This window comes from Oryctolagus cuniculus, chromosome 15 (genome assembly GCF_051225735.1).
Source record: "Oryctolagus cuniculus isolate XC-2025 breed Fujian yellow rabbit chromosome 15, ASM5122573v1, whole genome shotgun sequence".
NCBI lineage: Eukaryota > Metazoa > Chordata > Mammalia > Lagomorpha > Leporidae > Oryctolagus > Oryctolagus cuniculus.
Genome location: NC_142881.1, coordinates 61,477,731 through 61,536,161, shown reverse-complemented (window position 1 = coordinate 61,536,161; position 58,431 = coordinate 61,477,731). Strand labels below are relative to the sequence as shown.

At 53.8% G+C, this 58,431-nt stretch overlaps 3 protein-coding genes and 1 long non-coding RNA gene across 10 annotated transcripts; 3 read left to right on the top strand and 1 right to left on the bottom strand.

Moving 5' to 3' along the window:
- Positions 1 to 8,666: 8,666 nt before the first annotated feature.
- Positions 8,667 to 24,296, top strand: SAR1A (secretion associated Ras related GTPase 1A). Of its 2 annotated transcripts, none has more exons than XM_002718438.6 (7): positions 8,667 to 8,762; positions 13,413 to 13,486; positions 13,611 to 13,730; positions 14,124 to 14,189; positions 17,387 to 17,490; positions 20,077 to 20,208; positions 21,960 to 24,296. In XM_002718438.6, exons 2-7 carry the CDS (start codon positions 13,429 to 13,431, stop codon positions 22,074 to 22,076), a joined length of 597 nt encoding a protein of 198 aa, XP_002718484.1. In that variant the 5' UTR covers positions 8,667 to 8,762; positions 13,413 to 13,428; the 3' UTR covers positions 22,077 to 24,296. The 2 variants fall into 2 exon arrangements, with proteins under 2 accessions (XP_002718484.1, XP_017204218.1); XM_017348729.4 differs by having other exon boundaries at positions 13,611 to 13,749.
- Positions 24,297 to 25,954: 1,658 nt separating this feature from the next.
- On the top strand, positions 25,955 to 33,458 carry TYSND1 (trypsin like peroxisomal matrix peptidase 1). Its single transcript, XM_051823831.3, has 4 exons — positions 25,955 to 27,317; positions 28,586 to 28,716; positions 29,530 to 29,715; positions 32,640 to 33,458. Exons 1-4 carry the CDS (start codon positions 25,963 to 25,965, stop codon positions 32,852 to 32,854), a joined length of 1,887 nt encoding a protein of 628 aa, XP_051679791.3. The 5' UTR covers positions 25,955 to 25,962; the 3' UTR covers positions 32,855 to 33,458.
- Positions 33,459 to 39,398: 5,940 nt separating this feature from the next.
- On the bottom strand, positions 39,399 to 40,199 carry LOC149122014 (uncharacterized). Its single transcript, XR_016221678.1, has 2 exons — positions 39,800 to 40,199; positions 39,399 to 39,635 (listed from the first exon to the last, which is right to left on the bottom strand). It is a non-coding gene; the product is annotated as an uncharacterized LOC149122014 (long non-coding RNA).
- On the top strand, positions 39,885 to 57,453 carry AIFM2 (AIF family member 2, ferroptosis suppressor). 6 transcript variants are annotated; one of them, XM_089314111.1, is made up of 10 exons: positions 41,617 to 41,743; positions 43,278 to 43,349; positions 46,954 to 47,152; positions 48,512 to 48,627; positions 49,760 to 49,879; positions 50,262 to 50,354; positions 53,326 to 53,434; positions 55,728 to 55,880; positions 56,250 to 56,450; positions 57,133 to 57,453. In XM_089314111.1, the coding sequence occupies exons 3-10, from the start codon at positions 46,975 to 46,977 to the stop codon at positions 57,282 to 57,284; spliced, it is 1,122 nt and encodes a 373-aa protein (XP_089170237.1). In that variant the 5' UTR covers positions 41,617 to 41,743; positions 43,278 to 43,349; positions 46,954 to 46,974; the 3' UTR covers positions 57,285 to 57,453. The 6 variants fall into 6 exon arrangements, 5 of the variants coding, with proteins under 5 accessions (XP_008268238.1, XP_002718485.1, XP_089170237.1 ...); XM_008270016.5 differs by lacking the exons at positions 41,617 to 41,743; positions 43,278 to 43,349 and adding an exon at positions 39,885 to 40,221; XR_016221677.1 differs by lacking the exons at positions 41,617 to 41,743; positions 43,278 to 43,349 and adding an exon at positions 40,011 to 40,221 and having other exon boundaries at positions 50,262 to 50,774.
- Positions 57,454 to 58,431: the final 978 nt, after the last annotated feature.

Sequence of the window (58,431 nt, the reverse complement as noted above, 5' to 3'; positions counted from 1 at the left end):
TATAATTTAATCGCTTATGTATGTTAATATAACCTACAAGATGGTGAATGGTTCCAACACCACAAGGAGCTTTTTTTTTTTTTTAATATTTTGTTTGTTCCATGTGATCTCTTTGAGTTTTAGTTTAGGTATAGTCCTTTTTTAGCTATAGTCCTTTTTTTTTTATGATTTATTTTATTTGAGAGGCAGAGAGAGAGGTCTAACACCTGCTGGTTCGCTCCCCAAATGGCCTCAATGGCCAGAGCTGAGTGATCCGAAACCAGGAAGCCAGGAGCTTCTTCCTGGTCTCCCACGTGGGTGCAGGAGCCAACCACTTGGGCCATCCTCCACTGCACTCCCGGGCCACAGCAGAGAGCTAGATTGTAAGTGGAGCAGCTGGGACTCCAACCAGCGCCTATATGGGATGCTGGCACTGCAGGCAACGGCTTTACCTGCTATGCCACAGCACTGGACCCAAGTAGCTTTTAAAATTACACCAGGACTGGGTATCATGGCCCAGTGGGATAAGCTTCCACTTGAGACCCACATCCTATATCAGAGTTCCAGTTTGAGTCCTGGCTGCTCTGCTTCCAATCCAGCTTCCTGCTAAAGTATCTTGGGAGTCAGCAGATGATGGCTCAAGTGCTTGGGCCCCTGCCTCCCACACAGGAGACCCAGATGAAGCTCCTGGCTTTGGCCTGGACCAGCCTGGCCATGGCAGCCATTTGGGAAGTGAACCAGCAGATAGGAGCTCTTGCTCTTCCTCTCTATCACTCTGCCTTTCAAATAAATAAATCTTTAAAAGAAAAAGCTGTTTCCCTGCCTCCTGGGAGTCTCTGGGCAGAAAGGAATTTGCTTTCCTGTTGTGCAGATGGCTTTACAGTGGAAATATGTTCATTTAAGGGCCATTGTATCAAGGGGCCAGTGTTTTGTGGCTCAGCAGGCTCCTGGCTTTGGCCTTGCCCAGCCACTTTGGGAGTGAACCAGTGGATGGAAGATCTCTCTCCCTCTGTCTCTCTTTCCCTAACTCTGTCTTTTCAAATAAAAAATAAATGTCTTTAAAGAAGAGTCAAAGAATTGAATAATTGCCACATAGTTCATTGCTGCGTGTGTTGGTCTTTATCTTTCCTTTAGTTATTGCAACCTTTACGTTTGGCAGGAATCACCAGGAATGAAATGAAGCCATGAGGATCACAAGGTTCTATGGCTCTGGGAGGTCGAGGAGAAGCCACAGAGCCATTTGGCAGTATCTATCAGAATTTTCGATTCTTGCCCTTGGACTCAGCAATTCCACTCTAGGAATTTGTTCTGCAAGATAGTGAGCCGTGCACACAGGACGTAGCAACTTTGTATGTGAGTGTGAACCCTGGGATAGTGTCTCCATGTCCCTTAGAGGGATGGCCGCTTTCCAGAGTGAGGTCACCGCACGGACTGGCCTGGAAATGATGCTGAACACAAAGGAACAGAGAGGGAAGGCCCTGTCTACAGCAGCAACCAGGACCTCCAGCCAAATCCAGCCGGCTCCTGCCGGCTTTGAGAGGGAAATGTTATCAGAGCCCAGCCACACCCGCTCATTTCCAAACTGTGCGGCTGCCTTCCTGCTGCGAGGGACAGATGCCATATGGCCTGAAAATATTTCTTTTGATCCTTAACAGAAAATGTTTATCAGTCCCTTCTCTATCCTACTATCTTATGATTTATTATTTGTTTAAGACCTACTTCTTCTGGGGACTGGTGTTGTGGCGCAGCAAGTTAAGATGCCGGCGTCCCGCATGGACACAGTTTCAAGTCCCGGCTGCCTCACTTCTGATCCGGCTCCCTGCTAATGCTCCAGGGAAGGCAGCAGAGATGGCCCGATTTCTTGGGCCCCTGTTCCCTTTGTGGGAGGTCTGGATGAAGCTCCTGGCACCTGGCTTTGGTCTGGCCCAGCCCTGACTGTTGCAACCATCTGGGGAGTGAACCAGCAGAAGGGTGATTATCTGTCTCTGTTAACTGTCTTTCAAAGAAAGAAATCTAAAAAAAAAAAAAAAAAAAAAAAAAAAAAAAAAAAAAAGCTGCACTGAAATGACATTGAGATAAAGCTCAGCAAACATCTCTGACTTTTTCCCCCGAGGGCAGATTGCTAGACGTGGACCTGCGGGGTGCAGAGTGCGCAGGTTTACAAAGACTTTTTAAAGTTTTCTAAGTTGCCCTCCACAAGGACCATCCTGGGGTGCCCTTCCTCTGGCTGGCTCTGAGAGTGCCCCAAATCTCAGGTGTTTTTTTTTTTTTTTTTTTTTTTTTTTTTTTTTTTTTTTTACAGTGTGGACAGTGAGAGAGAGAGAAAGGTCTTCCTTTACCGTTGGTTCATTTCCCAGTGGCCACTGCGGCCGGCATGCTGCGCCGATCCGAAGCCAGGAGCCAGGTGCTTCCTCCCGGTCTCCCATGCGGGTGCAGGGCCCAAGGACTTAGGCCATCCTCCTCTGCACTCCCAGGCCACAGCAGAGAGCTGGCCTGGAAGAGGGGCAACCGGGACAGAATCTGGCGCCCCAACCGGGACTAGAACCCGGTGTGCTGGCGCCGCAGGCAGAGGATTAACCTATTGAACTGCGGCGCCGGCCAAATCTCAGGGTTTTTTTTTTGTTTTTTTTTTTTTTTTGACAGGCAGAGTGGACAGTGAGAGAGAGAGACAGAGAGAAAGGTCTTCCTTTGCCGTTGGTTCACCCTCCAATGGCCGCCGCGGCCGGCGCGCTGCGGCCGGCGCACCGCGCTGATCCGATGGCAGGAGCCAGGAGCCAGGTGCCTTTCCTGGTCTCCCATGGGGTGCAGGGCCCAAGCACCTGGGCCATCCTCCACTGCACTCCCTGGCCACAGCAGAGGGCTGGCCTGGAAGAGGGGCAACCGGGACAGAATCTGGCGCCCCGACCGGGACTAGAACCCGGTGTGCCGGCGCCGCTAGGCGGAGGATTAGCCTAGTGAGCCGCGGCGCCGGCCCAAATCTCAGGGTTTTAAACATACTTTTAAAAAATCTCTCAGCTTACAGAATGTATTCCCCACCCCCCTCCTAGAAATGCAGAATTACCCCTCAAGAATGCTGTGACCTGAGCTCTGGAACTTCAGCCAGCATCAGAATTCCCTGGAAGGCTTGTTCACACGCATTGCCTGGCCCCACCCCAGGAATTCTGATTGCCTAGATAAAGGGGGCGCCTGAGAATATGCATTTCCAATTTGCTCCCATCTACTGGGTCACTCCCAACTGAGGCCAGGAGCCGGGAACTCCCATCAAGGTCTCCCAAGTGAGTGTCAGGGAGCCATCATCCACTGACTGAGTGGGAAGTGCAGAGTGGCCTGGGAACCCTGCCTGCCTCTGTAACTGTGCACGGCCCATTCCCTCTGTCCCTTCATCTGAGATGTGGGCATCTCACGGTAGGGCTCAAGCTTCTGCACCACAACTTACCTGTTAATCCCATTTCCGTGAACTTTTTGAAGTACCTTGTATCATAGAGCCAATGAGCTGTACACTCTGATGGGTGAATTCTATAATGTGCGAATTGTACCTGAAAGCTACTACCAAAAATAAAATCGGTGCATATTAGAGATGTTGAAGTGGTAGAGACGAGGAAGAGGGGCCGTGTGGGGAGGGGGAGAGGACACGTGGGAAAGGCTGACCACGGAGGTTTGCCTGGGTCTTGGACAAGATGGGGAAGCGGAAGGAGCCTCCAGACCAAGTGTAATTACAGAGGCAGGAAGGGTCTCAGGGCTCAGGGTGTTGCTGACGATACTCAACATTTATTGAGTGTGCTAGCGAACTAAAATTATGGAGTCTTTTCAAAGATTTATTTATTTATTTATTTGAAAGGCAGAGTGACAGGGAGAGGGAGAGAGACAGAGACGTCTTCCATGTACTAGTTCATTCCCCAGATGTCCACAGTGGCCCAGGCTGGTCCAGAAATCCATCCTGATTTCCCACGTGGGTGGCAGGGGCCTAAGCGTTTCTCTTGCCTCCCCAGGTGCATTAGCAAGAAGCTAGATCAGAAGCAGAAGAGCCGGAACTGGAACCGGTGCTCCGATGTGGGATGCTGGCATGGCACATGGTGGCTCAACCCGCTGCACCACAGCACTGGCCTCGAATTATGTAATCTCCCTAAAAATTGTTCGTTCATTCCTTCCTTCCTCCATAGTTAGTTACTGAATGAATTTCACCGAGCACCTACTATGGGCCGGAAAATGTGCTCACCACTGGAGACACTGTAAGGAAGCAGACACTATTGTTACCCACTTTATGCATAGGAAGGTTAAATACCCAAAGCTACAGAGTTAGTAAACGGGAGAGCAGGGATTCAATCCCAGGCTGTGTGACCCCAAAACTCATTTTTTTATTATTTTTTTTTCTTTTTCTTTTTTTTTCTTTTTTTCTTTTTTTGACAGGCAGAGTGGACAGTGAGAGAGAGAGAGACAGAGAGAAAGGTCTTCCTTTGCTGTTGGTTCACCCTCCAATGGCCGCCGCGGCCGGCGCGCTGCAGCCGGCGCACCGCGCTGATCCGATGGCAGGAGCCAGGTGCTTTTCCTGGTCTCCCATGGGGTGCAGGGCCCAAGCACTTGGGCCATCCTCCACTGCCTTCCCGGGCCACAGCAGAGGGCTGGCCTGGAAGAGGGGCAACCGGGACAGAATCCGGCACCCCGACCGGGACTAGAACCCGGTGTGCCGGTGCCGGTAGGCGGAGGATTAGCCTAGTGAGCCACGGCGCCGGCTAAAACTCATTTTTCTAAAAGATGTTGTGATGTTGTGCATCCTATAGACAGTCAGGAACAAAACCAGAGCAGGACCCCCGGGAATAGGCCAGTTCCACATGCTGATGAGTTCACGGACGGCACTTGTGAAAGAGCAGAGGCAGAAAGGAACGGTCCTTTCTTCCCCGCAGCAAGCCACAGACATTCCTTCGAGAAGCTGCCTTCCCAGCACCAAGATGAGAAAGCTCTTGCCAGCCCAGGTGGCACCAGAAGAGTCTACGGACATGACTCCTTTGCTTTCCTCCCACAGATGGCCTGTCCGCAGAGGCGGCTGCACGCCCTGAGCCAGGCCAAGTATGGGTGGAGAATATTTAAGACAGCACCGTGTCTGTGCTGAGCTTGTATGGTGCTTGTTCTTATCGTTATTCTCTGATCACTACAGAGCATTTGCGCTGTGTTAGGTGTCATAAGGAATCGAGAGATGATCTGAAGTACCCAGGAGGGCAGGCGTTTAGCCTAGCAGTTACCACGCTTTATATTCCACATTGGAGTGCCTCGGCTCAGCTCCCAGCTCCAGCTCCTGACTCCAGCTTCCTGCCGAATGCGGACTCTGGGAGCCAGCACTGATGGCCCAAGTAATGGGCTTCCTGTCGCACAACTGGGCGATGGAGTGTTTCCTGGTCTAGGTCCATGCCTGGCCATTGCAGGCAGCTGGGTGGTGAACCAGCAGATGGGAGCTCTCGCTCTCTGCTTTTCAAATAAAACCAAAATAACAACAACAACAGCAAAATAAAAACCCAGTATATGGAGGATGCATGAGGTTCTTTTTTTTTTTTTTTTTTTTTTAGATCTATTTATTTGAAAGGCAGAGTTACAGAAAGGCAGAGAGATGGCCCCAATGTCTGGAGCTGTGCCGATCTGAAGCCAGGAGCCAGGAGCTTCTTCTGGGTCTCCCACATGGGTTCAGGGGCCCAAGGACTTGGGCCAGCTTCCGCTGCTATCCCAGACCATAGCAGAGAGCTGGATTTGAAGAGGAGCAGCTGGGACTTGATCCAGCACCGTATGGGATGCAGGCGCTGCAGGCAGTGGTTTTACCTGCTATGCCACAGTGCCGGGCCCTGCATGTAGATTCTGAGGAAATCCTGTGTGATTTTATATAAGGACGTGAGCATCTGTGGATTTTGGTATCTACAGGAAGCCTGGAACCAATCCCCCATGGAGCCTGATGTAAAACTACAACTGTCTATATAAAATGCAAGTATTTAGGCATAGAAATAGATATATGTGTGTATGTTCTGTGTTTATATATAGTAGATATAGAATATATATATGTGTGTATATATATGTGTGTTTTTAAAATTAAAAAAAAAAAACCTACTTGAGAGACAGAGAGCTTCCAATGGTTCATTCTCCAAATGTCTGCAACAGTGGGACTGGACTGAGTCCTGGGAAAACAATCCAGGTCTTTTTTTTTTTTTTTTTTTAAGATGTGCTTATTTACTTGAAAGTCAGAGAAGGAGAAGGAGAGAGAGAGGAGAGAGAGAAAGAGAGAGGTCTTCCATCTGCTGGTTCACTCCCCAAATGGCTTCAATGACCAGAGCTGAGCTGATCTGAAGCCAGGAGCCAGGAGCCAGGAGCTTCCTCTGGGTCTTCTCACATAGATGCAGGGGCCAAGGACTTGGGACATCATTTACTGCTTTCCCAGGCCACAGCTGTGAGCTGGATAGGAATTGGAGCAGCCGGGACTTGAACCAGCGACCATATGGGATGCTGGCACTGCAGGTGGTAGCTTTACCTGCTATGCCACAGCACCAGCCCCCAATCCACATCTTTCATGTGGGTGGCAGGAACCAGATTATTTGAGCCATCACTGCTGCGTCCTGGGGTCTGCATTGGTGTTGAGCTGGAGTTAGGAGCTAGAGACAGGAGTCAAAGCCAGAAGCCTCGATGTGGGATGTGGGTATCTTAACCACTAGGTCAAATGCCTGCTCCTGTGTCTGTATATTATATATAGAATATGTTTGCCCACATATCTTGTAGTAGCTATTCTATTTCTGTTACTGTTTTATTATACACAAGAACTATATTTCCGTTCCTATGAGTGAGCTGTCCCCTCCTCTGTCTGTTTCTGTTGTGGTGTTAGCCTTTTTCATACTTATACGATTACAAACATCTTTCCCAGCTTGTTATTCATCTTAGGAGTTTGTTTATAGTGTTATAGTGTTGGTTGGCCATAAAAGTTATTATTTTTATAGAGTTGACTTTGTCAATATTTTCTTTTACGGCTTCTGGATTTTCAATCATAGCCAGAAAGGCCTTACTCATTCCAAGATTTTAAGGAATCCATGCTCTCTTCTGGTTTTCTACTCTGCATCTTAACGGTGTACTGCACAAATCTTTGAAGCATTTGGAAGCCACTTTGTACTTAGTGTAGGATGTCATTCATGAATTCAGCTCCAAGTTTTTTCAGACTACCCAACTTCCTCAACCCCTTAATTATTTAGTTAAAAACACATAATAGAAAGATTTATTTAAAAAAATCCTCTGGAAGAATTGCTTTACACGCGAAAATCCTGTCGCACCTGTTCTACAGATGGGTGCCCTGTGGCCTGGGGCACTGGTGTACTTGCCCCAGGCTGTCCAGTTGGTAAGTGGCATCTGTGCACTCCCCCTTCTGCCCTGGTCCCTCCAGCCGCCCTTGTTTGAGTTTTTCTACCTCTTGCAGCCTGACTCCCACCAGAGCCAGCCACTCAGTGTTAGCTTGCACTGGGACAGCCCTGTGCTCCCAGGTGCACATGTTGGGGTTCCAGGTCCCGTCAACACAGTCCCCCTGGGTTTATTCAAAACTGTGAGAAACCTCAGGACATGGCCTGACCCCCCTGTGTGCCTGGCCTGGATTCAGACTCAACGCTTCCCACCACAGGGATGAGAGGAGGGAGGAAGGCCGCGCACTTGCCTCCTCGGCCCTCGGCACTGCCGGTGCGCCAGCAGCACTTTTGCTGTTATTTCTGCCTGGGCTTGGGCCTGCGTCCGCACAACGTTCTGGCCCGTTGGCTTGTGCAGCTTCCTAGCGCCAGTTTTAATTACTGGGGATCGTCACAGTCGCTCTATCTGATGGTGCTGGCTCCTGTCTTTGTCCTTTTTTCAGAGCCTGTTGTTTCCTGATAGTATTATTTATTTTTCCCTATGAATTTCAGGAACAAACAGGGTAGTTTAAAACACACACACACACACACACACACAACCTGTTGATCCTACCAGTGCTTTTACTGGGATTATATCAAGTTTATGGTTCTACTTATGGAGGATTGAGACCTTCATGGCATTGAGAAGTCCCATGAAAAAAATCGTTCCATTCGACTGTTTGCTTATCTGTAAAATGCGAGTCATCGCTACACCAGTCTCACAGGGCTGTCCTCAGAATTACGTGGGAAGGTGAAGCCCGGCGCGCTGGGGACGCCACGCGGCCCCGCCGGTCGTGTCCGAACTCCGATTCCCTCACTTGAACAATGGGAACAAGAGGACCAGCTTAAAGGGCTGAAAGGAGGGTTAAGCGAGGTGAGGCACAGCAAGCGCGCCCAGTAAATATTAGCTGTTCTGGAAACCAGGCCATCGGGGCAGGCGCTTGGTGCGAGCGTTGGGGGCAGGGCGGCCCCGGGTCCTCTTTCCCAGAACCGACTTAACCCTGGATCGCCCCTTGTTTTCCCCGCAGGGATCGGAAGTCGTGAACCTAGGCGTCCCCGGTCGTCGAGCGGCCCTTCAATTCCGGCCCCGCCTTCCAGCCGCCACACTGCCACGTCTCGCGCGGCGGACTCGCTCCCTGTCCAGCTGGCAGGCAGGGCCCAGCCGGGGGCCGCCCACAAGCCCGCCTCGCCGCTCCCCGAGTCGCCGCCAGGGCGGCACCGGGCGGAGCGGCGTGACGCCAGCGGAGGGGCGGGGCAAGCGCGCGCCGGAAGTCCCGGGGGCGTGTGACGTACATCCGGCGAGTACCTGGCGGTGCGGGTTGCAGCTGGCCTGTGTGCTCTGAGGGAGGGTCCAAGCCGCCCGCCGCCGCCGGAGGAGCCCCTCGGGCCGTGAGTGCGGGGGCCTCGGCGCGGGAGGGAGCGGGACCCGCGGAGCAGGGGCGGCTGATCGGGAGGATCCTAGCGGAGGCTGGCCCTGGCCGGGTTGGGGGGGGGAAGTGACACGCAGGCGGTTCTGTGGGGCCACGGGCTGGTTCTGGGCGGGGACGGGCCGATTCGGCCGGGTCTGCTCCGTCCCCTGCGGACGTCGGGGGCATGGGGTCCATCTGTATTCCTCTCGGGTCTTGCCGCTGCTAGACTTCTCTGTCTCTCTCTCTGCCTGTCCGTACTGTGCGATCCCCTTCCTCGGATGAGCCTCAGTCCCTCGGGGAGATGGGGAGAGCCCTTGACGAGTACCCTTGTTTGACAGACTCGGGACCTGAGGCTCGCCAGGGCCCTGCAGCCAGCAAGAGTGGGCGCTGGAACCAGGTCTGCAGGCTCCCAGTCCAGGGCTCCGCCTCACGCAGCGCTCTGTTGTCATCTGATGTCCTGTGTCGAACCCTGATTTTTCTCCTTCCTCCTCCCCCCCCCCTTCCTTGCGTGGAAAAATGCCCTCACGTGCGTTGGCGTAGGTTAGTGTTTTCGTCCCGGGTCTAGCTGAGCGGTCTGGAGCGCACGTCTGAGGGTCGACGCCCAGTTGTCCCCATCCGTATTCTCTCGTGCGCTTTATATCCCAGTGCATCTGCTTAGGTCTAGAGCAGGCGCTTGGAGGGGTTTGCCAGGAAGCTCACCTTTAACATCTGCCCCGGACATCAGCAGAATTCCTTAGCTGAAAGCCAGCTGCCCACTACCTCCAGGTGTCTGGAACTCTGCGTTAAAGTGGCTCCCAGTGTGTAAATTTCTTGTTGGCTAATGGTCACTTTGGTGCTCCACCTTTCTTTGTGTTTGTCCTGAAATTTGGGAATTTTCATTTTGGGTACACTAGCAGTGTTTCCGCTGGCAATTTAAAGTCCTTTAATTTTGGAATACTCTGACTTGCCATACGGTGGTGGAGTGGATCAACAATACAAAAATAAATAGAATATCAGTAGTTAAAATATCACCTAAACGGTGTCATGAATTCCAAGTTAGAAAACTTCCAAAGGTTACCTTCTGTGAGGTCGGGAGGTTGAGGAAGTACACTTTTTTTTTTTTTTTTTTTAATTTTTTTTTTTTTTTTGACAGGCAGAGTGGACAGTGAGAGAGAGAGACAGAGAGAAAGGTCTTCCTTTGCCGTTGGTTCACCCTCCAATGGCCGCCGCGGCCGGCGCGCTGCGGCCGGCGCACCGCGCTGATCCGATGGCAGGAGCCAGGAGCCAGGTGCTTTTCCTGGTCTCCCATGGGGTGCAGGGCCCAAGCACCTGGGCCATCCTCCACTGCACTCCCTGGCCACAGCAGAGGGCTGGCCTGGAAGAGGGGCAACCGGGACAGAATCCGGCGCCCCGACCGGGACTAGAACCCGGTGTGCCGGCGCCGCTAGGCGGAGGATTAGCCTAGTGAGCCGCGGCGCCGGCCTAGGAAGTACACTTTTAACTTGCGATTTGTATTTGAATTTTATGTGATGTTAATAGGAAGAGTTTTAGCTTTGGTGTTAAAAGCTGAAGGTTTAAGTCCTGGAATTGTTACTTTTTCAGTGGAGCAGGCTGGACAAGTCAGTTACCCTAGATGTCAGCTTCTTTATTTTGTTCAGTGAGGCCTGTGGACCCTGCATGGTGGGGTTGGCGTGAGGATGAATGAGATGTGCATGTATGTCATAAGCTGTGAACTGCTGGAGTTAGTACACACTAAGATTGCAAGGGTGAGCCGCCGCCTGCAGTGCCTGTATCCCATATGAGCGCTGGTTTGAGACCTGGCTGTTCCAATTCCGATCCGTCTGCCTGCTAGGCCTGGGAAAGCGGTGGAAGATGGCCCAAGTGCTTATGCCCCTGCATCCACGTGGGAGACCTGGAAGAAGCTCCTGGCTTCAGATTGGCCCAGCTCCAGCCATTGCAGCCATTTAGGGAGTGAACCAGTGGATGGAGGACTTCTTTGTCTCTCTCTGTCTCTGCCACTCTGTAACTCTGCCTTTCAAATAAATATATTAGCCTTAAAAAAAAAAGAAGATTGTAAGGATGGAAGAGCCAACAAGACCATTTTCTTTTCTTTTGATTTATTTTGTTTATTTGAAAGCCAGAGTTAGACAGAGAGAAAGATTTTCCATCCACTGGCTCACTCACCAAATGGCTGCAATGGTCTGGGCCAGGCTGAAGCCAGGAGCCAGGAGCTTCATCCAGGTCTCCACGTGGGTGGCAGGGGTCAAAGGACTTGGGCCATCCTCCACTGCTTTTCCCAGGTGCTTTAGCAGGGAGCTGTATCAGAAGTGGAACAGCCAGGACTTGAACCAGTGCTCATATGGGATGCTCGCACTGCAGGTGGAGCTTAACCTGTTAGGCCAAATGCTGGCCCCAAAGCCATTTTCTTAACTCTGGTAGCAGTACAACCCAACGCTTTGTGCGCTTTGTGTCTATTAGGGTTTTTTTTTTTTTTTTTTAATCACCTGAAGAGTATCTTGAAGCACTCTATATCCATAATTTTCGAGGGAAAAATCTTATAGGGCTTGGAAAGCAGGGATATCAAGAGAAAACAAATTAGAAAATCTAAGTAGTTCAGTTACCATGAAAAAATCCTTAAAGTATGGGGTTTTTCCTTTGTCCCCTTTGCAGAATTTATCTAAATTTGGAGTATTTCTAAAATAATATGGTAAAAGTTTAAAGTTTATTTATTGTCGTTTATTTGAAAGGTATTGAGACCCTGCCTGTTGGTTCACTCCCCAAATGCCTGCAGCGGCCGGGGAACATAATCCAGATCTTGCATGCAGGTGGCAGGGATCCAAGTACTTGAGCCGTTGCCGGCTGCCTCCCAGGGCGGGCATTAGCAGGAAGCTGGAATGGAAGTGGAGCTGTGTCTTGAACCTGGTCTCTGTGATGTGGGATGCAGGCATTGCAGGTGGTGTCCAGATGTGTGCCCTTGATGTGGTACAGTTTACAGTGATACTGTGAGGGGTGGACTACAAACCAGTGTAGGACAAATGGATAGACGTGTTAGCTCGCACAGGAGTGATCAGAGTGGGGGTAACTGAACGAGGGGTACTGTCTAAAGGTGAGCTGTGTCTCCTCAAGCAGTAGGCTGAGCAGACCAGGCAGGATGTTTGGTTTGGGGGCATTGTAGGGGAAAGGCAAGTTGTTCTCTTACTTACCTGCAGTAAGTGGGAACTTAAGTATAGGAGCCTTGTAAGTGCCCCTAAGTTACTGGACTTCTTAAAGTTTCCAGACAGAACTGTAATTTAACATGTAAAATGTGATCTTTCTGCCAAAATACATTTGAATGTTTCTGAAAAGGCCAAAAAGGAACCAAAAACAAACAAAAAACCCTACCTAAAAGCTTTCCTCTCAATCTCTACCTCTACCCAAACTCCCAAGTTTTATTTGGCCCTCAGGCTGCTGTGGGCTGGTAAAACCCAGTAATTGGATGGAAATGAAAAACGTATACCTTCTCCATATTTCAGCTTCTTTTTTGTCTAGTATTCTTTGAAGAATGTAAGTGGGCTTTTGTGGTTAACCCTTTTACTGGTTACTGTTTGTGAAAGCTTTGTTGGATTGCAGTTGGTCATGTGTAGTGTAAAGTCTTATGTTTAGATCCTCTTGCTGATCGAGAGGGTGAAAGTGGAGATTTTTTCTTTCTGTACTGAATCTGAGATATTGAGGCAAAAATTGAATGTGACCAGGAAATGTTGACTCTGAGAAACCTCAGGAATTACCCTAGGTCCTTCCATTTTGTTTCATACAGCAGTCTTCTTGCTTATTGCCAGAGTATGAAGCTTTTTAGTAGCGTTGAGTCACTGTTTATTTTGTCTAGGCCTGTGGGAAACTGTAGGGAGAGTGGTGTTAATATCAGGACACGTTAAGATAGGTCCTTGCTTAGGAACTTCCTGCCGTATCACGAACATCTTATTTTAAGACTCCGAGGACTTGTAAAATGATTCAAGCTTGATTATTTGTAGTATGAAAGGGTTCTCTTCTTGTCCCTTTGTGGTTCTGTAAAATAGTGTTGTCTTTCTTTTTGTAAACTGAGACACATATCTGCAAAGGAGGTTAGACAAATATTGTTTAAGAAGAGAGAATGTTGGTAAATGGAGCAGGGCAGATGGTGCCAGCCAATAGGATTTCGGGTGACTTTGTTCTATAGCTGTTCACAAGGATAGGTTAATATGCTTTTGTTCAGGTTATTTTCATTTTGGTTTTCCGCTTAGTGCCTGTGTGGCCCTTTGGTCCAGATTCTTGAGGAGACGGGTTCCCTAAAGCTGTTGCTAACTGTAGCCAGCAGTGCTGTGTCTCAGGAATGTGGATGGGCAGTTGCTTGGAGGAGTGCGTCATATAGTGAAGGAAATGATATCTTTAACTCTCAGTGTAGATTGTTAACTTAGGAAGCCAAGAGTGAATGCAGACAATGACTGATGTCCAAAATCATTCCAAAGTGTAAAATTCTTGTCTTGAGAGGGAACAAGGTTCATTTATCTTTATTTCACCTTATACCTAGAAACATGGCTCTATATAAGTGTGTATCAGACCAGGGAATAAGAATTAGCTTCTCCAGAGCTGTTTGGCATTAGAAAGCTAATGTTTACTACTTTGCTATTTTATACAGGTAGTAAGCATTAATAATGTCTTTCATCTTTGAGTGGATCTACAATGGCTTCAGCAGTGTGCTCCAGTTCCTAGGTAAAGCCATTTCCTTGAAATGCATGTTTCAAATTTTATGCATTTCTTTCAACAATTTAATTAATTAAAAACAGTCTTCATTAAGAAGAGAAAAATTTACATTAACATTTTTTTTCTCTTTTAGGACTCTATAAGAAATCTGGAAAACTTGTATTCTTGGGTTTGGACAATGCAGGCAAAACCACTCTTCTTCACATGCTCAAAGATGACAGATTGGGCCAACATGTTCCAACACTGCATCCGAGTAGGTTTGAAAATACCAGGTGACCTTTTGATCTTTGAAGGTCAACATCAAGTTTGGAGGATAAATCTCCACTTTTAATAACTGAGGTCCCAAAATTCACCTTACTTAGAAAAATTACCTAGAGGACGTATTCAAGGCACAGACTCATAAATCTAAGTCTCCTGAACTTTGTCACTGTTCTCTTTGGTTCCGTAATGGGACACATCTCCTGTATCTGCTTCTAAGAGAAAAAGAAGTGGTTGGCTTTTTAGAATAGTTTCAGAGCATTCTCACTGCTGCCCTTCCCAGGACAAGGTGAAGTTTTCACCTTGTATTGGTGTTGGCTCACAACGTGGTGATTGGGCCTTTGGATACATAAGTTGATTTCTTTCCTATTTATTGCCAATTTTTCAGCATCAGAAGAGCTGACAATTGCTGGAATGACCTTTACAACTTTTGATCTTGGTGGGCATGAGCAAGGTAAGAGACGTAGTGGAAGCATGGTCTTGGCTTATGATTTATTCTGGGCCCTCGAAGCTTGTGTCCTTTCTACCTTCTACATTTCTTGAATTTAGGATTGGGATCTTACTTAATGAGGCTGTTTTATTCATTTAGTATTTTTAAGTGATTTAAGATATAATTTGTAAATAGTGCAGAGACTTCCACTCAGTCCTTTTGTAGAGATTTATTAGTCTCCCTCTCTGTAATACATATGAGAACATGTCAGAAGATTCATGGAAAATAGAAGTAAAAGATAAGTTTATATTGGTGCAAAAGCCGTGCATATGAGAGTGTTTTGAAAACTTCATGGAAAATATGTATTATGAAAATACTATGTGTGGATTTCAACATTTATTGCACAAAAATAACCTCTTAATTCCATTTCCATGAACTTTTTGAAATACTTTCATTAATATTGATTTTTTTTCTGAACCATTTGAGTACCTCATATGCTTTTGCTCCCTAATACCTATTTCTTAACATCCAATTTAGGATGTTCTATTTTTATATACTCTGTCATGTGTATTCCTTTTGGTCAGTTGCCCCAATAATCTCTCTCTCTCTCTCTCTCTCTCTCTCTTTTTTTTTTTTAATTTATTTGAAAGGCAGAGTTACAGAGAAAGGAAGAGAGACAGAAAGAATTCATATATTCTCCAGTTCATTTCCCAAATGGCCGCAACAGCCAGGGCTAGGCCAGGCCGAAGCCAGGAGCCCAGAGCTTCTTCCAGGACTCTCTCCTGGGTGCAGGGGCCCAAGTACTTTGGCTGTCTTCTGCTACTTTCCCAGGCCCATTAGCAGGGACCTGGATTAGAAGTGGAGCAGACAGTTCTCAAACTGGCACCCAAGTGGGATGCTGGCATCTCAGGCAGAGGCTTAACCTGTTCTGCCACAGCATCAGCCTTTCCTTTTTTAAAAAAGATTTATTTGAAAGGCCAAGTTGCAGAGAAGAGAGGAAGAGACAAAGAGATCTTCTATCCACTGGGGTTTAGATGGTCCTGATGGCTGGGGCTGGTCCAGGCCAAAGCCAGGAACCTGGAGCTCCATCTAAGTCTCCCAAATGGGTGCAGGGGCCCAAGTACTCGGGCCATCCTCCATTGCCTTCCCAGGTACATTAGCAGGAAGCTAGATCTGAAGTTGGGGGGAACTCAAACCAGCCCTTATATGGGATGCAGGCATTGCAGGCAGCAGCTTAACCTGCTGTGCGACAGTGCCAACCCCTAATAATCTTGTGTAAAGTGTTTTTTCCTCTTGAACAGGTACAGTATGGTATCATGTATTATATTTAGTTAGCAAGTCTCTACTCAAAGGAGTGTGAGTATGTAGGTCGTTAGCTTCTTTGTAAGTAAGTTCAAACTTGTCAAAAAGTTGCAAAAATAACAGTGACTAAATAAGACCACTCTGATCTGCATTGATATTTTGTATATACTTGACCCACCTGGGATGGTTGGTAGGTTTTCTTCCAGCTTTTTGCCCTTTTGCCTCCTCAGACTGTGTCTGTTTGATTCCTGGTTCCTCTCAGGTGTCTTTTATGTGTCTTAGCGATACACACTGGGCATCTTTAGCTGATGGACACTCAGTTAACATTTGACAAGACTAAGCACCGGGTGTGACTCTTCAGATGTGGGTGTGATCTGGGAAGATGGGGCAAAAAGCTCAAGATTCTGTCAGATTCACTTTTTATTAAATTGAGTTGAGAAGACTTTTAGAACATTTTACTAGGTTGAATCTAAGTTTTTTAAAAAGTATGGTTAAGAAAAAAGAATATTGTAATTTCTAGTCAGTGAGCACAAGAATTTTATAGTTGGTAATTTCATTAATGTAATTGCATTTATTTTATTCAATTGGTTTTATATCCTGAAAATCATGTATGCAGTATAATCACAATTGCATAAAATACCTGCACAGAAGAAAAATGGGAAGAAAATAGCAGAAACACTAACAGGGAGGAGTTTGATGGAGGGTTATAAATTATCTTGTTTCCTTTTTTCTATCATGAGCTTGTATGTAGGAATGGGTACGTGGTATCTTCTGCTGTTTCTTCCAAAAAAGTTGTGTAACAGCTTACAAATTTAAATTCAGAGCCAGGTAAGACTGAACTGGTCCATCGGGACAGTGCTGAAGGAATAGGCACCACATGTCCCTAGACACCTGGGAATTGTAGATTATTTGTGATAATTTAGCTTACAGGTGTTGTAAAAAAAGGGAAGTGTGTTGATGTATATAGTTTTACTTCTTTTAAGAAAAATTTATTCAACAAGGACACTTTTTATCATAACATGGCCACTGTTTTACAGAAGTGACTGAAACAATATCTATCTATGGATTTCATTTTATTTTTGTAACTTAAAAATAACTTAAAAAATTTAACTATAAAAGCAGTGTAGGCTTAATACTCAAACAAACGTAGTCAGTGTAGAAATAGGGAAACTGAAAGTCCCTCCCGCCCTCCTTCCCCACCCCGCTCTTTAGAAGTTCACGTTGTTCACTGACGTGGTTGTGCTTCCGACTCGTTCCACCGCAAGGACTAGAGATGAGGGGCTTGGAAATCATGGTACGATTAATGCGCTGCTTTCCGATCTTTACCATTCTGTGTCACAAACAAATGGAAGTAACGTTTATAGGGCAGGTCAGGCCCCTGGGTAGCCCAGTCCCCCAGGGCTGAGCAGGTACGTGTGTCAGCACACTCACACTAGTGGTTTAGGAATAACTTAGAACTAATGTTATATGCAGAAATAGTTAACATTCTGATATTTTAACTCAAAGGTTGCAAACTAAATTAGCTCCAGAGGTGATAAATAGGTCATTTAAGTAAGTGGACTCCAAGACAGTGAAGAGTAACGCAATTTTGGCAAACTGAAGAATTCAGACGTTATCTGAAGGAGAAGCCACGATTCAGTTCCAGCTGATTATTGGCATGTGGATGGGTAGGTGTAGAATTACCCAGAGTTGTTATTTCAAGGAAGACAAATTCTGAATTTATAAAAACCAGGTTTAGGTTCATGGACCCATCAGTTTGCTTCCTCTGCTCTGACTTAATACTGGTCAGGACTTAGAGAACCATAAGGAAGTATTGTTACTGAAACCTGGACCAGATTTGTCCATTTCACAGGTTCTTAGCTTATTTTCAGTATATATTTATATATTTTATTGATGCAATCACTAACTTTGTCTTCTAGCACGCCGGGTTTGGAAAAATTACCTTCCTGCAATTAATGGGATTGTCTTTCTGGTGGACTGTGCAGATCATTCTCGCCTCATGGAATCCAAAGTTGAGCTTAATGTATGTTTGTATTTTCTTTACTACCTCTGTTTCTTTTAACTACTTGGCTCAGTAGTGCCAGTACTTAGTCATTGGAGTGCACATTTGCTGAGAGTCGTAGTTGCAGGAAAAAAATGTTTTAAAATCTAAGATACTGCTTTTCAGTGTCTGAGGAAACTCGGCTTAAACTGTATAAATTAACATATGGTTTAGATCAAAGGGCTCCTGTCTGGCTCAGCATAGTAAACAGTGTTCCCTTCTGTGTATCATGTCTCGGCACCCTTTTTATGGCTGGCATCAGGAAACCCTAACGGAGATATTAGAATTTGTTGAGTTTGTGAATCTGCGTTCGCGGGTTGTGCCTCCCCACCCTCCCGCTGATGAGTGTGCTGGAGGACACTGGCAGTCTGTTCAAGTCTGTGGCCCAGGTCCCAGCATCCTGAGACACTGTCAAGTACTCACTCCAGGCTTCACCTTTGTCAACATTACATTTTCTTGACTGGATGATTTCTGTAATGTTGCTTCTGTTAGTCCTGCTCCTTCACTCTGTACTTCTCTTTGATGAACTGTAACCCTGCATTCTTGTTACTGGCAGTTGGAAGCTGTCTCAGGTTTATTTATAAGCATGTTTCTCAAGTGTATAGCTCTGGTCTCATGTAGAATTGCCTATAGTGAAGCCCTTCCCTTAGTTGACCCCTTGGCACTCACCATTCTCGTTCTAGAAACTCCCCTTTGCACTCTTGGTTGTGGTGCTCTCTCTCAAGTGCTTAGCCCTGAAGTACTGCTCTTCCCAAGGGTCTAGTCTTTCTTTCAGGCTAGTCCCACCTATTCCAGTTCCTTCCTCTGCCGCCCAGATGTCAAAGATTCCCAAGTGGATTTCTCCCATCTAGACGTCTGCATAATGCTACCCACTGGACAACCCACGCACTGATTTCTGTTTTCCAGAATGGAACTGTTCATCTTACCCCACCACCTGCCTGGACCCGTAGTCCAGAAACCTGTGGATTATTGTCGTTTCATGACTGTTGCCATGCACTGAAGTGCTAGAAGTAACTTTCTCAGACTTGTCATTGCTCTGCTTAGTATCTTTGGATAGTTCGCTGGCACAGGCAGGATAAAATCCACAGGTCTCTTATGTGGCACATAAGACCTTTTCATGATCCTCCCTATTTCTCCAGCATCCTTTCTCTTTCCTGCCTACTTGAGCTATATGCTAAACCTAGAGAACAACTTGTGTTTTTTTTTTTTTTTCTTGAACAGGCACGAGTAGCCATTCCCTGCCTGGCTTCCTCATCTGCTCTCCCCAGCACATTGTAAAATGTCCCTTCAGGGAACTCGGGGTTCAGATGTGACCAGCTCTGAGCAGCTTTCCCTGACCTCTCACACCGCATCACCAGTGTCTGTTGTGTTTGCTGATTTTCTTATAGGTCTCTCCCACCAGACCTGAGCTTCCATGATAGGAACCTTGTCTAATTTTTTTTTGTGAAGTCGCTGCACCTGGCAAAACATTGGGTACATAGTAGGCACTCTGTCACTGCTTAATGAATGACATCCTTGCTCTTGTTTTTCTCTCATGTTTCCTGGGATTCCAGGTGGTCACAGCACCTTTCCCTTTTATCTCTTCAACACTGCTTTCCTGTGGGTGAGAGCTGGAGGGCCAGACTCGTTCTGTGTCAGCTGTGACTTTCTGTCAGTCTCCTGTAGTGGTCATTCAGTGCTGCTACCCTAGGCTAGCTCATCGTCTCTCACATGAGTGCCACAGGTGGGTTCATGGTACTGAGGCGTAGGTTTTACTCACTGCGGTGTTAGAATCCATTGCAGCTGACTTCTCAGGTGGGTGTCATGATGCGGGCCGTCCCTTCCTGCCCCATTTCCTTGGGCTGATGCCAGTACAGATGCTTCAGTGCAGGCAGCACTGCTCCCTGTGGCTGCTGCCTTCACTCCTGACTGCAGAGCCGGGGCTTACGTTATGTTCCTCCTCCTCCTTTCCGCATATCCAAATCCTGCTCTGGAGGCCCAGTTTTAGGTTCCATAGTTTTGCTGAGACTTTCTTCAAGCCTCAAATCACCATTGTATTTATTTGAACTTACTTTAGTATTAATATTCTGTCCTCACTCATCGTGACAGTCATCCACCGTGCTGTTTTCCTTCCAAGCTTTGTGAACACAAGCGTGAACATAAGAGGGAGGGTTACTTGACCACAGGGATGGGTCTTACCCTTTGTTTCCTGTCTCAGTGCCTGAGGCAGTGTTTTGTGTGTGTTGGGCAGTCAGTAAACCTTGGAGCCTTCCTGTAGTCATCTTTGAGGGTCTGCAGCCAGAGCACTCTTCTAGGACCGTGCTGACCGTTCTGAGAGTGGTTTGTGGCTGAGTAGTTCTGTTGCCTCGGAAACAGACAGCCTTCAGCTGTGACTTTTGAGGCAGGTAGGGGCTTTTTACCAAATGGTAAAGGTGTGTTACATGGTGTCAGAGAGAAGCCTTTAATCAGATGTGAAGATGATCTTATTTCTACCTTTCATTTCACACCTTATAAGACCTGAAGCTGCTGGCTTTCCTTGTTGATAGACTTCCTAGGTTTCACTTTGTTTTTATTTTATCTTGGCTTTAGGCTTTAATGACTGATGAAACAATATCCAATGTGCCAATCCTTATCTTGGGCAACAAAATTGACAGAACAGATGCTATCAGTGAAGAAAAGCTCCGTGAGATATTTGGGCTTTACGGACAGACCACTGGGAAGGTAAGAGGAAAATCTTGAGGAGACACATGAGTGCTGTCCACAACTTTAAAGCACTGCTGGCTTGCTATCTTTTATTACTTTTTTAAAGGTTTGTTTATTACAGAAACAGGGAGGGAGGGAGGGTTATTTTCCATCTGCCAGTTCACTCCCCAAATGACTGCAATGCTCAGTCTGGGCCAGAAGCCGGGAGCCAGAAACTCCATCCCGGTTTCCCACATGGATGGCCAGGTCCCAAGCACTTGGGCCGCCTTCTGCTAACCTCCCAGGCACATGAGCAGGGAGCTGGATTGGAAGCAGAGCAGCTGGGACTTGAACTAGTGCTGATAATGGGGTGCTGGCATCACAGGCAGCTGCTTAACCCGCAGCACCACAAAATGCTGGCTCCTATTTTGCCATATTGATTCTCTTCTTTCAGAAGTTTAAACAGGCTTAGGATTTATTTTGTTTTGGGTATTTTTGTGACCTTGCTGAAGGCAGGGGCATGCTGTTTAACCATTTTCTGATATCTAGCTTCTTCAGTATTTGAGGAGTTGGTAGAAAAGGCAACGTCTCTCTTTAGAGGGTTTTCTGAGTATCTGGGAAATCTTTTTTTTAATGGAGCCACTTTTTTTTTTTTTTTTAAGATTTATTTATTTATTTGAGAGGTAGAGTTATAGATAGAGAGGTCTTCCATCTGCTGGTTCACACCCCAGATGGCCCTAACAGCTGGAGCTGGGACGAAATGAAGCCAGGAGTTTCTTTCAGGTCTCCCACAGGGGTGCAGGGGCCCAAGCACTTGGCCATTTTCCACTGCCTTTCCAGGCCATAGCAGAGAGCTGGATCAAAAGAGGAGTAGCTGGGACTTGAACCAGTGCCATATGGGATGCTGGCACTTCAGGTGGAGGCTTAATCTACTGTGTCACAGTGCCAGCCCCGAGAAAGCTTTTTGAAGGAGCCATTAGCCCAGATCAGTTTTATTCTGGACAGGAGAGGTCAGGTTATAGAGAAGAGTAGTCATTCATATCACTTTTCAAGCACTGAAATTAAACCATTTTTTTATACTTAGTGCTTCTTGCTGAGAGAAGTAGGACTGTTACCCCATTCCACAGATGAGGAGCAGAGTGATTTGTTCAGGTCTACACGGTAGGCCAGCGATGTGGGTTTATGGTTCCTCCTGTTGAAAGAGGAAAACAGGCTTGTGAGAAAGGAAGTCTAGACCAGATCCAGTTCCACAGGAATCCTTTCAACTTCTCAGCTTGGGGTTTTGGCATCTTCAATGAAACATTCCTTTTCTGTCATCTTTGATAACTCTCTCACTTTTTTACCTAGTTCCTCAGTCTTGTCTCTTCTTGGTTACCTGATCTTTTCTAGAAATGCTTCCCATAGTTCATTTAGCTTCCCCTCTTCTGCCTGAGTGTTAGGACACATGACTTTTAATTTCCTCGGGATAGCCTATTACCAGTATTTCTGGGTGCTATGTCAGTGACTCTGTCCTTTCTAAACAGTCCCAGACCTCTTGAGTGCCTCAGGGAGGTACTGACTTTGCAGATGAATGCACCCTGGAGAGATTGACAGGCACGGGGTGGGAATGTGCTGCCTGTTCTGCCCTGAGAGCTCGACGCCCTGGGAGGGCTCGTGGGCCGGACCACATTCCTGTAACGCACAGCTGCTTAGGTCGGCTTTGAAGAGCAGGGAAACTGGTGCCGATGATCGCCTCTCAGGCTTTCTGCCGTGGAGATGGTAACAGGCCTTTCTCGTTTTGCCTGCTTTAGGGGAACGTGACCCTGAAGGAACTGAACGCCCGCCCCATGGAAGTGTTCATGTGCAGCGTGCTCAAGAGGCAAGGCTACGGCGAGGGCTTCCGCTGGCTCTCCCAGTACATTGACTGATGTTTGGACAGTGAAAATAAACGAGTTTTACTTCTCTGGACTGATCCTATTCACAGCTTCCTCGTGAACTTTTCTAATAAATCAAGGAAAGCTCTCCAGCCATGTCTGGTGTTGAGAAGCCAAGAGTCTCTGTCAGCTCCCATCGCCCAGTGGTGACATGTGCTCTTCTCCGCACTGTCGGGAGGTGACGCTGCCCACGCACTGGTGCAGGTCGGAATCCTGGGGAGTGAAGCTGTGTGCCATCCCGGGGGCACCGGAAAAGAAAAACACGTCTCACCACTGTGGTGCATTTCGAGCGAAAGTGATTCTATTTTTTAAAGAAAGTGTTGTTATTGTAATTGGTCTCCCTCCTAACTATTTTGAGTTCACAATTTTCTTGGTCCAGAGTTTTCTATTTTTTTTTTTAAACTAGTAAATGGCATTTAGATACTTCAATTATGAACCAGAACCAATACAATTAGAGGCCAGAGCTCAGTTGGGTGACCCCACTCCTGCTGAGTTGGCAGGCTGCTGAGAGACACTCCCCTGAGCTCCCCGGCTCTATAACCGCCTTGTAGCCGGAGGCGTCACCTTGTGCACAGAGAGTGGAAAAGGGGGGAACCCTGGCCTCGCAGTCGTGGCGTCCCTCACCCGGGGATAGACATTGTTCACTGTGGAGAGTGCATTGCAGGGTGGGTTGTTACTATTCTACTTACAAGGTTACAAATGTCAGCCGTCTTTGCTTTTATACCATTGTGAAATTTCATTTCTCTGTATAGCATCTTTTCATTGTCAGTTATAAAGTGACTTAGCCTCATTTCAGAGTTGAGAACATCTCATGTGGTCATGTACTGCAGGTGTGTCTCAGCTACTTTTGCACAGATTCTGGGGGAAATTTTTCTGAACAGAATGACAAAGTTAATAGCTAAAGAGGTCTTAATTCTGTGAGTTGAGGACTTAAAACTCTGGTCTTACAGTACTTGTTTGAATCCAGGGAAGATTTACTCAGTGGGCTTTAAAATTTCCTCTTGCAGAATTTGGTCCCTTTATGCACGAGCTCTTTTGCTCACATCTTTTCTTCTTACCAGTTATTTTATTTTTATTTTTTTGGTGTTTGTTTAAAGGTCAGTATCTGTAGCTTTTCCAGATTTTTTTGTTTGGAATGAAACTACCTTTCTCATGTCACAAAATCAGCGGGGGACAACACTAACCAGGGGCCCTCTGGGCTGCTGCTTCATAGGCAGCCTCGTGTGTCAGTGAGCACCCCGGGTACAGACATCAGCATCCCCCAAGTGGGATGAGGGCTGTTTGTATAGCGTTCCATTTTCTCAGTGCCACGCGTGCAGTTGGGTGGGTATTCATGATCTTAACCTGTGTTCTGCCCTTGCAGTAGAAGAGGGAGGGACAGGAGGTGGTCTCAGGAGCGGAGGGCGCCTGTGTGCATTTTTCCTTTAATAAAAGAGTCGAGGTACTTTTTGTGATGGTGGTGCTTATTTGCAAAGGACTGAACTAAATTCTGTGGGTTCCTCCTTGTGTGAGGGTAGGGAGGATGCGGATAGCATGTTTCTGGGTGAGAGAGCAGCATTCTGTAGTTGGATTTCCTGTTCTTTATCTTCAGCACTGACCTGCAGGGAAGGCCTGCTGTCACTGCTGGGGCCCAGTGCAGAGGCTGGGGGGAGTCAGTCTCAGAAGTGCATGTGTTTCATTCGTTCCCAGGCATTGCTGGATTAAGACACAGTTGTTGGTGTGGAAAGGGGTTAAAGCCTTAAGTGAACAAATATAGCTAAGGGTGAATGAACTAGGTAGTTAACTTGTATATTTTTGATTTCCTTTAGCTAAAGGTTACCTGTACTTCTCAACTCAGAGACATGGGAAGTATGATTGCTTCAGTGTTAGTTTTCTTGTTTTTATTTTTTCTTGTTTTCCCCCAATCACTTGTAGCAAGCCAGAGAACCATGGAAGTCAGCTCTTTGTGAAAGTGGTTTATCTTGGCCACTGGAGAAAGCGGAGATGGCAAAGCCAAGTAGATGTCCAGTCTGTTTCTCGCCCCACAGAACAGCATTCGTGTAATAAGATAGCTGAAAACAGGATCAGAGCCTTGTGCGGGAACTCCCGCGATTGAGACTTTTCATTCTGTTTTACCAGAGTGTTTATATGTCCTATTTCAGGGAAAGTAAAACAGTCATTTACAAAAGAAAGTCAATCTGTATCCTTAACATTTTAATAAAAAGTTAAAACAAACTTCCTGTTTCTTTGGTTTGTTGAGCCTGAACACACCATGTCATCAGTTTGGGGAGGGAAAACCGGGGTTCTTCCCCACATATGGGGAGAAACATTCGGGGATGTCAGACACTTGAAATCTGCTACCAGGAATAAAAACGAAAGGTGGGTCACTAGAGGCACCAAGTGTAGGGCGGTGTGAGCACTCTGGAGCACGCCGTGGACAGGGGGCCGGTGTAGGAGCAGTCCTGTATTAGTGTGCTAGCATGGGCTGAGCCCAGTGTAGCTCAGTTTTACAAAAAGCTGGAGAGAATCGGTTGAATGCTGCATTTGGTGAACTAGGGGAAGGAGTCTGCTTGTGTGTGTGTGTGTGTTATTAGGCTTGTAGGAAGCTCTGTTGTTGAAACCCCCAAGGGAGATTCCAAAACTCACCCACTGGGACACAGAATGGCAAACCAAAGGCAACCAGGTCTTCCCAACAGGCATTGAGCTCTTAGAGGCTGTCCTGTGAAAGGATGCTGTGGGCTTGCGGGCAGAGGCGTTTGTCCTGCTTGAGGTAGCGTGAACATGCACACAAGGGGTCTCGACTTGACTGTTGCTGGCTGTGACCGGGGACTTCTGTGCTGTGGTCTGCCGTCAGCACAGCAAAACCTGACGCACAGTAGATGTGCATGCTTGAAGGGACTCCGACGTCTTGATTGCGAGGAAGTGGGGCAGTAAAACCAAAAGAAGACAGTGCCTGCCCCTGGAAGGCGCTTGGCTTAGTGCTGTTCGTGCTGCGGTGGATCGCCATTGCGCATTCTCAGGTGGGTGTCGCCAGGAGCATCAGGATCCGCGTCCTGCCTCCTGGGATGCACCAGTCGCCAAGTGCCGGGCTGATGGTGGCCACCGAGGGGGCATCGTGAAGCCCCCACACATCCACCTTCATGTCTCTCTGTACCCAAAGGGTACTTGCTGGGAAAAGTAGGCAAGTTTTAAGTTGTCCTAGGTGACGGATGCGAGCTATGGCTCGTGGGCTGACTCTGCCCCCGTTGCCTGTGTTTGCGTGGCCTGTGACGTGAGAAAGGCTATACATTATTAAAAAGTTGGAGAACATTAAGAGTACTTACTATTTTTTATGACTCATGAAAGCGACATGAAATTCACCTTTCAGTGTAAGATTTTATTTTATTTTATTGCCTTTAGCTTTTGTGCGCTACAGCTGCAGAGTTGGGCTTGGAGACAGCTTGCATGGCCCGCAGAACTGGCACCATCAACATTCTGGCCTTGTGTAGAATCCTCAGGGCTGGTGGGGAACGTCATTGTGTGAAACGTGCATATTGCAAAATTCAGGGCTGTGTTCAGGTTTCTGACGGGAGCCGCCTCCGGCAATTTGGTTTAGAACAGCAAATGTGTTTTCCATGAAATTCGGTTTGGCGGGGGAGGTTAATTTTGTGAATTCTATGACACTTAGTGGACTGCTGTTGAGGTTACGTTCAAAATCCCACAGTTTTCTTAGCCGGGGTCAGAGGCTGAAGGTCCTGTCACGACCAGGGCAGGTGCAGCCACGTCAGCGCTTGTTTCTGTTCTTTCCCGCAAACGGGAGACAGCACACGCAGGGAGGGACCCGCCCACCCGCCTTTCTCGCGGTGACGCCTGTCACTCTCCCGGAGCTCGTCCCGCGGTGACAGCGGCTCCCACGGATTGGATGGGCCCAAAGAGGGCGGGGAAAGCAGCTCACCCGCAGCCAATCGGCTCGGGCCGGCTGGGGCTGAACCAATCCAGCTCGACGAGGAAGACGCGAGTCCGTGCTTGTGCGGGTCGCTCGCGGCCGTGTGCGGCGCTGCGAGGCTTTCAGCGGGCCGGGGTCCCGGGTGTTCGGTCCCCCGAGGCCATGGGGCGGCAGTGGGGACTCGCCATGAGAGCAGCCGAGCAGGTGGGCTGCGTGGTGAGCGCCTCCCGGGCCAAGCAGCCCGAGGCGGGATCGTGGAGCTGCAGCGGGGTGATCCTGAGCCGCAACCCGGGCCTGGTGCTGTGCCATGGGGGCATCTTCCTGCCTTTCCTTCGGGCTGGCAGTGAGGCCTTGGCCGCCGCCGAAGCCGTCTTCCTGCCCGGCGACAGCTGCGGCGACGACCTGCGCCTGCACGTGCAGTGGGCGCCAACGGCCGCGGATTCCAACGGCCGCGCCGACGAGGGCCGCCCGGGGCTGTGCACGCCGCAGTGCGCCGGCCTGGAGCCCAGCCCGCCAGCCCGGCTCCGCGGCCGGCCCCTGCAGTGCCCGCGCCCCGCCGAGCTGCTGCTGCTGCTGAGCTGCCCGGCCTTCCGGGCCCATTTCGAGCGCCTCTTCGGGGACGCGGAGGGCGAGCAGTGGCGCTTCGCGAGTGTGGCGCCGGACGACGAGGGCTCGGAAGACGACGAGGAGGATCAGCTGCGGGCGCTGGGCTGGTTCGCGCTGCTGCGCGTGCAGCCCGGCCCGGGGGCGGCGGCGGAGCGCGGGCCGGCCGTGGCCGTGGCCGTGGCGTCCCCGGGGGCGGTGCCCAAAGGCGCGCCGCTGCTGGCCTGCGGCTCGCCGTTCGGAGCCTTCTGTCCGGACATCTTTCTCAACACCCTGAGCCGCGGCGTGCTCAGCAACGCGGCCGGCCCGCTGCTGCTCACCGACGCGCGCTGCCTCCCGGGCAGCGAGGGCGGCGGCGTGTTCGCGGCGCGGCCGGCGGGGACGCTCGTGGCGCTGGTGGCGGCGCCACTATGCTGGAAGGCCCGCGAGTGGGTGGGCCTCACGCTGCTCTGCGCCGCCGCCCCGCTCATCCGCGCCGCCCGCGCCGCGCTGGGCCGCCTGCGCCCCAGCGAGGCCGCCCTGGCCGCCTTCCTGCCGCCGGAGCTGGGCACCCCGCGCGCCCTGCCCTTCCGAAGCCCCGAGCCGTCGTGGGCAGCCGCCGCCGTGCTGGTGGAGTGCGGCGCCGTGTGGGGTTCCGGAGTGGCCGTGGCACCCCGCCTGGTGCTGACCTGCCGGCACGTAGCCCCTCGGGAGGCTTCCAGGGTCCTGGTGCGCTGTGATGCTCCCAAGTAAGGCCCCCGCAAGGCTGCGGGTCGTGTGGCCCTTTCCCTGGCGGCGCGCCGGTGCTTCGGTAGCATGGGTGGACACCCGGGACCCTCCGCGGGAGCCCTGTGAAGCCGAGGGCAGCTTGGGCAGGATGCCACGCTTCTAGCACCCAGGCCTGGCCTTGCTGAGCCCGTCATAATCAGTGTCTTTGTGGCAGCTGCCGGGGCAACCGCAGGTGGGGCTGGGAACTCAATGCACCTGCAGCAGGCTGAGTGTTGTCGATGGTTGTGTATGGCCGGCAAGTGATGGAGAAGAAAGTTTCCCCAGTCCTGAACGCAGGGTGGGGGCCAGGCAGCGGGCTGGATCGTGCCCCGTGGTGGGCTAGGACTGGCCGCAGTCACAGTCACTGTCCAACTGCCTGCAGGGAAGGGCACCTCTGCCCCCCTCTCCTTTCCCCAGGCCCCGCCGTGGGGGCGGCAACTCTGTTTGTCTTGGCTTGGTTTTCTAGTATGTTCTGCTGCTTCTGTGGCCCCAGGTGTCCAGCTCAGGCGAGCCCACAGAGGGATAGCCCCTTGGTGCTGGTGCGCCTCTAGTGAATTGCTGAGGTTGGCCTGGCGTGGTGAGCCCAGCCCATGAGCGTCGGCACCCGGTCCTGCTCGCAGCCTGCAGGGCAGCAGTAAATGATGGGGGAGACTGATGTGGATTTCCTCGGGGTGTGAGCCCCGGGGCCTTGCTGCCACCATGCTTTTTGCTCCTAGGGAAACTCCCGGGCTTGCTGGAAACTACCCTTGCAGACTGTGTGGTAGGACAGCCCTGTGTCCTTTTGGGCAAGCCACTTACTGTGTCCGAGCGGCCTCCCTGTGAGTTGACACAGGGTCTGCAGCAGAGACTGGTGCTTGTGTGCTGGCACGTGGGCACAGAGTCCCCCCACCCCCCACCCAGGGGAGGAAGCACCCTGGCCTGTGCCCCTACCCTTTGCTCTGTAGCCTTTGGAAGTTACTGAACCTCTCAGAGGCTCAGCTGTGATATCTCACAGAGATAAGACCAGTGCCTGACTTGCAGGGTTGTGAACCTGAGAATGCCTGCGTCACGCACTGCCAGGTGTCCAGGTCGCTTTGCAAGCGTCTGAGCCCCACAGAGTGGCTAGGAGCTGCGTCCACAGCGTCCTGGCCGGCCGGCTTCAGGGCTGACACCAGGTCTTCCGTGACTGCTGTCGTCCCTCTCGACTCCTAGTTCCCCCAGAGCCAGGGGTCAGAAAGCTAAGCCTGTCGTTTGTCTCCCTCGCTCCCAGGACTGTGGCAGTCTGGGGACGTGTGCTGTTTGCCACCCAGGAGACCTCTCCCTATGACGTAGCAGTGGTGAGCCTGGAGGAGGCCCTGGACGGCATTGCCATGCCTGTACCCACCGAGCGCTTCAGCGAAGGTAAAGACAGACAAAGGGCCCCGCCAGGGGCTGGGCCTCTGACCTTGCCGGACCAGGGGCCGGCTCGCTTCCACGCCACGGCTGAATCAGTGAATCAGGGCGGCATGGGCGGGCATCCCCACAGTGCTTCCCCTTTCCCCAGGACCTGCAGCCATGTGGGGTCAGGGTGCTGGGCTTGGGGAGCCAACTCTTGAGGTGGTCAGAAAGGTGGGTGACCCGTTTGTGGCTCCAGTGGTGTGGTTTGGGCAGCAGACTGTGATGCAGCCACGTACGTACCAGACACCCAGATGGTGGCAGCCGTGTGATGTGATGGAGGGTACAAGTGCGTGGATTGGCATCTGTCCTCTGCCACTGGTGACCTTGGGCAGACTGCTGAAGCCTTCTCTGCCCCGCTTCCACAACTCTGAAATGGGGCTAGTGTGCCCTCCTTCTGGCCCTGTGAGGCCTAGGGGATGTGTTGCCTATTAAGCACGTGGCCCTAGGCCCTGTCCTGCAGGGTCAACGCACCTGGGAAAGGAAGGTGCCCGCATCGTCACGTCCACCAGGGATGTCGTAGTCCCAGGAGATGGGTGCTAATTCCATGGGGACCCCCAGTGACAGCCAGTGTAGCCAGGGCACAAGACTGGGCACAGCCTCCCAGAGAAGAGTTGACCAGACGCAGTGCCAGGAGCTCAGTTGCTTCCTGGCCTCCTCCCGTGGCCAGCAGTGGGGGGACCTGGGAGAGGCTTTCTGGAGGTGAGGGTGGCACGGGTGGGCACGGGCGTGTGCCTCCTGCCAGGACAGAGGAGGCCCCAGCTTCTCCCTCCCCGGCAGGCGAGGCTGTCAGTGTGGTGGCCTACGGCGTCTTTGGCCAGGCTTGCGGGCCCTCAGTGACCTCGGGGATCCTGTCGGCTGTGGTGCAAGTGGATGACACACCGGTGATGCTGCAGACCACGTGTGCCGTGCATGGCGGCTCCAGCGGGGGACCTCTGTTCTCCCCGCGCTCAGGGCGACTCCTGGGTAAGGAGCTCCTTGGCTCTCCCCTGGGGGATGCTCCCTGTCCAGCCCTGGGAGGGCCCCTGTCTTGGGCCCAGAGTTTGCTGGTCCTAGTCCCAGGCTGTCCAGCTGCTGAGCCGGGAGGGACGGGATCTGGGCTCTGGCCCTCTGCCTGATCCATGGTGGAACCGCAGTCTTGTTTGACCTGTGAAATTCATGAGCAAGTGAGGAAAGAGGGAGTGGAAGGGCGGGTCAGGGGTCAACCAGGGGAACACCACTCAGCCTCAGTGGACTGTGGCCGCCAAGGAATGCAGCTGACCTCCTAACATGCAGGAGTTCCAGACATTCATGGGAAGTGGAATTAAAAGATTATTTGGTGTAAAAAAATTACATTAAAAAGAGTTATCTGTTTATTTGAAAGAATTAAGTGAGAGGGAAAGACTGAGATCTTCCAACCGCTGGTTCACTCCCTAGATGACCTCAAGAGCCAGGCCAAAGCCAGGGGCCGAGGGCTTCCTCTGGGTCTCCTACATGGGTGCGGGGGCCCAAGCACTTGGACCATCCTTCGTTGCTTTCTCAGATGCATTAGCAGGGAGCTGGATCTGAAGTGGAGCAGCTGGAACATGAACTGGCACCCATATGGAATGCTAATGTTGCAGGTGTGGCTTCACCTGTTACACATACTCAAAAAATTTTTTAAAGATTGATTTATTTATTTGAAAGGCAGAGTTGCAAAAAGGCAGAGTCAGAGAGAGAGAGAGAGAGAGAGGTGTCTTCCATCCACTGGTTCACTCCCAGATGGCTGCAATGGCCTGAGCTGAGCTGATCTGAAGCCAGGAGCCCAGGAGCTTCCTCCGGGTCTCCCACATGGGTGCAGGGGCCCAACGACTTGGGCCATCTTCTTCTCCTTTCTTTTTTTAAGAAAACTTATTTGATAAATATAAATTTCGAAAGCACAACTTTTGGATTATAGCAGTTTTTCCACCCCCATAACCTCCCTCCCACCTCCAAACCATCCCATCTCCTACTCCCTTTCCCATCCCATTCTTCATTAGGATTCATTTTTAATTATCTTGATACACAGAAAATCAACTTAGTATATACTAAGTAAAGATTTCAACAGTTTGCACCCACACAGACACACAAAGTATAGAGTACTGTTTGAAGACTAGTTTTACCATTAATTTGCATAGTACAACACATTAAGGCCAGAGATCCTACATGGAGTAAGTGCACAGTGACTCTTGGTGTTGATTTAACAATTGACACTCTTATTTATTACATCAGTAATCACCCGAGGCTCTTGTCATGAGCTGCCAAGGCAATGGAAGCCTCTTGAGTTCACAAACTCCATCTTATTTAGACAAGGTCATAGTCAAAGTGGAAGTTCTCTCCTCCCTTTAGAGAAAGGTACCTCCTTCTTTGATGGTTGGGCCATCCTTTACTACTTTTACTACTTTCCCAGGCCACAACAGAGAGTTGGATTGGAAGTAGAGCAGCTGGACCTTGAACCAGCACCTATATGGGATGCTGGCACTGCAGGTGGCAGTTTTACCTGCTGCACCATGGCGCCAGCCCCCACAAAAAAATTTGAAATCCATGCATCCAAGGGGTCTTCAGAATGTTGATGGAAAATAGGTATTATGAGAAATCTGGGGGCCGGTGTTGTGGCGCAGTGGGTTAACACCCTGGCCTGAAGCACCGGCATCCCATATGGGCGCTGGTTTGAGACCTGGCTGCTCCACTTCTGATCCAGCTCTCTGCTATGGCCTGGGAAAGCAGTGGAGGATGGCCCAGGTCCTTGGGCCCCTGCACCTGTGTGGGAGACCCAGAAGAAGCTCCTGGCTCCTGGCTTCAGATCAGCACAGCTCCAGCCATTGGGGCCATCTGAGGAGTGAACCATGGGGTGGAAGACCTCTCTCTCTCTCTCTCTTTCTCTCTCTGTGTGTGTGTGTAACTGTGAATTTCAAATAAATAAATAAATCTTTAAAAAAAAAATCCACATGGACTTTGAGAACTTTGAAGTGCCCTGGTATTGCACAGGAAGGTGTGGCCCTTTTTGTGTTCTCCTTGAGTGGATTGCTGCATCTCTGTGCACACAGATATCTGTGTGTGTACAGATGAAAGCAATCCGAGTTCACACAGAAACCTTTAGCCCCTGTCCAGCACCGCAGGTTTGTGTTAGCCTTTGTCATTTCTTTCTAAAATTTTTAAAAATTATTTTCTTTTTCTTTGAGAGACGGACAGACAGATGCCTTCTGTACCCTTGTTCATTCCCCAAAGGCCTGCAACAGCCAAAGCCGGGGGTCAGGGACCCAAGTACTGGAGCCATCATGTGCTGCTCCCCCGGACGTGCCTGAGCAGGAAGCTGGTGGAAAGTGGAGTGGGGCCTTGACCCCTTGACCCCGGCGCTCAAGTGGCACGTGGAGACCCCAGGCAGCGACTTAACTGCTGCACCTGACGCCCACCCCAGCCCCCTGAGAAGGCCCTGAAGCAGTGACACCCACATTGCAATGAATGCATCTAGAGCCCAGATGTTGGTTTCTAAATACCATTTGCTAATAAAAAGGACCTACGAGCCTACTGGTTCTGAGCTTGGGGCAGGGAAATAAACAAGATAAGTTGGGAGCGTTTTGTGTCAGACAGGACGTGCTGACAGTAGATCAGATGGGGGCATGGCAAGTGGGAGGCAGCCTAAGGGAGCTCCTATTGGAGCAACCCAGACAGCAAAACCCATGGAGTACTGGGTTCCAACCCACCCAAAGATTAAAGTAGAGATGAGCAAAGGACTTCCTACAGAATTCTGACTAACGTAGCAGGAAATAGGGAGTCACTGTTGGGTGACCCCAGCAGGTGGCACTTGCAGGACCCTGGGGGTCCCAGGAAGGGGCTGGTCCTCTTCCCCTCCCTGGTCCTGGCTCACGTCCTCTGCCCTCCGACCCTCACAGGCATCGTCGCCAGCAACACCCGAGACAACACCACGGGGGCCACCTACCCACACCTGAACTTCAGCATCCCTATCACGCTGCTCCAGCCGGCTCTGCAGCGGTACGGTGAGACCGGCGACCTGGGCGGCTTCCGGGAGCTGGACCACGCTGCCGAGCCGGTCAGGGTGGTGTGGCGGCTGCAGCGGCCCCTCGAGCCCCCGCGCAGCAAGCTCTGAGGCCGCGTCGCCCTCTGGGGAGCAAAGCAGCCGTTTGTGCCACGAGAAGTAAGGAGGTGACAGTGGGCTCTGGGCCGTGGAGCTGACTGGCCCGCCTCGTGGGTCCCCGGCCAGGCAGCCTGCTGAGGGTCCATGGCTGAGCTCTCCCTCCTGTCTCCAGCACGTGATGAAGTGGTGCGACTTTCTCGCTGGGGGAGCCCTGTCCAACTGCGCACAAGCTCCAGGCCTGCGGCGCAGATGCTGACCGTAAGGCTGGCGGTGCCCCGGGTTTGTGTCTGCTCCGCAGGCAGCCACTGGTCAGGGACCCAAGTACTGGCCACCTGGCACAGCTGCTTGCCCTGGGTCTGCCCCTGGGTCTGAGGCGGGGCTGACAGGGGGCTCGGGCCGCCTCAGGACACCTGAGCGGGGAGGCCCTGCTCTGAAGACCAGAGAGGGGAAGGGCGGAAGCCAGAGCCCTCTGACCCCCCAGACCCAGGAGGGTCAGCGCTGTGGCGCTTTCACTCTGACAGTGCCTTCGCCTCCCGGCTCACCAGCTGGGTCTCAGGGATCGTGGCTGGAACGTGTTTGGTTGGGCCTTTAGAATAAACACGTTCTGTTGGAGAAATTCTGCATGTCCATCAGATTCTGTTTTTTCTTTCTTTCGAGAGCTGATTTGGGACAGGCAAGCCTCAGGCAGAGAGACACACCTTGCCTGTGCTGTGCGTGGGCAGGGTAGGGTCTCCCCGAGTCCTCTCCTGCCAGTTCAGTCCTGAAGCCGGTTGTGTGCTGTCAGTGCTGTGTGGGACTTGCAGCTCCTGGGAGGCGGTGGTCTTGGCCTGGCAGCAGCAGCCAGGATGTGCGGGTGTCTGTGCTGGGACCCCGGGCGGGTGGAGGTTGGGGAGTTTAAAGGTGAATAAGGCCAGACCAACCTGTGTGTCCAGGGCCCTGCAAGAAATGATTGTCCGAGGCAGGTGGAATGCCACTGGGGCGTAGCTGGGGGTTGATTCTAAGTAGGGTGTGAGCCCTGGAGTATTGTTTTTCCAGCACCTAGCAAGTGCTACCCCTGGGTAACCAGCGGTCAGTCCTATGATGGTGTATGTTCTTGCCCTTACTGACTGGGAATGTGTCCAGAAGGCAAGGTTAGCCTGAAGTCGCATAGTAAGTTAGCAGCCGTGGGAGGCTATAGGTGAGGTCTGGCTTTGCGGGGAGGAAGGCCTGGGAGGCTTTTTTCCTGGCATAAACAGATGGCACAGTGACCAAGGCTTCATCCAGGTGTCTTGGGCACTGAACTGTAGAAAGGAGAGTTCAGTGTTCACCAAGTGAACTGCAAACAGGTGGGGAGTCGTAGGCTGAGAGCATCAGGAGCTGGGGTAGGAAGCGTGGACCCACTTGCTTGTTCTGGGAGTGCTAAGCAGAGAGAAATTGGAAAGGAACAAGGCCAAGGTCCCGGGACCAGCCAATGTGGCCCTGAAGAAGACAGCTAAGGCGGGTCTGGTGGGTGTGGGAAGATCAAGTGACAACGCAGGAGCTGGAACTGACTGTTTGTGGGGCGAAAGCAGAGAGAGCGGTCCATTGGTGCCCAGCCTTCTGGCCGGGGTGGGGTGGGGCAGCTGAGTTTGGGGCATGACGTTTCCTGGAGGTGCTGGGACCTCAGGTGGAGAGGTGGATGGACTATGAAAGTGCAGAGAAAGACGACACCCACCCAGCCTGGCCCGTGGTCCACGATGACAGAAGTGTGTGTACTGCCCCTGGGAAGTGCACAGTGATTGAGGGACCCAGGCTCCTTCCCTCTGTGGCTCTCGTCATTGCATCTGGGGTCTCGGCCTCCTCTGCCAGGTTCTCTGTAACTGGCTGGTGAGTGGGATAAGAGAGAAAGGAGAAGGTATCCGTGCTTCTTGTTTTTATTATTTTAAAGATTTCTGTATTTATTTGATGGAGCGATGGAGATAGCAGGAGACAGAAAAAGGTCTTCCATCTGCTGGTTCCCTCCCCAAGTGGAGGCAATGGCTGGGGCTGGGCCAGGCTGAAGCCAGGAGCCTGGAACTTCATCCGGGTCTCCCATGTGGGTGACAGGGGCCACCCATGTGGGAGATGATGCTGGAGCTGCCGGCCTCAGCCTGGACCAGACCTGACTATGGCAGGCATTTGGGGAGGGAACCAATGGATATAAGATCCCTCCCTCCCCCCCCTCTCTATCTCTATCTCCCCCCCCCACCCGACACTATTTTTCAAATAAATGAAGCACTTGGGCCATCATCTGCTGCCTCCCCAGGTGCAGCCGCAGGGAGCTGGATTGGAAGATGAGCAGCGGGAGCTTGAACTGGTGCTTCAGTACAGGATGCTGGCACGACAGGTGGTGGCTTAACCTCTGCACCACAATGCCAGCCCCCCAAGTTATTTTGCAGCCATTTCAGACTCACAGAGAAGTTACACGACTCCCTATACGCTCTTCACCTGGAGGCCCCATCTAATTTCAGCAAGTGTCCCTGTGACGTTCTTTGTTCCAGAGAGATCAGGAGGTGTGCCTACTTGCCCTGTTGCGTCCTGGACTCTGGCTCAGATACAGGATGCCAGCGTCACCGGTGGCAGCTCAGTCCTGGCCCCAGTGCGGGGGTCCTTGGAGACTGTAAATTTACTGTTCCTTATTCCACTCTCACCAAGTACGTCTAGCATCCATCGGTGTTTCCTGTCTGAATGACTGCACTGGTTGCCAGCAGGTGATTTTCCCTTTCCGTCGTTCTCCCTGCGTGTATAAGGTGGAGTTCCTCTGTAAGTGGCATCATCTCCGCTTGTTTGTGTGTCATTCACTGGGTTACAATCCGCTAGCATTTATTTTGATGTTGTACTTGCCGTGTACCTGGCCAGCGGGGGTACATCGCCCCCTCATTCTTAGCGCTTCCTGTGCAACAAAATCGTCTCGGCTACTTTGTACCTTCACCGGACTCTGCCGTTTCTCCAGGGTTCTTGTCAGTGGAGATGGGTATTTAGAAGCCAAGGTCAAGGCCGTGGGTGTGCTTGCTGTGCTGGGGTGCTGCTGCCGCCAGGCCCCCTCAGTGGGCAGACCGTCACAGGTACGTGTATTTCTCTTTCTCTGTGTCATATGCCAGGTATTCACACCAGTAGTTCCAGTTTGGATCCCATACCTTTTCATCACCCCCCTCTGTCAGAGAGGATCCCGTTCTCCTCAACACTTTTGCCTCTTAGCTCTGTACCCTGCACACAGCCGGTCTCCTGACCTCAAGGGGCTGCCCCAGCCAGCCTGCTCTGGTGCTGTTCCTGCCCGGGCCACCCTGCTGCCCGAGCCGCGCCTGTTCCTTCATTAGGATGAGGAAGGAAGCTGCAGCCCAGCACGAACACCTGTCACTCTTGCTCGCATTCCTCTGGCAAGAACCTGGTCCCACCCAGAAGGGCAAGGTCGGGATGCAGTGCCTGGCGGGCAGGTGCTTCTCAGCAAAGCCCTTGTCCCAGGTGGAGAGCACTGCTCTTGGGACACAGCTGGCTGGCCCTTCTGTGCTGGCCTTGCTTTAGTGCTGCTTTCTGGCTAGCAGGGCGCATAGGCTCCCTCGTTGGACCTAAACAAGGTAGGACTCATGTTCAGACACCCCCAGGCAGGCGCCAGGCAGCTCCTTGACCTGGGGATACTCCACAGGACACGAGGGATTGGTGATGACTCCACATCCTTATCTGCATCTCACCCCGTCTCTCCTTCCTTCTTGCTGTAGCTTACATTTGGCCATGCAGATCTTTCTCACCTTCCTCTCCATGACCTTTGGTGTCTGGCTGTCCTTATCACATGGCCCACGGTCAGATTTCCTACCTAAGTGCCCAAGAGAACAAAGAGCGGATTGGACCACTCATCTCATGCCTTGCCGCCTCCCTGCATCCGAGGGGCCGCGGGCAGGGTGGCCCCACCCAGGCTAGGAGAAGATCTACACTGAGGTCTGGCCCGCGGGTGCAGCCGGGTGCCTCTGTTGAAGCTGTGGGAGCAGGTGCAGTGAAGGGCCAGAGCAGGGGGGGACAGGAGGGAACCGGGAGGCCGAAGTCCTGGATCCCCAAGGCAGAGACATGCTGGCCCCTTGCTGCAGACGGTTCTCTGCTTCCTGAGCAGTTGGGAGCGTCCATGAGTCTCATGAAGGAAGGAGAGTGAAGGGCAGCATCCGCACCTCCAGGCCTGGCCTCTAAGAACCTTCTCTCTGGCAGCTTCTGCGCAATCACCCTCGCCCTCCACCACCTCCCCCAGGAAGGGAGTGGAAGCAACCCCAAAAGACCTTGGAAGGCATGTGTTCCACTTCCGGGTCTCCTCCGATGACCAGGAGAAGGGGGCAGCTTCGTTAACCAGTTCACTGCCTGGAACTGGCCCCAAGCACAAGTGGCACTTCTCTTCTTTTGAGCTCCACTCGAGCTCATTCTGGGGTCTGTCACAGCCGCAGACCCCACCCTCACTAACAAAGCCTGTCTCTAGCTGGGAGCACTGTTCCGAGCGTCCTGGGAGAGGAGGGGAAAGAAGGCTATCCCTCAGTCCTCCGAGGCTTACACGTTGAGCTGGAACTCTATGTGGGAAGGCACCATGTGTCCCAGGCTCTTCAGAGTTTAGGGGTGCTGCTCCCTCCAGTGGGGATCCTGAGTTGACCCCAGTACCTTGGTGCTCCCCCAGCCCTGGGAGCCAGCAGGAAAGCCACCTGCTGAACACCAGGGAATGGCTCCAGGCCTGGCCCAGCACATGATGGCTGATGGCCAGCAACTCTTCTTCCTTTTAGATTCTGTGATACCAGGCCATCTAGCTGCAGTCGCATTAATCATCACAGTTCTCTGGAACAGGATGAACCTGCCAGTGTTTCAGCCTCCCAACCCCCACTCCGTCCAACCCCCTCTGGCACCTGGACATTCAAGGACAAAAGACCTTTGTTAGGCAGGGAGCTTTGATGGTCAGGTGCAAAGCTACGGGCACCACTGGATGGGAGGAGTGATGTGTGATGAGTGGCCTGGGAGGGGGTGCCCCAGGGTCGCCTGAGACCCTGTCTGCTCTCCTGGATCAAGGTGTCTTCTGGTGCCCACAGGTGTTGAGAGAAAACTGATGTTCATGGTGTGAGAAGGGTCCTGAGAGCTGGGTCCCCCAGCCCGACACGCCCTGGCCAAGCTCCCTGGGGAGCCACCTCACACCTCATCTGCCTTCACTCGCACCTGCTGGGGTAGCCTCTCATCCAGCCAGGCCCAGCTCCTACCTGGGGTCTTCCTTGCCCTGCGCAAGCCCCAGGGCTGTCTCTGTGCCCTGGCAGGCTGTGGTGTCTGTCCACTTCTCTGTCACATGTCACCGGGCACTCGTCCAGATCCCCATGCCCGCTTGCCACCATCACGGAGCCTCGGCTTTTCCTGCTCAGTGACCTGCAGTTCCCTCGGGGGAGGTTCAGGTTCCGGCTCCTGCACTTTATGAACTTTATCACTTTACCAGTAAGGAACTTGGCCCAAGTTCCTTAGCCTGTGGGAGTCTCAATTTCCCCACCTACAAAGCACCGGTTCCAGTCCTGGCTGCACCAGTTCCCACCCAGGTGCCTGCTGATGTGCCTGGGAAAGCACTGGGGGATGGCCCGGGTACTTGGGCCCCTGCTGCCCATGTGGGAGACCAGTCTGGCCCAGCCCTGGCTATTGCAGCTCTTTGGAGAATGAACTGGAGATGGCAGATCTCTCTCCTCCCCCCCTTTCTCTCTGGTGGTCTACCTTTCCTACACACACACACACACATTTGGAGGTCGGCAAAGCCCTGGACAAATTCAAGGCCTGGTGCAAGGGGGGAGGGTCGGCAGGGGGACGATTTCATATCCAGCCAGTGGGCTCCAGATAGCTTCCTGCCAGAGCGGCCAAAGACAGGCAGGGCCCACAGAGTGTGTGAACGCGCACTTCGGCTCTGGTTTCTCTCAGCCCAGGGGCTTAGACAAGAAAGCAGATACCCCCCAGCCCTGACCGCAACCCTTTGTTCAGCCGGCACAGAACGGGCAGGGTGCAAGCCCCTAAAGGAAGACAGGATTCCAGAGCGCTGGGCTGTGTGGCCCTAGACTGGGCTGCTGTGGGAGGTCCCTGACTTCCCTCCCAGCTGGAGACGGTCCCCGGCGCCAGCGTCTTTGGGATGGAGTTGGTCACGATGTTCCGGATCCCAGTGGGATGGGATTTTTTTTTTTTTTTAATTGCTCAAGAAAACTTGGACAGTGAAGGGCAGTATTCAGAAGAGAGCTGGTCTGGGCGGGAGGGAGCTGCTGAGGAGCAGGCTGTGTGGCTCTGGGCGCACCAGACCGCAACACAAAGTATCTGTGGACTGTGCAGGGCTGCTGGGTGCCAGCACGGCGCTGAAATCCCTCACAGACGTGCGCCCAGTGAGACTTTCCTCGGGTAGGTGCTAACGTTTGCCCCCAGTCCATGAAGATGGCTGGATCCAAAGTAGCTTAGTCCTGGCAGCCTGCACCTGTTCCGCATCTCAGCACACCCAGAACAGCAGCCTCCCCATCCCCTGCATGGCCCACAGCCAACTCTTCCTCCTCTGAGAGGGCTCTTCCCACCCTTCTCTGGCTCCTCGTTTTTTTTTTTTTTTAAAGATTTATTTTTGTTTATTTATTTTATTTGAAAGAGTCACAGAGAGAGGTAGAGACAGAGAGAGAGGTCTTCATCCGCTGGTTCACCCCCCAGATGGCCGCAATGGCTGCAGCTGCACCGATCCGAAGCCAGGAGCCAGGAGCTTCTTCTGGGTCTTCCACGTGGTGCAGGGACCCAAGGACTTGAGCCATCTACTGCTTTCCCAGGCCATAGCAGAGAGCTGGATTGGAAAGAGGAGCAGCCGGGACTAGAACCGGTGCCCATATGGAATGCCGGCGCTTCAGGCCAGGGCTTTAACCCCCTGCGCCACAGCGCCGGCCCCTGTTTTGTTTTTTAATTCTGTTTTTGGTGGCGTTGAACATCTGTCTTTCTCCAGGCTCTCACCTCCACGAAAGCAGAAAGCATGACTTTTTCTCCTTTATCCCGCCAGCCCCTAGCGCAGCGGCCGGCGCACAGCAGGTGTTTGGCCAGGTTTGCCCAGTTATTCTGCAGGTGCGCCCAGGTCCCCCAGTCAGCGCCGGGAGCCGCAAACCCGAGCTCCCGGCAGCTCCCGCTAGCTCCAGAGCTCGGGCAGCCTCGGGCGGCGCCAGCATTAGGGGGCGTTTGTTCCACATTTTCAGGCTGCTCGCTCGCGTTCAGGGCCGGTCCCCAGGCGGCCGGGCGGGACACAGCGTCCTGGACCCGCCCGGGGCGTCGCCAAGGGCGCTGAGTCACGCCCGGCCCAGCAGGGCTAGAGCCGGCCGGCTCCGGAAGGCACCCGCGGAGGGCGCCGAGCGAGAGGAGCGCAAGCGCACGGCGGCCGGCAGGTGAGGGCGTGCGGGAGGGGGCCCTGGCGAGCGGCGCGGCCGGCACCCGCGTTGTGGCCTTGGCACGGTGCGCCATCGCCCAGGACTTCCGCCCCGGTTCCCGAACTCCGCAGGAAAGTTGGCGCGGGCAGGGGAAGTGGCCCACCCTCCGCGAGAGGCCTAGAATCCCTGCCGAGTCCTCCCGCGGGGCTCAGGCCGGGAAGAGAAGGGACCTGGGCACGTGGGCGGGTGTGAGCGGGACCGGGATCTGTGGCTGGGTAGGGGCCGGGCTGAAGCTGGTGTCCGGGGCCGGAGGAGACCTCAGTCTCCCAGTGGGTTGCGCGCAGAGCCCCGCGTCCGCCTCCCGGGGCTCCGGGTTCCCCGGGGCCAAGACCAGCAGTGCTGGGCTAACTCTGAGATGCCTAAGCCGGCGGGGTGCTGCTCCAGTCGGGCACCAGCCTCTCGCACCCCTCTTGTCCTCTCCACCAAGGGTTTCTGGCCCTGGGAATGTCTTTTGGGAGCTGGCGTCCCTGCGCGAGGTCAGACACAGCTTGGGTTTCCCTTTCGGAGGGTGGGTGTCAGGCTCTGCTGCTGGAGCCCCCACGCTCTGAGATCCCACCCGCCCTCGCCCCAGCGCCTTGGGAGGAGTTCTCCAGGGAGCACTGTAGTAGCCAGGGGCTCTGAGCGCTGGTCAGGGCAGGGCCCAGGTGCTCCAGGGTCGGCCCAGTCTCCTGGTGGTGAGATGAAGCTGGGATCCAAATGCGAGTGCAGGCGGTGGGCGGACCAAGGCCGTGTTAAGGAGAGAGTGGCTGTGTGCTAGAAGAAGGGGCAAGGTTTGGGTCCGGGAGTATAGGGCGCCCCTTTGAACCTGTCTGCTCAGAGCATGCTCCCAGGTACAGCTCTCAGCGCTGGCGTCTCTGACGTCCCCATTTTCCAGTAGATTCCTGAGGGCCCCCTAGTACCGGGGAAGATGCCCGGTGCGGGGCGGGGAGGGCTGACTGAGCACCCATGCAGGCCGGGCGTTCTGCGCTCTCTGCTGAGCAAACGCTGCTGAACCCAGGCAGCTGTAGGGGAAAGTCTGTGCTTCCTCCCTGGGCTTCGGCGTTGCCTGGGAATCGGAGGGTGCACTGGCAGTTCTCAGGGAGTCAATGCCAGGGTTACCCTGCTGCCCTGCGTTCCACACCCGGTGCACGCTGAGGACCCTTGAGGCACGCGTGCGTACAGACGCTGGTCCACAGGTGCTGCCGGGGTGCCCTTCACCTTAACCAAAAACTGGGAGCGACCTGAGCGTGCTGTGCGGCCAAAGCGGCTCGAGAAAGTCTGTGGGAACATGGGGCTGAAAGATAAGTTTACTTTGGTGCAGAGTATTTGGATACCCATTCATAGTGTTTTCATAACACACACCTTGCAGAAGCTTTTTGAAGATAAGTGTAGGACTGATACAGGCTTCAGCAGGGGTGGCCTTGAGCACATCATGTGGGGTGAGAGGAGCCAGACATGAGGGCCGCATATGTGACTGCACGCACGGAAACTTCTAGAGCAGGTAACTCTGTAGACAGGAATAATGCAAAAAATGTCTCTGTGATCTCCCTTGGAGGTTTGCTGAGGATTGACTTGGGAAGTCACTGAATTTTGTTCCACAATGAACAAACCACACAGCTATTAAATGTGAAGACATAGGCAGGCTTGCAGGGGCATCACGTATGTGCACGCGGACCTGCGTATGTGTGCATTAGCGCCTTTTTCATGGAAGTGCCATTTGCCCTTTAAACGTGAATGGCTACAAATAACCATCGGGCGGGTGTGGCTGTTTTCTGTGGTCCCTCCCTGAGGAGGTTTCCTCGGAGTGGTGGGCTCTCCCGCCAGCTGAGGGTGTGTACCCAGCTCTGCCACTGTGTTGAGCGTTCCTTCCTCCCTCTGTCCTCCTGAGCTCCCATGGGCCACGTGGCGAGGGATGCAGGTCCGCGGCCCATGCCCTTGGTTTAGACGTCTGACGCGGTAGACCAGGGCTGAGCAGGGGGGACTCTGGCTGTCCTTGGGCGCCAGGCGAGAACTGACTGGGAGGAGCCAAGGAGAGTTGGTGTCCAAGAGTGTTGGGCAAGGGGTTGGTGCGGGGCAAGCGTCCCTGGCCTCCCTACCCCACCACGTGACGGTGTCGGAGGTCAGTAGGGGAGAGAGAAGGCAGACTGTGGAAGAGACCCTGCCAACCTGGCCCTGCCCTGGGGCCCGGGTCAGTGCGCAGGACCCAGGGCCCCTCCAGGAGCCCTAAGCGGGTTGCCTTCATGGGGGGAGCAGGGTTGGGTGAGGGTCTGCTCTTGGAGGAAGCGGCTTGTGGATCCTGTGCACTGGGGATCAAGGGCTCAGCAACTTGGGCCAGCCCCCTGCCCTTCAGGAGCCCTGTGAGGGGCCCGGGCAGGCTCTGTATCCCCACCTGGCTGTCGGAACTGCCCTGGCCCCTGTCACCTGCCCCGCCTTTCTGCCCCGTGTGCCCCGAACTCTGCTCAGGCACACCCTTCCTGCCGCGGGGCCTCTGGCTAGGTTGTTCCCCCTGCTGGAGAGGCCCAGGCCCCAGCTCTCTTTTCAAGGCTCTAGGATACTTCCTTGAGCTTCCCCAGGTAGGCCACAGGGAATCCCCACACCCTCCAAACTGTGTAGCCCCTGTCCGGGCCCTGGCTCAGGCAGCTGGGGAGCAGGGCTTCCTGGGTGTTTTTCTGACTTTCTCACTGGCTGCCAGCCCCAGGGGCAGGGCCCAGCCTAGAGGGGACCGTGTTAAAGGGAGCCAGTGAAACACACCCCACGCCTCGCCTGTCTCCTCGCCTGCCCTCTTCCCAACCCCTGCTCGGCTTCTGACCTCCCGGGTCCTGGCCCCAGACGACATTCTCCTTCTGACCCCGTTGGCAGGTGCAGCCCGAGGGCATGCAGGATGAGTGCCATTGCCTCCTGGGGGACTTGCCCTGGGTCCCAGCCCTGCCCAGGGCTCAGTTTCCTCGTCTATGAGGAGGTGGGAATCTCAGTGCCTGGGGGACCGTTTGGCCAATGAGAAGCATTTTTAAATTCCCTCCAAACCCCTGTGCCAGCTCCACTCTCCATACTGCTGCCCCAGTGGGCATTTGAACTCCAGGGAGCACGGTGCGTGGAGTTCTAGCCTGGTAAGTGCGGGCTGGTCCGGGGACCATCCGGGTGCTGCCTTGTCCTAGAAGCCAGTGACATCAAGGACCCAGGTGGATATAATATCTCCAGGTATCAGAGCTGGCCACGGCTCATAGGCTGCTATTTTAAGAGAGCCTTGAGGCCAGAGAGGGAAGGGCCACACAGATGACCAGGACAGAGCCCGTGACCCTCCTGCTGCCCGTGGTGCTGCCCGGCAGCTGGGAGCACTCCCGTCAGGCCAATCTGCAGCTTGCTGTGTGTCCTTCAAGGCTGACCTTGGAGTCCACTTCTCCCTCCCTTGGCACTGCCCTCCACACCCCACCAGCCCCACCGTGGCTGGGCCCTTGTGTGCTGTTTCCTGTGCTGCAGGACCTTCGCTTGGTTCTTAGTCCTCTCCCTGGTTTCTTCCTGCTTCTCCGTGGGCCAGCGCAGGCCCTTGGGGGGCCCGATGTCCTGCTGCCTGAGCCAGTACCCCCCGCAACCCCGCCGCTGCTCTCCCATCGTGGCCACAGTCAGGCTAGCTCCTTGGAGAGGCAGGGTGCGTCCTCCACCACACAGGCCCTCTGGAGTCTGGCCCGGCTGGACCCCAGGCCCCAGGCTGCAGTTCCAGGCCATCTGCTCGCGTTCCACAGGGGCCGATTCTGGGATGCAATGTGGACCCTGTCTGCCAGCCTCCCAGGCTGCCTGGCGGAGCCCCGGGCGTCTTTGTTGCTTTTCTCTTTTCTCCTCTGCTCAGTGGTCCAGCAGCTCGTGACCCAGCCCTGTACTGTCCCTACCTCAGGTGTCCTTGGCTGGTGGCTCTGGGCCAAGGGCTCTTGACGTGTGGGCCTTCAGAGACCCAACCAAGGTTTTGTTCTCAGTTTGCTGGGAAGTGGTGTGGTGGTCCCCGGCCAGGGGTGACAGCAAGCCTCGGGAGGAGGCCCCGGCCTGCAGACCTGGCCCCCACCCTCCACCCTCCTCAGATGACCGCTCCCTGGCCCAGGCAGGTCCTTTTCCTGGCCAGCACATCAGTCTCTTGGGGGTGTCCCCAGCTGTGCCAGGAGTGCTGCTGGGGAGTGACGCCCCTGTCCACCCCACGGTCAAGGCCTCGGCTCATACCGCGATTGTCTCAGTCTGTTCTGTGCTGCCACAGAGATTGGGTAATTTGTAATGGACAGAAGTGGGGCTGGTGCTGTGGTGTAGCGGGTAAAGCCACTGCCTGCAGTGCCGGCATCCCATATGGGCACCGGTTGGAGACCCGGCTGCTCCACTTCCAATCCAGCTTTCTGCTGTGGCCTGGGAAAGCAGTAGAAGATGGCCCAGGTGCTTGGGCCCCTGCACCCATGTGGAAAAAAGCTCTGGCTTCAGATCAGCTCAGCTCTGGCCATTGTGACCTTTTGGGGAGTGAACCAGTGGATGGAAAACCTCTCTCTCCCCCTCTCTCTCTGCCTCCACCTCTCTGTAATCTGCCTTTCAAATAAATAAATAAATCTTAAAAAAAAAAAAAATGGACAGAAGTGTAGTGGCCGATGCCTCTGGAGGCTGGGATCTGAGCTGAAGGGGCTGCTGTCTGGTGAGCGCCTTCTTGCTGCTCATCCCGTGATGGAGGGCACAAGAGGACAGGAGTGAGGGAGCGACGACTCAGGCTCAGGCTGGGGCCTTCCAGACCCAACACCTCCTGTTAGGCCCCACTGTTTTCTTTTCCTCCCTCCCTCCCCCCCCTCCTTCCCTCCCTCCCTCCCTTTCAATTTTTATTTATTTATTTGAGAGGTAGAGTTATAGACAGAGAGAGGGAGAGAGGGAGAGGTCTTTCCATCTGCTGGTTCACTCCCCAGATGGCCACAGTGGCCGGAGCTGTGCTGATCCAAGGCCAGGAGCCAGGAGCTTCTTCCGGGTCTCCCACATGGGTGCAGGGGCTCTAGCACTTGGGCCATCTTCTACTGGTTTCCCAGGCCATAGCAGAGAGCTGGATCGAAAGAGGAGCAGCCAGGAAACAAACCAGTGTCCATATGGGATGCTGGCACCGCAGGCAAAGGCTTAGCTTACTATGCCACAGTGCCAGCCCCTTCTTTTTCTTTTTTAAATTTATTTATTTGAAAGAGAAAGAGGGAAAGATAGACATAGAGAGGGAAGGAGGGAGGGAGAGATCTTTTTCCATCCTCTGGTTCACTCCCCAACCAGCCAAAACGGGCAGGCCAGGGCCAGGCTGAAGCCAGGAGCCAGGACTCCACTCTGATCTCCCACGTGAGTAGCAGTGCCGTCTTCTGCTGCTTTCCCAGGCTCATTAGCAGGGAGCTGGATGGGAAGCAGAGTAGGGGGGACTCACTCCAGTATAGGATGCTGGTGTCACAAGTGGCAGCGTAACTAGCTGCGCCACAATGCTGGCTCCTGGGCTCATGTTTTGTTTTTTAGCCCTCCCTTCCTCCCCCCCCCCCACCTTCTTTCTTTCTTTTAAAGATTTGCTTATTTATTTGAAATGCAGAGTTAGAGAGAGGCAGAGGCAGAGAGAGAGAGAGAGAGAGAGAGAGAGAGAGAGAGAGGTCTTAGATCTACTGGTTCACTCCCCTGCTGGCTGCAATGGCTGGAGCCAGTACTTAGGCCATCTTCTACTGCTTTCCCAGGCCATAGCAGAGAGCTGGATCAGAAGTGGAGCGGCTGGGACTTAATCTGATGCCTGTGTGGGATACTGGTGTTTCAGGCAGTGGCTTAACCTGTTATGCCACAACACTGGCCCCTATTTTAAAAATATTTATTTATTTATTTTTATTTATTTATTTGACAAATAGAGTTAGACAGTGAGCGAGAGAGAGAGAGAGACAGAGAGAAAGGTCTTCCTTCCACTGGTTCACCCCCGAAATGGCCACTACGGCCAGAGCTACGCTGATCTGAAGCCAGGAGCCAGGTGCTTCCTCCTGGTCTCCCATGTGGGAGATCGGCACCCATGTGGGATGCCGGCGCTGTAGGTGGTGGCTTCACCCACTACGCCACAGCACCAGCCCCGAAAATATTTTTAATTTTCACTTTATTTTGGTGAGGGAGAGAGAGGGGGAGTGGTTGATTCACTCCCCAAATGCTTGCAGCAGCTGGAGTTGGGCCAGGCTGAAGCCAGGAGCACAGACCCCCATTCAGGTCTCCCAGGTGGGTGGTAAAGACGCCAGGGCTTGAACCATCACCTGCTGCCTCCCTGGTGCATGTTGCGGGAAGCTGGTTCAGAAGCAGAGTAGCCAGGACCCGAACCGGGCACTTTGCTATGAGATGGGGATGCCCGAGTGGTGGCTTAACCACTGCGCCCAACACCTGCCCCTGCTGCAATCTCTTGGGTAAAAGAGAAGTGCGGAAGCATTTGCTTAACATTTGCAAGCAATGGTCATGATTGTGTATGCCTGCAAAGTCTCTGGGAGGGTTTGGACCAACTTGGCTCCCTCTGAAGAAGGGAATGGGTGGTTAGGGGGTGGCATAGAAGTAGGATGCCCCTCCTGTCTGCTGAATTTAATTTTACAAAATTGGAATTTCATGAGTAAAAGCATCGCCTTGTTTAGAAGGGTCAACTCGTGGTATCTGAGGCCTCTCTGGCCATAGGCCCCACCCTCCCAGCCTGCCTGACTCTGATGTGCTCTCTCGCAGCCCAGGAGTGCCTGGTTTGAGATGGGGTCCCAGGTCTCAGTGGACACGGGAGCCCTGCACGTGGTGATCGTGGGCGGGGGCTTCGGTGGTATCGCGGCCGCGAGCCAGCTGCAGGCGCTGAACGTGCCCTTCCTGCTGGTGGACATGAAGGACTCCTTCCACCACAACGTGGCCGCCCTGCGTGCCTCCGTGGAGAGTGGTAAGTGCTCCTCCCTGGGGCCGTCACCACATGGGGCATCTTCTTTGGGCTGTATGGTTCTCTCCATTGTCAATGCCACCATGGGGCAAATTCTCAGACTCTCAAGGTCAATTTAAAAAAAAAAAAAAGATTTGTTTATTTGAAAGGCCCAGTTAGAGAGAGTGAGAGACAGAAAGAGAGCTTCCGTCTGCTGGTTCACTCCCCAGTTGGTCTCAACAGCTGGGCTGGGCCAGGTTTCTCTTCAGCCAGGAGCCTGGAACTCCATCTTGGTCTCTCACATGGGTGGCAGGACCCACGCACTTGGGCCAACTTTCACTGCTTTCCCAGTGCGTTAGTGGGGAGCTGGATTGGAAGGGGAGCAGCTGGGACTTGAACTGGTGCTTGGGTATGGGATTGTTGGCTTAACCCGCTGTACCACAATGCCAGCCCCAAGGTCACTGTTTTTTTTTTTTTTTAAGATTTATTTATTTTATTTGAAAGGCTGAGTTACAGAGAGGCAGAGGCAGTGAGAGAGAGAGAGAGAGAGAGAGAGAGAGAGAGAGAGATCTTCCAGCCGGCGCCGTGGCTCACTAGGCTAATCCTTCGCCTGTGGTGCCGGCACCCTGGGTTCTAGTCCCTGTCGGGGCACCGGATTCTGTCCCAGTTGCTCCTCTTCCAGTCCAGCTCTCTGCTGTGGCCAGGGAGTGCAGTGGAGGATGGCCCAAGTCCTTGGGCCCTGCACCCGCATGGGAGACCAGGAGAGGCACCTGGCTCCTGGCTTCGGATCAGCATGGTGCGCCGGCCGCAGCGGCCATTGAGGGGTGAACCAATGGCAAAAGAAGACCTTTCTCTCTGTCTCTCTCTCACTGTCCACTCTGCCTGTCCAAAAAAAAAAAAAAAGGAGATATTTTCCATCCACTGGTTCACTCCCCAAATGGCTGCAACGGCTGGAGCTGTGCCACTCCTAAGCCAGGAGCCAGGAGCTTCTTCTGGGTCTTCCACGCGGGTGCAGGGTCCCAAGCACTTGGGCCATCTTCCACTGTTTTCCCAGGCCACAGCAGAAAGCTGGATGGGAAGTGGAGAAGCCAGGACTGGAACCAGTGCCCCTATGGGATGCCGGTGCTGCAGGTGGCAACTTTACCTTCTATGCCACAGCACTGGCCCCAAGGTCACTGTTCTTAAGCAGCTGCCATAATGAGGCCCCAGAAGTAAGAGTCCTGGGTTCTTTGAGGTCCACAGGCCCAGGTTGGCGTTTCAGGGGGTAAAGGGTGTCATGCGCGTACCCACTGGCCCGCTGTGTGGTTGAGGGCGCCCCTGTTGGAGTGTAGCTCAGCAAAGGCTCAGTTCCACTCTGTGATCTCTTCTGTGCCCATTCCTCAGGGTTCGCCAAAAAGACATTCATTTCCTACTCAGTGACCTTCAAGGACAACTTCCGGCAGGGTCGGGTGGTCGGGATAGACCTGAAGAATCAGACGGTGCTGCTGCAGGGTGGCGAGGTGAGCGCGGTGGGCCCAGCTTGCACCTGCTGGGCATGCAGGACCTGTGTGGGGTGGCCCCCAGAGGCCGACGGGGAGCCCTCTGTGACCCCTAGCCCCTGCCTGGGGCTGGGCGTAGAGCAGATTCTTCATAGACAGGGCTTGAGCTCAGCACTGCAGGAATCCCCCATCTTTCCCGTGTGCCTCTGCGCGAGTCTCCTTTGGTGTTCACGTGACCCTGAGAGGGAGCGGGTCCGACCTCGTTTACAGAGAGGCTCCCAGGATCCCCCAGCCAGGGGATCAGGCGAGGCTCAGGCCTGGCAGCTTATGGGCTGGGATGTTCTCCACTGTCTAGAAGCCAAGGTTAGGCACGGACATGATCGCCCCTCCCCTGGGTTGGGAAGTCACGGGGGGCACAGGTGTGTCTCTCCACACCTGTGTTCCTCACCATGGTGTATACAGCAGGTGCCTGGTACATGTCCACAGGGGCTTGAGTTCCGCCAGCATGTGGCCACCAGCCCCCAACTTAGTAATCCAAGTGCAGGGGGCACTGGGAGCGGGGGGCACAGGCCCCATCCTCAGTAAGCACACGGGCCAGAGTCACCCGGTCCTCCCTGGTGTGACTCTAGGGTTGGAGCGTCTCCTGGTGGAGGGTTACTGTGTCCCCACGTCCTGCCGGTCCAGGGCCCTGGAAGGGTCCGTGAAGGCATCTTGGGGCTCCAGGTGGGGTGGAGAGGGAGTAGGCCCCCTGTTCTGGAGCAGCCCTGTTGGTGTCAACTTCATATATGTAGACTATAAGTAACATTTCCTTCTCCTTCTCTCTTTGGTGAGGCAGGGGAGGGCTCTTTCACCACACCCAAGAGCTTGGACCCCGACTCTGCAGTGGAAGCTCCAGTCCTGCTTAACCCCTGACAAGGAGTTTCCTGATCACTGCCCTGCCTCCTGGGCCCGGGCCTTCCTCCTCCAGGCAGGGGGTGCTGTCTGCTTCCTTAGGTGTCTTATGGCCCTAGTGCCGTCCCTTGCCCTATCTGGCTTGGTGATTTTGGTCCCGAGGCGCCTCATGCTCGTGGTGCGTCTTGGCAGGTGGGGGCCTGGCGACGGGTACAGAAACCCCGGCCCTGTTCTATCCCTGTCTGCTCCTTGTCTCTCACAGGCCCTGCCCTACTCGCATCTAATCCTGGCCACAGGCAGCAGCGGGCCCTTCCCAGGCAAGTTGAATGAGGTTTCCTGCCAGCAGGCCGCCATCCAAGCCTACGAGGACATGGTGCAGCAGGTGAGCTGCCCCGGCCAGGCGTGGGGCCGGGAGGGCATGACAGAGAACAGCCTGGGGATGGCTGCAGGGCTGCTGACGGCAGCGTGGAGCGAGGGGAAGACTTCTCCAGGCAGAGGCCTGCACGTGGGTGCCTCAGACCCGCCCCTTGCACTTGGTCTGTCCCCGGCCACTCACTCTTGGGCTTTGCTCTCCCCTTCAGAGGGGTTCGTGTTTTGTGGAGCAGCCTGGGCTCCTGGTCTCAGTCCACCTTCACAGCAATCCTGCAGCCGGGCACAGGGAGGTGCCTTTGGGCCCTCGACTTGCAAAGGCTCCTCTCCCAGAGGCTATGCCGGCAGGCCGAGGGCGGATGTGTCTGTGTGTGTTACCGCCCCTTCCTCTCCAGGTCCAGCGCTCAGAGTTCGTCGTGGTGGTGGGAGGAGGCTCGGCTGGCGTGGAGATGGCCGCAGAGATTAAAACCGAGTATCCCAACAAAGAGGTGGGGCCGCTGCCTGGGCTCTGGTATTTAAGGGACAGAAGGAATTGGGGCAGGGCCTGGGAGGCGGGAGCTCCACTCATATAGGCTGGGAGTGTCTGTTTCCTATCTTGTGCTAAAGTGCACTTGTGCAGGGGACGTGGAGCCGATTCCACAGCACTTGACCTTCCCCAGCTGCTCTGGGTGTGTCTTCATTCAGCCAGGGACAAACTCCAGAGAAGTTAACTTAGGCCTTTATGATATAAATGTACACTTGATGACTTTTTTTTTAAAGATGTATTTTATTTATTTGAGAGATAAAGTTACAGAGAGAGGGAGAAACAGAGACAGAGGGATCTTCCATCTGCTGGTTCACTTCCCAAATGGCTGCAATGACTGGGGCTAGGCCAGGCCGAAGCCAGGAGCTTTATCTGAGTCTCCCACGTGAGTACAGGGGCCCGAGGACTTGGGCTGTCTTCTGCTGCTTTTCTCAAGAGCATTAGCAGGGAGCTGGATTGGAAGTGGAGCAGCTGAGACTCAAGTTGGTGCCCACATGGGACTCTAACCTGCTGCACCACAGCGCCGACCCCTTGATGGCCTCTTTTAGATGGCACTCAGTTTGGACCGCGTGGTGGTCCACACCCCATGGCAGTCAACCCGCACTGCCTGTTCCCACAGGACGGTGGCATCAGCCTGCCCTGTCCCCTTCTGGGTGAGAGAGAGACACTTCTGGTGCCCTGGCAAGAAAAGAAAAACCCTGGGACCAGCGCTGTGATGTAGCAGGTAAAGCCGCCACCTGCAGTGCTGGCATCCCATATGGACGCTGGTTCGAGTCCCGGTTGTGGCCATTTGGGGAGTGAGCCAGCGGATGGAAGACCTCTCTCTCTCTCTCTGCCTCTCTGTAAATCTGCCTATGAAATAAATAAATAAATCTTAAAAAAAAAAGAAAGAAAGAAAGAAAGAAAGAAAGAAAGAAAGAAAGAAAGAAAGAAAGAAAGAAAGAAAAGGAAAACCCCAGCCTGCTATTTGCAGGGGCTTGGGGAGGGCCGAGGGGTGACGGTAACCCCAGGTCCTCCACACAGTTGCTTGCCGCTGATGCCAGACCGGCTCATGAGAGCCGCATGGAACCCATGGATGGTTCTTTTCTCCCCTAGGGAAGGGCGGGTTGATGTTGAAAGGAAGATCCATGCAGGCTAAATGAATTACACAGCTGTCCTCTGACAAACTGTCGGGAGTTATGAGTGACTGGCACAGCTACAGTGTATTCATTTTATTTATGCGGATTGCGTAGGGAAAAACCAATCTTCTCCTCTCACACTCAGTGCTTCTGTGCCGAGGTGTGTGGCTTTCCCCCCTGCGGTTTGGTTCAGTTGTACACCAACTGGAGCCAGCACAGACCGCCTGGTGAGAGGCTCCGTCCCACGGCGAGACCCCAGTCCCAGAGCACAGTCCTCGGGTGGCCCACAGCTTCGGTCTGCCTTGGATCCTCCCTTTGGGTTTGAATTTGGCAGAGTGGCTGTGGAACCCAGTAGAGCAGTCTACTGACTATTGCCAGCTTATTTTACTCATTTTTTAAAAGATTTCTTTATTTGAAAGAGTGAAAGAGAGGGAGAGACAGAGTCCGATCCTTCATCCATTGGTTCATGCCCCAAATGTCCACAGCGGCTAAGGCTGGGCTGGCCTGAAGCCAGGAGCCTGGAACTCCATCTGGGTCTCCAATATGGATGGCAGGGGCACAAGCACTTGGCCATCCTCCGCTGCTTTCCCAGGCTCATTGGCAGGGAGCTGGAGCGGAAGTGGAGCCTCTGCGACTGGAACCTGCACCTGGCTGCACCCCAGTGCTGCCCCCTGGTGCTGATGTGTTACAAAGGCTGTGGTAAAGGATTCAAACGAACAAGCAGGTGAAGAGGTCTGTGGGGTGAGGCCCAGAAGGGTCCTGAACACAGGGAGCTCTGTCCCCCTGGAGTGAGGCTGCCCTCTTTACCTTGCCCGTGGACACGTGCGCCAACCTGGAAGTGCCCAGATCTGCGGTGTCCAGGGGCGTGGCCGGCTGTTGACCCAGCGTCCAGCTCCACCCCCTGCTTGGAGGGAGAGGAGTGGGGCTTCGAGCTCCAAACCTCTGCCAGTGCTGTGACCTTCCTGGCAGCCAGTCCCGTTGCAGGAGCCCAGCAAGGGTGGCCTCACCAGGACAGCAGGTGCCCGTGTCACCCTGGGGATCCCAAGATGTTTGGAAACTGCATCAGACTCTCCTGCTGGTACTCCGGCAACTGCAAACATCCGGGCATCTGAGTCAGGAGCCAGGGTCGAAGGCCAAATTTTAGCATAAGTGATTGTCCTAGCACCCCTGTTCTCAAGGGTTCGAAGAGCTGTCTGTCAGGTACCGGGGGACAGACACCAACGTATATGTTCCTTCCTGTCTTACGAGGGTGGAGACCGGGAAGAGGGCCTAAATAAGTTCCGGGAACTCAGTACCGTACCCGTAGGGGCTAGCAGCTGCCCTTGCTGGGGCCTTAGTGCGTGCTGGATCACGTGCATTCGTCGCTACAAATTTCCTAGGAGTGGGGCTGCTGCGCTCATGTTGGGGAGCAGGGGTGTCTGCGAATCCGAGACGGATTTCACCCCAGCTGGTCTGGCTTTGCAGTCCGGGCTCTGAACACGCTTGCGCGCCGCCTCTGACTTCCTGGGGCTGACCCAGAGAGCACACAGCCAGGTCCCGAGGTGCTCCTCTCATAGCTGCAATGGCAATGGCTTGCTTGTGGCATGGATCATTACAGACGCCCAAGGGCGCTCGCAAACAACTCTCCAGGTGGTCCCCGGTGAGCCGTGGGTTGTGCTGCGCTGGCACGGGGGCTGCAGGGAGCACCCGCCCAGCTCGCCACCCGCTGGTCCTGGCATCGGGCAGACGACTTCCTCGGAGGTAGAGGAGGGGTGGATGCTTGAGTGAGCTGGAGGCCCGGCGGCTGCTTCTCAGGCCCTGCGTTTGCGTTGTCCCCAGGTTACGCTCATTCACTCCCAAGTGACCCTGGCCGACAAGGAGCTTCTGCCCTCCGTGCGGCAGGAGGTGAAGGAGATCCTGCTGCGGAAGGGCGTGCGGCTGCTGCTGGGTACGTGCACCTGCCTCCCGCCCCGGCCCGGGACGGCCTCCGGGGCTGAGCCAGGGCCCCCGGCTGGCCAGCGGCCGCGTCTGCCCCAAGATCTCTCTCTCCCACCGTGTCGAGGGGCTGGGCCCGAGGCACCCCCGAGGGTCTTGGGTGTCGCAGCCCACTGAGCCTTGCCCTGTGGAGGAGGTCTGTCCTGGGCAGGGCAGAGGCCCTGGCACTTAGAGGGTTTCAGCATTCTGGAGACAGCGATCTCGCAGCTGGCGCAGTGCAGCTGCAGGGTCTCCCAGTGCAGGCTGGGGGAGGTCTCTGCTGAGCGATCTTTCTCACGTGCATCTAAAGGGTTTGCCTGAATGATGATGTCTCTGTAGGATAGGAGATGGGTGTATTGGTTTGTATTTTGAAAGGGGTGAGGAATGTAGCTTTTCTCAGATTCAAAACATCTAAACTTTTTTCATTTTATTTGAAAAGTAGAGAGAGAGAGAGAGAGAGAGAGAGAGAGAGGGTTTTCATCTGCTGGTTCGCTCCCCAAATGCCTATAACAGCCAGCACTATGGCCAGACTGAAGCCAGGAGCCCAGAACCCAATCTGGGGCTCCCATGTGAGTGGCAGGGACTCAAGTGCTTGAGCCGTCACTGCCGCCTCCCAGGAAGCCGGATTGGAAGCAGAGGAGCTGACTCAAGCCAGGCACCCGCTATGGGATGCAGGCGTCCCAAGCAACGGCTTAACCTCTGTGTCCCAGGGCTGTGCCTGCCAGCATTTTAGGGAGTGGGGCTCTGATCCCAGTGTGACCCCTGCACTTTACCACACTGGGCTTCCACCTCGTTCTCTGCTGGGGGGGGGGGGGCGAGTCACCTGCTCCGAAAGTCCCCCATGGCTGTCACAGCCTCCTCCCGGCAACTGCTGATGCGGGGCTTCCGCCACCGGTGAGGGCAGCAAGCGACTTCTCTGCCTTCTCCTTCTCTCATCTTTGTGTATTTTATTATTTTTATTTTTATTTTTATTTTTAATTAAAAAAAATTTTTTTATTGTTGACAGGCAGAGTGGACAGTGAGAGAGAGAGAGACAGAGAGAAAGGTCTTCCTTTTGCCGTTGGTTCACCCTCCAATGGCCGCTGCGGCCAGCGCACCATGCTGATCCAAAGCCAGGAGCCAGGTGCTTCTCCTGGTCTCCCATGGGGTGCAGGGCCCAAGGACTTGGGCCATCCTCCACTGCACTCCCGGGCCACAGCAGAGAGCTGGCCTGGAAGAGGGGCAACCGGGATAGAATCCGGCGCCCCGACCCGGACTAGAACCTGGTGTGCTGGCGCCGCAAGGCGGAGGATTAGCCTATTAAGCCACGACGCTTGCCCCTATTTTTATTTTTTATAAAGGCAGAGTTACCCACAGAGAAGGGGAAGGAGGGAGGGAGAGGGAGAGGGAGAGGGAGAAGGGGGGGGAAGGAGAGAGGGAGAGAGGGAGAGAGGGAGAGAGAGGTCTTCCATCCACTGGTTCACCTCCCAAATGGCCACTACAGCAGGGGCTGAGCTGATTGTAAACCAGAAAACAGGAGCCAGGAGCCTCTTCCAGGTCTCCCATGTGGGTGCAAGGACCCAAGCACTTGGGCCATCCTCTGCTGCTTTCCCTTTTTTTTTAATTTTAAAAATTAATTTATTTGAAAGGCAGATGACATGGAGGGAGGGGGAGAGAGAAAAAGAAAGAGAGAGAGAGAGAGCGGTAACTTCCATGTGCTGGTTTACTCCTTAAATATCTGCAACAGCCTGGCTGAACCAGGAAAGCCGGGAGCCAGGGACTTCATCTGGGTCAGCCATCCTCCACTGCCTCCAAGGCACATTAGCAGGAGGGTGGATAAGAAGCGGAGTAGCTGGGACCCTGAGCCAGGGCCTCTGATATAGGATGTAGGCATCCCGAGTGGCAGCTTAGCCCGCCGGGCCGCCGCGCCTGCCTGCCCTGGCTCGTACCTTTCCTAGTTGTGTACTTGGAAGTCTCGTTCTGGTTAGGATGGCGTCGCTGACATTCTGAGAGCCGTGTTCCAGGTCCTCCATTGAACAGCTTTTCTCAGAACTTCCTGGGAGCTCAGGCACACTTCCCTCCAGTGGGCTTCCTGGAGCCAGACGTCAGATGGGTACTTCCTGGGGCAGCAGAGTAGACTGTGGGGGGGGGGCATGGTGGGGAGACGGGGTGGAATACTTCCCTTGTTGGGCCACAGTGGTCCAGCCTCGACATGGGCTCCAGCCTTGGTGAGGCGCCCGCCCTCTGCCAACCGCCTGGTCATGGAACCCCCCTCCCCTGCCCCATAGGTGAGCGGGTGAGCAACCTGGAGGAGCTGCCTCTGAACGAGTATCGGGACTACATCAAGGTGCAGACAGACCAGGGCACGGAGGTGGCCACCAACCTGGTGATTCTCTGCAACGGCATCAAGGTCAACAGCTCTGCCTACCACAGTGCCTTGGGTAAGCAGGTGGTATGGCCATGGCCCACTTCCCCAGGCAGAGAGACAGACAGACAGACAGACAGACACACACACACACACACACACATCAGGAGGCTGAATCAGGAGCAGAGGAGCCAGCACGCAACCCCACACTCTGATTTGGGGTGTAGGTGTCCCAAAGCTGCGGCTTAACCTGCTGTGCCACAGCGCCTACCCCGGGTGCCCGTGGGGCGTCTTCACTGCTGTGCTACCTGCCGGCTCGGGGGGTTGCCTCTGAAGCGCGTGCCTTCGGAGGGTGACCCGACTGCCCCCAGGGCTCACCCCGAGCTGGTTCTGGTGGCCGCTTCGCCACTCAGGGCCCCGTCTCCCGTGTGGTGCTGCCCCGCAGAGAGCAGACTGGCCGGCAACGGTGCTCTGAGAGTGAACGAGCACCTCCAGGTGGAGGGCTGCAGCCACGTCTACGCCATCGGCGACTGTGCCGACGTGAAGGAGCCCAAGATGGCCTATCACGCCGGCCTCCACGCCGGCGTCGCTGTGGCCAACATCATCAACTCCACGAGGCAGAGGCCCCTCAAGGTCTACAAGCCAGGTAAGAGGGGTCCCCTGCACGCCACAGATCTTTTTATTTAAACTTTTTATTTATTTGCTTTCATTTGATTTGAAAGAGAGAGAGATAGGCGGAGATCGATCTTCCATCCTCTGCTTCGCTCGCCAGATGCCCCCAAAGCTGGGGTTGGGCCACGCCGAAGCCAGGAGCCTTGGACTCCATATGGGTTGCCCGCAGGGGTGGCAGGGACCACGCACTTGATCAGTCACCTGCTGCTTCCCTCGGTGCGCACCTCGGAGCGCATGTGGGCTCAGTCCCAGGCAGGTGTCCCGAGCGCTCCTAATCTGTGCTGAATGCCCGCCCCTGCTTCACAACCTCGGAGTCTGTGGTTAGAGACACGGGGAGGACTGTTCGGGCTGTGAGATGACTGACTGACTGACAGAGCAAATTCTGAAAGGTGGGGGCAGAGGCAGCCCCTAGAGCTCTTCAAAGTAAGCCAGGGGCTCGCCCCCCCTTGCTAGACAAATCTTACCTAGTTCCTTGCCCTGAGCTGCAGACCCTGGGACCCTGGGACCCTGGGACCCTGGGACCCTGGGACCCTGGGAGGGATCTGTGCCTTGCAGGCACGGGAATGTGAGGGTGAACTCTGCTCCGTGTGTGTGTGTGCACGTGTGTGCATGTATACGTGTGTGTGTGTGCACGTGTGTGTGTGTCTGCTCCACAGGGGCGCTGACCTTCCTCCTGTCCATGGGGAGAAATGACGGCGTGGGCCAGATCAGTGGCTTCTACGTGGGCCGGCTCATGGTCCGGCTCGCTAAGAGCCGGGACCTGTTCGTGTCCACGAGCTGGAAAACCATGAAGCAGTCCCCACCCTGAAGGAGAGGCCGGCCGAACGGATCACGTGACCGAGGGCGGAGGCTGGCAAGTGCCCCAGGACGAAAGCTCTTTTCCCCGAGTCAGGGGCCAGTGATGTACCGACCAGAAGCACTACTGTGTCAAAGCAAACATGAGCGTGCGAGAGATTAAAAAGCTGAGATTCGGCCTAGATCCTTTCTGGGTTTCCAAGGTCTGCCTGCAGCTGTCCTGGTCGCCCCGCTCCCTTGTGCTGGATGAATGGTCCTGGGGAGGGTGCGGCAGCCTGAAGTATGCCAGGGCCTCTGGGACATGCGTGTACGTGTGTGTGTGTGTGTGCACAGGACACGCAAAGCGGGGCGGAGCGCCGGGCTCCTGAGGGCTGGTGTCCTGCCTGTGAGGGTGGGCAGGAGAGCCTGCAGAGTTGAGGCCAGCTAAGGAACAGGAGCTGGGCACAGGGGCGGCCTGCACCACAGCCCTCTCCCACCGCGGCGGGGTGGCGAAGCCCCTGCCTCCTGCCCCAGCCAGGCTGTGACTGGGAGACTCACTCTCACGCACCTGCCTTATGGCTGGTCCTTGTAACCTGTAATTGCCACAGACCCTTCTGTATTTCCGTTTTCTGAACCCGACTTAGACCGAATCTCCGTCCCGGTCAACCTGTGCTGACAAAAGGGTGGGCTCGGACAAAGCAGCAGGGTCACGCCTGCAGCCTGGGTGCTGGCCGCCGGAGCTGCGGATGGAGAGGCGGTGCAGCTACTCCCCCTTCAGGGAGCCAGGGGTTCAGCAGGGGCCGCAGGTCACCCTCAGGGTGACAGCACGCCAGCTTCCGTCTCCTGGCCAGCCCCGAGGCTGGTGTCAGGAGGCCCGGCCACGTGGTGCTGAGGCCTGCTTCGATGTCGCTGAGCTGTACTGGCGCAATGCCTGGGGGGGGGGGGTGTTTGAGGGGGCAGGGCCGTCTTGGACCACAGGTGTGGACTCCGGATCGTGGTGGCTGAGTTCACTGGATGAATTCGCCCCAACTCCTGGCCCTGCCTCTCCCTGCTCACTTCTCGTGGCCGCCTCTGGGGACATAGGCAGAGTCCGCGGGACGCCGGCCTTCCTCTGCTTGGGCTGTGGCCTGGGGTCTGCCCCACTTAGCTGCGTAGGCCTGAGACCGTGCGTGTCTCCCGTG

Bases quoted from the DNA above. Each gene is read 5' to 3' on its own strand.
- SAR1A (XM_002718438.6), top strand. From the start codon at position 13,429: ATGTCTTTCATCTTTGAGTGGATCTACAATGGCTTCAGCAGTGTGCTC. The intron at 13,731-14,123 runs GTAGGTTTGAAA...CCAATTTTTCAG, and splicing joins TGTTCCAACACTGCATCCGA to CATCAGAAGAGCTGACAATT. The intron at 20,209-21,959 runs GTAAGAGGAAAA...TGCCTGCTTTAG, and splicing joins ACGGACAGACCACTGGGAAG to GGGAACGTGACCCTGAAGGA.
- TYSND1 (XM_051823831.3), top strand. From the start codon at position 25,963: ATGGGCCCAAAGAGGGCGGGGAAAGCAGCTCACCCGCAGCCAATCGGC. The intron at 28,717-29,529 runs GTAAAGACAGAC...CCTCCCCGGCAG, and splicing joins CACCGAGCGCTTCAGCGAAG to GCGAGGCTGTCAGTGTGGTG. The intron at 29,716-32,639 runs GTAAGGAGCTCC...CGACCCTCACAG, and splicing joins GCGCTCAGGGCGACTCCTGG to GCATCGTCGCCAGCAACACC.
- AIFM2 (XM_008270016.5), top strand. From the start codon at position 46,975: ATGGGGTCCCAGGTCTCAGTGGACACGGGAGCCCTGCACGTGGTGATC. The intron at 47,153-48,511 runs GTAAGTGCTCCT...CCCATTCCTCAG, and splicing joins GCGTGCCTCCGTGGAGAGTG to GGTTCGCCAAAAAGACATTC. The intron at 55,881-56,249 runs GTAAGCAGGTGG...GCTGCCCCGCAG, and splicing joins TGCCTACCACAGTGCCTTGG to AGAGCAGACTGGCCGGCAAC.